This window comes from Prinia subflava, chromosome Z, assembly GCF_021018805.1.
Source record: "Prinia subflava isolate CZ2003 ecotype Zambia chromosome Z, Cam_Psub_1.2, whole genome shotgun sequence".
In the NCBI taxonomy this organism is placed as follows: Eukaryota; Metazoa; Chordata; class Aves; order Passeriformes; family Cisticolidae; genus Prinia; species Prinia subflava.
The window spans coordinates 22630175-22701123 of NC_086283.1; positions in this window are offsets into that span (position 1 = coordinate 22630175).

The window sequence follows — 70949 nt, forward strand, 5'->3', positions numbered from 1 at the left end:
CCTTGTTCCCGTTTTTCCTTCCTGTGCCTAGCTCCCCTTTTCTCTCTCTTCCCTCTTTTCCTGCTGGCAGATGGATCTCAGCCACAGCACCACAAGCCAGCCCGGCACTGCTGCCTTCCCACAGGTGTTGGGACTCCGGCAGGTGTCGGGATTCCAGCACTAATCCCAGTGCCGGGCTGTTTGTCCTTTCATTTCTCAAATGGTTCAAGGGAATCTGGGCTCAGCAGCCAGATCATTAATCCAGAGCAAACAACAGGCTCTGCAGGTCCTTTCCAGCTAATCACCACTGATCCAACTGATCTTTCCGGCAGTCCCAAATCCAGACACGGAGTTGCAGTACAGCCACTCTGGGGAAAGGTGCCACAGGAGGTAAACATTCACAGCTTCCCTGGAACGAGGGTGTTGGGCTGCCAGCTCTGCCGTGGGGTTGTTCATCCCAGCACCCTCGTCCCAGGAATGCTGAGCTGTGCCAGCTGGGAGCAGAGACGTTGCCACCAGCCTGAGATTCCAGCTGGAGTCCTCCTCTCCCTGTGTAGGTGATGTGTGTCCACTGAGCCAATCTGGGAGGAATTTTGGGATTGGAGAGTGTCAGATCAAGCTTGACAAGTTTTATTTCCCCAATACCAAATTTACCCAGAAACACACAGAGAAATAAACCCGTTAGTGAGTGTGAGTTAAATTCCAGCAGTTCCTACTCTGCTGGAAGTGACAGAAATGTTCAAACAACCCAAATGTTTTGAAACTCGATGCCACAGGGGTCGGCATTTTGTTCCCATGTTAAATCACTGGGTTTATTTCAAATAAATGGCCCAGATTTTAGGGAGAAAAAAGAGCAAAGCAATCTGAGCATAAACAAAATCCACGATGTCGTAGGAACTGGGCGGTGCAGGGGGAGTCGAGGTGCTGGGCCTGGTTTTCCTGGGAGAAATGGATAAAAGAACGATGTGGATGAGCTGCAGGGACTGGAATGAGCATGGAGCATCCCTTTCCAGAGGTTTGGAAAGCGTCCTTCACCAGACCCCCCTGTTCTGAGCTGCCTGGGACACTGCTGGGACCAGTCTGCAGCACCCATGGAAGCTGAGGGACAGTGTCCTGCCCCATGGTCTCTCCAACATTCCCCGCACGGGCCAGATGAGGAGGTGGAAGAATGAGCTTAATTAACGGACCTAATTAAGTTCCCAGCTGGTAGAAGTTGGATCTCAGTGCATCTGGGCTCTGCACAACATGGTGGTGGTCGTGGTGGTCGTGGTGGTCGTGGTGGTCGTGGCTGTGGTGGACATGATCAACATGGACACGGTCGTGCCCATGGTCATGGCTCTCTGTGCTGCTCACATGGATACAGGCAGTTCCTGCCTTGTCCTGCTGCTGCCCCCTGGGATCTGGTCCCTCAGTGCGGGCACAAGGGGAGGTGTCACAGCAGCCCAGCGTGACTCGAACCTGGGCTGCCAAAGCTTCGGCTGCTGCTGGGCCAGGCTGGTGCTGGGAGGCTCTGCCCACGCACCCATCAGCCCTGCCAGAGTCTCTGCTCTGCTCCCATCTGCTCCTCATCCTGCCTGTGCCCCTCCACACGCTGGCACCCGGAGCCCATCCACACCCAGAGCCCACCCGCAGGGCCCTGGCTGAGGGAAAGCCTTTTTTTTGTTTTGTTTACACGGATTTTTTTGATGGCTTTTTCTTTCCGAACCTGCTCCCCACATGGCTCCCCCCACCACTCAGCTCGGAGCTGGTGACAGCAATCTGTTCCACAGCCTTGTCAGTGGGAAAGGCTGGAATGAGTGACTGGAGCAGGCGGGATGTGCCAGCGAGTGGAGCTGGGGCTTGGCTTCCCCGGAGCGCGGGGACAGCTGCTCCCTCCACCAAATGGGCTGCAGAATGAGTTTTCCTTCTCTTTTTTCCAAACCTGGTCCCTGATGGACTCATCCCTCATTTCGCCACTTCCCAAGCATAGCTTGGATGCTGCTTTAGCCATCAGGAGCTGAGGTTTATCCGATGGAGTTATTGTTGGCTCCGGCCGTGGAGCAGGCAATGTCAGGGTGGTGTCAGGTGAGCTGCCTTGGGGAAAGGGCTTTTCCCATCTCCGAGTCTTGGCTCTGCTGGAGCACTCTTTGCATTTCCTATCACCAGCAGGGTTTGCTCGAATTCCTCCAGGGTGAGAATATTACAGAATATTACAGAATCATTTGGGCTGAAAAAGACCTCAAAGATCACCAAGTCCACCCTTTGAGGGGATCCAGGGATTTCCAGGCTTGACTGGATGGAACTGTGCAGAATCATAGAATCCTGGAATCATATGAAGTGCTCAGAAATAATCAAGTCCAACCATGGACCCAGCACCACCACCCAGTTCCCCAAGGTCACTTCCTCAAGGGCCAACAAGATCAGGGGTGCAAAGTTGAGTTTTGCTGGTTTTGGTGACATGGCCTCATCCACCTCCTTTGCAGGTCTCTGCTCCTAAAGGTACAAGAAACCTCCCTCGGAAGGAAAATATCCTGATACGATGAAAGCATCAGGAGAAATTTTAATTGAATGGATCAGACGGCTCCTTTGGAGCGGGACCACTCAGGGTGTGACCCAGCTATCGACACCCAATCCATGATAAACAAACAGCAATTACTTAACTCCACAAAAGCAGCCTGGCAGAGCTAAATAAAGCTCGGGAAACTCCAGCAGAGCAGCTCTGAAACTGCGTGGGAAGGAGCTGAGTGTGGCTGGCTCTGTGCATCCCTCTGGGATGTGTGGCCGTGGCTCAGGATGGTGGTGCCTGGGTGCAGGAAGAGCAAGAGGGAGGTGGCATCTGGGGACAGGCTGGGCTGGGAAACTGACCTGGCTGTGGTGAAGTGTTCTGTGTTCTCCCAAGCACAAATTCCATCAGGACCACAAACTAGTCGCCGGGGGAAGCCTAAACCTGGCGAGAGGAACGGTCCAGCTGCGTGTCACAATGCTCCCCACTCCCTGTTCTGCATCCTAAGCCATCTCTTCTCCCCAAAAGCTTCTGCTCCCCTGGCATACCCCAATTTCCATCATTGTGCAGCCAAGGCCCATGCTGGGAGTAAATAAATAAACAAGCAGGGCCAGCTCTGTGCATCGATACGGAGCTTTCTGCCAGCAGAATTAACGGGAGGGATTTTTATCCAGTGTTAATAACTGCTGAGAACTGCCTGGTGTGTCCTTTGCAAGAGGCTGCTGTGAGCCCAGCTGGAGCAAAACCATCCACGGCAGATGTGTCTTTCCCTTTCCAGACCCATCCTCTTGGGTCTTGTTTCCTTCCCCTTCTCTGGGAAAGGAGAGACTTCAGGCTGCCTCTTTCCCCCATCCCCCATCCCTGGCTCAGCAGCGGGGATGTGTCCCAGTGTGAGTGTGCGTGGTCTCCTGGAGTTACTGAGCAGCTCTCCCATGGTTTGGCAAAGCTGTTGGCATTTGGGGTCAGATTGTGTTTGTCTTTCCTCCTTTTTTTGGTGGTTCTCTGGCCTCACACACCTGGACCAGAGGTGGTGATGTTTGCCAGGGTGCAGCATCAGGAATGGAATGTGCCCAGGCACCCACCTCCACTGTGAGCCCTTCCAGCCTCTGGCAGCTGCCAGATCAGGGATTTCCCGAGCCAGGGGGTTTATCAGGATCACTGCCTTCTCCTGCCGCAGTTCTGGGACCTTGTCCTCGGCATCTGGGCCCTGCGATAAAAGACTTCCTCTGATTTGATTGAAATCTGCTGCTGCGTCACTTTATGGGACGTCCTGGAGGGGGGTTGTGTTCCGAGACAATGGGAATATTTTCTTCTAATTCACCTCGTTTTGATTGTCCACGGTTTTATTGAACTCTCTCAGATTTCCTCCTCTCTTTCCTCCGCAGCCATGGTGCTCCTCCTGGAATAAACTGCTCTGTTCTCCTGGTCATTCTTCTCTCCTTTCATTACTTCCAGCATTTTTATAAGCTTCCTTCACAAATCCCTGGCACTTGAGTGTCTCCCACCCCCTCACCTGGGCTCCCCTCATGCTCGGGGTTGGACATTCCCTGCAATCCTCATCCAAGTCCTGAAACTGCCTCCTCTCCCAGCAGGGACCTTGCTGCCCTCCTCTGTTTCCTGCTGCTGATGCCTGGAAGGTTCCCTGCTGATCCCACTAAATTGCTTCTTACTCCACAGGTGACTGAAAATCCGTGAGACAGTGAAACTCTTTGGAAAGAAACCTGGACATATTTTTTTCTCAGTGAAAACAAGAACAAATGAAAGAGGAAGAAACACCTCTCCTGTGGAGGGGGATGCCCTCCCTGTCATTCCCCACAGCCATTCCCTGCCCCGAGAGCCTCACAACATCTGAGGTGTTAGTGCATGATGTTAGGACATCAACCCAGCACCCATTCCAATGTTACCATGATTTTCCTGTTGCCGTGGCAACTCCCAGGCTCAAAGAGGTCCATTTTGCCAAGACAAGGGAGTGAAACAGAGAGCAGGGAAGCAGCAGAGACATGTGGAGCTGGCAAAGAGAAGGATGTCACACCAGAGGAAGGAAAACAGGGACAAAAAGAGAGGAGTGCAGACAAGGAGGGGACAGGGAGGATTTATCCCACTTTTACATGGCCCAGGCATCGCCAGGACTGAGCTCTGCACTCCAAGAGCTGAAACAAAGGGTGGGAGGAAGAGGAACTCATGTCTTGATAAACACGAGGTTGAAGAGGTGACAGGGCGAGGGATTTGGTCTCCAAGAACTTTCTCAACCCATAAATTTTCAAGAGAGGCGCTGAAGCCAGGAAACCTGAGCTGGCTTTGGGAGATAAATTATCCCAGGAGCAGACAGGGTCAGTCCTTGGCCTCCTCCCCAGCCTCACCTTGGCTCTGTCACGGCCACGGCCTGAGTTTGTGCCTCTGGGACCTCAGGTGGGCTCCAGCAGAATCAGGGAATGGTCTGGGTTGGTGTGGGACCTTGGAACTCACCTGGTTCCAGTTCTCTGACTCCTGTTTCCCAAAGGAAGGGATCTGCTTTGATCCATTGGCTGCAGTGATGGGGCTGGGAGGAGCTGGGAGGTGCTGGGAGGTGCTGGGCAGGGTGACCGCATGGGCTGGGCACTGCCTCAGCGTGGAGCAGCTCAGCCTGACACCTCCCTCCGTGTTTCAGGCAGTTGTTTCCCTGTGTTTCACATCCCTGTTTGCATTCCTTCTCCGTGGCTGCTCAGCCATGAGTTCCCTGCCAAAAGCAGGCCCGGAAACAGCTCCTAGAAAATGGAATCTGGCCCGAGAGCTGGCTATTGAAATGATTTGATGAATAATTTAGGATAACAATTAAAGTCAAAAACTTCACAAATAGCTCATGAGCAATTCCTGGACCGGAAGAGAGGACAAAGTTGGGCTGATAAAGGCTCTGCTGCCCATCACTCACAAACGCCTGGCCCCTGGGCCCAGCACGAGAGGAGGAAGGGCTGTGGCTGCTCCCACTCGAGCCCTCAGCATCTACCCAAACCCCACAGGGACCCCCAGCACCCTGCCAGCCCCAAGACCACCAGGGCTGCAGGACCACCCTGCTCAGAGGGCACAGAGATGTGGGGACATGGGAACCGTGGGAAGAGGGAGAGCGACTGAACTCGCTGGGACACGTGGCTTTGGTGTCCTTCCTAACCTGTCCCTGGGTTTGCCAAGCACAGCTCCAGCATGGCAGGAGAGCCCAGGGACACAGGGGGGGACACTGCGGGTGAAGTTACCAGATCCAATGTTGGAGGATTCTGGTTGGGTCCTTCCTACCTAAGGATAAATCCCACTGAGCCCAGAAAATTCCCAAAGCTGGGCACAGGGTGCAGCTGGAAGCAGAGCTGTGCATCCTTCTTGGAGCAGAGCAACTCTTCACCCCATCCTGGGATACTCCAGGTGAGCATCCCCCCATCTCTGACTCTCCCGCTGCCTCCCAACCCTGGCAGAAAACCCAGGGACAGAACTGAGTTGATTGGAGCTGCCAGGACCTGTTTCCCGGCTGCTGGAGCGACTCCTTCCCTGTCTCCCCAAGCCCGTGTTCCTTCAGATCAAACAAACGCTTTGCTCAAAATGAAACAAAATGTTTCAATTCCCTCTTGGGTCATTTCCAGCCGAAAGGCGGAGGAGCAGCGAGGAAGGAGCCTGATTAAAAGGTTCGGGGTTTTCCTTGCAGCTTTTTCCAGGGGGGTTGTGTCTCTCAGCTGGGAGGGATGTGGGAACTGGGGTTCTGGAGATGTGGGAAGGGCCAAGCTCTGCCCAGCCCTGCCTCAGCCTGAGTCCCCCTGGGCATCTCCAGTCTCTGTGGGATGTCCAGGGAATGCTGGTGAAGATGCCACCTTGGGGACATCTCTGCTGTGACACTGCAGGGTGCCTGTTTGGGGGAGGTTTTGCTGCAAAATCCCCTAAATCAAATTCCAGAACAGATCCGTGCCAGATGTCCTGATTAAGGAGGAAGAGGGAGAGGAAGGGCAATTGATGGGAGCACAGGGGGGAGAGCAGTGAGTGTCACCCCCAGCCCCAGAGAATGTCCCATCTCAAGGCCATTCCTTCTCCTCCAGCACAGATCCCAGTATCCCTGCCTGGATCCCAGTGTCCTTGAATGGCCTTCAGCCCAGGGGTGGGATATGGCACCACAGAAGGAGTCGATGGTCCCGTGCCTCAGTTTCCCAGCAGTGAACTGGGGGCGAGGACAGGTAACCCCAGCAATGGAGTTGGTGTTTGGCAGAAAGCTGGATATGGGAATGTTCTCTGGGAATATCCTGATAGCTGGTGTTTTAACAGGACAATTCCAGAGCTACTTATGTTGGAAATTGAAGCCTTGGTTTCAGCTATCTCAATGTTCTCTGCTGGTGTCTCACCTTCTTCAAGGCAAGAAACAGAAACCATTGCTGAGCATTCTATTTTCCAAATTATTTCAAGGGGGTTTCTGATCCTGATGGGGGATTAACAATGAAACTGAAACGAAGAAAAATGGGAAATGTTGGAATTTCCCAGTGAACAAAACTCCATTTTTGGCCCAGCATCCCTCTCTGGCATTCAGGGAGCACTGTTCCATGCAAGAAAGGTGCTGAGCCTGGCAAGGAGGAGGATGCCCAGCTGGAAATTCCCTGTGAGAGACCAGAGTGTTTTCCCTGGTCATTCCTTCATTGATGGCACCACATTTTGCACAGTGGACAAAATCTGAGATTCAGACAATGACAGCCAAGAACCACCCACTTGTGGTGCCACTTTTGGGTCTGAGATTTGTGAGGCTCCCCCCATCCCCACCGTCTCCCTGGCCTGGTGGGATCTGTGGGGCACCACCCACCATCCCCAGCACCTGCTCAGAGATGGGCAGAGGCTCCGGAGCCGCCGGCACGTTCGGCACTGCCGAGGTTTTATGGAGATTTATGGTAAAATATTCCTGCTCCACGTTTGTTTTTATTGATTTGCAAATGCAAAGCTTTGTTCTGCACCCGGGGGCCTGCGCCTGCCGAGGTGGCAGAAGCCGCACAGGAACAGTTTAATGGCTTCTTCCTCCTGGCCCCCACCCCCAAGACAAACCCTCCACACCCTTCCCCCAGGCAGCTCAGCCTGGTTACAGAGGAATGGGAAACAATCTCTGTCCCCAGCCTCCCTATCCTCATTCCTTGCATCCCTATTGCCTGCATCCCCCATCTCCTACATTTCCACCTCCATTCCCTGCATTCCCCAAATCTCCATCCCCTACATCCCAATCCCCTTGATCCCCATCCTCTGAACTGGCAGTCGCATCCCCAGCAGCCCCATCCCCATTCTCTGCACTCCCATCCCCAGCCTTCCCATTCTTTGCCTCCTTATCTCCAACACCTGCATCCCCAGCCCCATTCCCTGCATCCATCCCAGTACTGCCCCCCAAGTCCTGTTCCTCCCCAGCCTCTCCCAGTCCAGGACCCCTCTGTCTCCTCCTGGAGGGGGCTGAGGACAGATGGAAAGGAGAGGGAGTGAAATTCCCTTCTTTTTACTTCCCTTGCTCCTGGTTCAGCCTCTTTCCGCCTCTCACTGTCACTGAATGGATTCAAAGGAAACGTAGGAATTGCCATTCAGCACAAGGCCTGGAATAAATCTGTCTCTGCTTCCAATATGTATTTCCATGGCATTTGGGTTTTGTCTGGGGGATGTGGGGGCAGTCCCAGAAAATGCCAAGTGCTGACATGTTCCTGACAGAAAATAGCTGTGTCCTGCTCCAGGGTGTTTTCCAAAGGGACATGGATTTGCAGGGACCAGTGGCACTGCTCTGCTGGGTGCTTAGAGATTTGAAATCAAAAAATGTCAATCCAGAATGAGAAATTCCTACTGCTTGGGTTTTTATCCACCTAGTAGCTCTGTTGTTCCCAGTGAAGTGGTTGGAGCTGGCTGCACTTCCACACATTCTATGGAGAGGGATTGAGGGATGTGTGCCAAGGAGGAGCAGGGCAGCAGAGCCTTTCTGACCCTTTCTGACCCTTTCTGACCCTGTGATGTCCATTAATTGTCACATTTTTGAGCCTTTCACAGGATGTTAGGGTCTCTCACCCAGCACAGGTCGCAGGAGAGTCTCAGCTCATCCCATGGGATGGAGCCTCTGCAGCCCCTGCTGGGCTGGAACAGGCAGACCCAGCTGGGCAAGGATGGCCAGGGGCTTCTCCTTCCCCAGTATCCCAAATCCAGCCTTATCCTCCTGTTGCTCCTTGGGGCTTAACTCTCTCTGCAGCTCTCTTGAAGAAGAACCGATCCTTTGGAGTGCCCAGGCATGAGGGGCTGTGGGAGCAGCCTCCGGGAGAACCCGGACACAACCAGTAATGGGATATTTTGAGGAACTGAAGCAGTTTATGACCATTAATAACATTTGCAGCTCCTGAACATTGTCCATTTCCACAGGAACAGGCAGACTCGGCTCTGCAGGGCTGAGCTGGGCTGGGCTGGTTGGGGGGACCCTCCTGCTCCCCTGGTTCTGCTCCTCCTGCGAAATGGGAGTGACTGGAGATGCCCTGCAGGGATGAAAGCTCAGCCCCAGCTCTTCCTCACATACCCCAAGGGAGGGGAGAGGGATGCTTCGCAGTCACAGCTCCCTGCTCAAACCCTGACTCCTCCTCATGCGTCCCAGGAGAGGCCACAGGGATGGCTTTGCAGTCAGTCGCTGAAGCCCATTCCCATGGCTCGTGCTGTCAGAGCCCTCTCCTTCAGCACACCCAGATCCGTCCCTGTGCATCCCCCCCCGCCCATCACCCCGCCGTCCCCGTGCCCTGGAGCAGCCCCGTGCAAACACTGCAGATCCTGTGTAAACACAGGGTCCAGATATTTTCCTCATTTATCCCTCGCCGACAGAAGAGCAGCCCCTTTCCCCAGGAAAAATAAACCGACACAATGGCGGCAGCGGGTTCAGCAAGTGTTCCCTCAGATTTCCAGCATGTCCAGGGAGGTGGCTGTAAACAGACTGACAGCACAACGCCAACCTTGGAAATTCCTCACAGCCAGTTTCCTGTCTCAAATTCACACCAGCGCTTTTCCACCGGGGCCTTAAATTAATGCCCGGCTGGGGTGCGTAATTACCAGCTCCCTAATGGGCCAAAACATCCTGAAGGGCTGAAGTTTCCCTTTTGATTTGTGGCTCCGAGTCAGAGTTGTAATTACCAAATTGATTTTAAATGCAGGCTCCGCTGACAGACTATTGGCAAACGGCATCTCCGAATCCTCAGCCATTCATAAAAAAAAAGAGGAAGCCCTTGATGGATATACCTTGATCTGCAGCTGCTGTTTATTTAATACAATTTATGGGCAATGGTTTTAGGTTTTATCAGGAGCTGCAGCTCTGGAATTGCTGCCTTGGCAGGAGAGGTTGAGCTGAAAAGTTGGGTCAGAGCCGTGAGCTGCCGGAATCACTTTTTCACATGACGCCCCTCTCCCTGGCCCAGCCTGGCTCCGATCCTCCCTCACCCTCTCCCCTCCACAGCTGGGACGCTCCATGTGGTGGGAGGGGGCTCTGGGGCTGCCCCACATCAGAGGAGCAGCTTCCAAACCCACAAGGCCCCAGAGGCCGCAGTTTTCGGGTGCTGATGCAGCGCTGGCTGGCAGCCCAAACATCCCTCACCGCTGGCTCCCACCGCTGCAGCCCCCGGGAGCTGCTGAGCGATCCCACCCCCGTGCCTGGCACCCACAGCTTCCCACTGGGAGAGGGGCCAGCCTGTGCCTCCCCACAGCTTGGCTGCACCGAGGTTCCCCTCACCCAGGTGGGGCAGGGAAGCCTCGGTCCTTCTGTCTCCATCCCACTCCTGGGTGTAAGTTCCCCCTGGATCTCCAGTGCCCCAATCTCCCGAGGATGTTTCCTGGGATGATCTTCCCCCTCAAATGAGATTTCCTGCTCCAGTACCCTCTCCATCTGTGTGGTCCTAATCCACAGGCAGGAGGAACCAGAACTCTCCAGGTTCAAAAGGAGAACCCCAGAGATGGGACAGGAGGGAGGGGTTGGGCCAGCACAGCCCATGGGGATGCTCAGAGAAGGCCAAGGGGACTGATGTCCTCAAAGCATCACTGTCACCTGTTCTGCAGCCAGGAAGCAGCAGTGTGGGAGCTGTAGGATTACATGGAAGAGCCAGGATCACAGTCCCAGCACTGGGAGCTTCCCAGTCCATGCTATTGAAGGGGCAGGGGGGGCTGGCACAACCCTCTCCTCCCTTCCAGTATAAAAACTCCATCTATCCATCCATCTATCCATCCATCCATCCATCTGACTGACTGGTCCCCAACCCTTTGGAACAGCTCTTCAGCACCAAGGACATTTGGATGGAGTTCATGAGAAACATTTGCTCCCTCCGTTTAGCACCACTGTCCAAGGAAAGGGAATTTCCTGGGATCCTGATGGATTTCTACCCTGGCTTCATTTTTTATCCTGAGACTCCAGTTTCCCACCTGCAGAAGGGCTGACAGAGTTTATCTCACCCTCAGTCAGCGCTGGGAGCTGCTGATTAAAGCAGAAAATATGATGGGTCTTAAACCTTCAGGTGCATCCCAGCTCTTGTCTGCTCCTCCCTCTCTTGTGCTGGGAGATGGATGGCTCTGACTGATCCCACCGGCCTGAGAGATTCCGGATCCCAGGGTCATTCCTGGGGCAGATCTGAGTGCTGGAGCCTCAGGAAGGGGATATTCAGTGGGGGATGAGCTGCTCTCAGAATAGAGGGAAGGGATAACAGGACAGTGATGGCACTTTGGGAGCAGAGGGTGGATGAGGGTAGAAGGGTGATGTCAGGAGTGTGCAGTGCTTCCTGGGCAGGAGGAGCTCAGGGACAGGGAATGGCCAGGAGTCCAGGAGGAAGAGGAGGCAAGGCAGTCAAGGAATGGGCAGTTGAGGCAAAATGAGGTGATACCCAGATGGCATTTTGGAAGTCTGGGTGCTGTCCTGACTTTTCCATACTGTGGGATGTCTCTGCAGGTGTCCCCAGGAGGACATCTTTGCCGGAATCCCTACAGCAGGCAGGGCAGTGTGGAGGCAGAGGTGTCCCTGGAGTCAGAAAGGCTCTGAGGAAGGTGTGGGAGAGGCTGGCTGAGAGGAGAGCAGAGTTTGGCTGCCTCCATGGAAAAATACCTGCTCTGTTTTGTTTCCTAGATATGTGATGAGGGATAAGGATTTAGGAGAGAGGGAGGGAGAGCTGAAGTTAATCCACTGATTAACCTGAGGAGAGACAGACCAGGGCTTAGCCAAGGCAGAACGGCAGGAGAGGGAAGTCAGAATCCCAGCCCAAGAGCATACGGACACGGGGACAGCTCAGCCCTGGCCAGGTGTGTATGTAGAGCTGGAGACCATGGAGAAGCCAAAGGGAAAGGCTGAGAATGCCACGGGAAGGTGAAGGAGCTGGAGAAACAGGAACGAGACAAGATAAAAGGGCCTGCTGTGCTGGGATGGTTGGATGATCCCTGGTCATGGGTATCCAAATCTTCCTGTGAGGATTCCAGGCTGGGTGACAATGACACCTGTGAGATTGCTGGTCTCACAGCAATAGAGACAGGGCAGACCCCAGCTCCACAACTCCATCTGATTTGGGATGGATTTGGAACAAGATCTGAACTTGAAGGACTGGGCCCAAGCATGGAGGGGTGAAAGGCTGAGCTTGCTGAGTGTCCTGGGAGCATCCTGCCAAAATTCACGTTTTCCTCCCTTGTTCCCTGGGGATATCTGTGTTTGGACAACTAAAGAAGAACATGTAAAGATCACCTCCTCCCCGACCTCCTGTGGCCCTGAGTGCCAGCTGTGCCCATGTGCTGCCCTGGGGCTCCTCGGTAGGGGGGTTTTTCAGGGATTCATCCGTGTGCCTCCATGTGGGAGCTGGTGGTGTCACCCGTGTGCTCCCCTACACATGGTTCTGCTTTGGGAAGGATCATTCCCGTGGATTTCCCACCGGGCGGAGCAGGAATCCGCCCCTCTCCCCCATGGCAGCGGGTCATGCTTTGCATTAGCCCAGCCCAATTACGACTTCAAAGTTCTCAGGTTCGGCCCCTCCCCGGCTCGGGGTGCGCGGGACTGAAAGGGTCCTCAGTTTTTTGGGTCGCTGGGAAGGCGAGGAACCATTTCCCATCTGGAACCGTGTGGGATTTTTGCGTTTGAGAGATTTAACCTGACTTTAATTTGAGGCGAAACGTCTGATATTTCTGATAGTAATACCATGGCGAAGGGAGGGCGGGGACCGAGGGCTCCCCCCCGCTCCAGCCGGTCCCTGTTAGCGATTCCTGGCATGCGGGAGCGGGCAGACAATCCCGGGAAGCCTAATCAGATCGGGAGCTGCGGAGCGGGGGCAGCGGGACTGGGTGTCTGCGAGAAACCCAATCGCTCCCAACTCATTTTCCTCCTGGCCCCCATCCATGCCGGGCCTCCCCCGAGCGGGATCGGGGTGGGCTCTGCTCCAGCCTCACAAAGCTCCCGACGCCTGCTTTGCCCTTTTTTTTCCAAATGCCAGGGAAGCGCCTTCCCGACCCGCTGTGTAAATCAGGAGCAAACGAGGCATTTGCCATTTATACCTCACTGAGTTCATTAAAAGGCGGCGGGGTTTGTGCTGTGCACATGATTTACCTCAGTGCTCTTGGAAAAATGCCGGGTCTGGACCCAAGATGCTTCCTTGGTCTTCCCAGGTGAGGTTTTTTTAATGCAACATCAGGGCAGAAAGAGCTGGAAACTGTCTTTGGAGCCCTCCCTTGCTGCTCCCAGCCCTGCCATGGGGACCACCACAGTCCAGAAAGGAGCTGGGCTTCGGTCTCCCAAGGGTTAAACAACAGTAGCTGGGAAAATAATTGCAAAATGTGGAATTAAAGCTTCCCTGCTGCCTGGCCCCTACTTCAAACTTCGCTGATGTCTTTTAAGCAAATGTTACTTAGAGGAACATTCTATTATCGCAAATCAGATTTCCTGGTTGGGGCAGACATGGCCAATGAGGCAGGGATTGCAGGGCAGATCCCGAGATAAGGAGCGACCTTCCTCCCCCACCTATGCTCCACAGCAGGGTTTGGATGTCACAGGGATTAAGGAAATCTCCTTTCCACAGAGGGAATGGCTGGGGATGGGGATATTTGGCCACTCAGCCCAGGGCATAGGACATGGATGGAGAGAGGCCAGAAGGGACAGAGTGACCACGGTGATGGAGGAGGTGGGGACCAGACACTCAGACCAAAGGCTGGGATGGAGTTGCAAGGGTTGGGGAAAGTGTCCAGCCTATGAAGCAGGAATTCATGGGGCTGCGTCCTGGCTCGGGCATTGAATGGAGCTGGGTTGCCATAACCTGCATTAGATTTAAACGGTGCAATAAATGTTTCAGTTTATTGATGCCAGACTGCAGCCAACTCCAGCTGAAGTCACCAATGGATTCGTGCACAAGGAGAGACCAAAGGGCTCAGGGAGGGAGCTGGGGGATGGGGACAGGGTCAGAGCCTGCACCAGAGTCCTGCTCCTGAGTAAGAAACCTTTCCTAAGGAGAAGTCTGGCCCAGAAAAACAACCCTGGAGAGAAGTTTCAGTCCTAGCTCAGGAAAAGGGTGGCCACATCTCAGGAGAAGAGTGACCACCTCCCATGAGAAGAGTGGCTATGTCTTGGGAGTAGGGTGGCCATGTCATTGGAAAAGGACCCATGTGCTGGGATTAGGATGGCAGTGTCCCAGGAGAAGGGTGCCCAACCATCTCCCTCTCCCTTGGGCACACCCTGAGAGTGCCAGAGTGTAGGAATGGGGTGGGAGAGCAGTGATGGAGACATCCCCCTGGCTCTGCATCCCCGGTTCCTTCCTGGCTGTGAAGGACCCCTCAGCCCTATGGCTTTGCAGGATTAACTCCAGGGCCCAGGAGGAGTTTCCCGCCCCTTCCTGTCTCTTCCCTTCCCTTTCCAGTTGCGTTCTGGGCTGTCCCATCCCTCCTTACCATGCTCTGAGCTGCATTCCTGGTGGCCCTGTGCCCCTGCAGCTGCCAGGACCCGGCTCCTCTGGCCGGCAGATGTTCCTGGCAGGTGGGAGGTCCAGGGCTGGGCTGCTGCTGAGTCCGGACCACCCATCCAGGGCCGGGCAGGCTCTGCCATGAGCTGCTCCATTCTTGCCAAGGACAGCCTGTGGCAGCCGCAGGCCTGAGGAGCCACCACAGGATCGTGGCCACCCTCAACCTCAGCAACTCCCTGCTCCGATTGTTCCAAAAATCCCACACCCAAATCCTCATGTATCTGCAAAGCAAGGACACAGCAGAGAGGGAAAACTTCAAGATCCAACCCCTTGCTTGAAGCTGCAGGGGCATGTCCTGGTGGCATGCTCAGGGTGTAAGCCCGGAATGCCAGCCGGGAGAAGCATCCAGAAAAGCCACATCCTTGCCTGGCTCCGGGACACTCTGGAGGGGGTCTGGGAGGCTGCACAGCACTCAGGGATTAGTGGAAGCCCAGAAGCCCCAGCCTGTGGGCAAACTCCTCTCTGGCTGGGACAAGCGCCAGGCTCATTGCATCCCTGGGGAGTTTTCCCACTTCCCGCAGTGCTGACTTGGACCTCGGATGCCCAGGACACTGCTGAGCCTGGCACGATGTCAGCTGGAAAGCGAATTTGGTCTTAAAGCCAGAAGGATGCCACAACCCCCCCCAAAAAAGTGCGTTTCCAGGGCCCCTGCCATCGGAGGATTAGAGAAAACCCACAGATTTCTCAATATTTTCCTGACCCAAAGTGCTGAGTTTGTTTTGCCTTGATTTATGGATCCTGTTCCTCGTTCTTTGTGAAGAGCCAGACAATCCCTGGGGATTTATTAAACTAGTCACAGGTCCCCAAACTCAGTCAGATTCTTGCATGAGTAATAATTTGCCTGAAAATTCAGACTGAAAGGCGAGAGACTTTCTCATCCCTGTGTATTCCTGAGAAGGCTGGGATGCTCCAGGAGGGCACACTGCGCTGGGAGCAGCAGAAGCCAAAGCCAACACCCCACAAGAGCTCTTCCTCCCAAACATTCCACACCTGTAACTGAGAGGATACCAAGCTCAAGCAATTCACCTTTCCCACCTCCTGAGGATCCAGCATCCCCAGCAGATGCCTAGCTCCATCCACAGCTGATTTTCCACCACCTCCAGCTCCAAATAAACACCAAACAGCCCCACATTAAAACAATATTAAGAAACAATCCAAACCATCAGGGGAAGGAAATTCTTGGTGTTTCTTTTTTTTTCTTTTAATTCAGACAGAGCTTTTTTTGGTCAGAGTCCTGGCAAACAAACAGCTGAGATCAGTTCCCAATGAGGTGCTTTTGGCCTCTCCGAGGCTGAGGAATGACCGAGCTGATTGCTCCGAGCTCATTTCCTCCAGTCCTTTGCACAGAACCTCTGGCAAACCCAGAGTCTGGGGCTGGAGCTGACGTGCTGGATTTCTCTGTGCTGCCACAGCTGCCTGCCTGAGCCCCCTCACTCCACACCCCCCCCCAGCCCTTCCCAAATTCTGGCAGCACCCCAAGGCTGGGTCTTCCTGTTCCTACCAGCCGGGACTAGTGGGGCCTGAGTGGGACCAGTCTGAGCATCAGACACCCCCAGAGAATTCCCTGAGCTGCTGGGGATCCCTGTCATTAACACCAAACCAGGCTCCTCGTGCAGAGCTGGTGGTGGCAAATTGCCACTTACAGGGTTTAAAGAGACTTAAATGTTTTCATCCTCCAGGCAAAAGACATTGGAGTGTCCTCATTAACTCCTACCTGGGGTAAAAATAGCAGCCCCCAGAGAAGTTTGTGTTCCTCCTCCAATCCTGCTCCAAGACACTTTTAAATATCTCTCATATCAGTGATTGCCTTCCTGGGATAGCTGGATAGACCCCCACGAGGAGCTTTGGAACGGAACTGGAGGGAAGGTGTTTGGGGGATGGGGACGGGAGGTTGTGCCCCTTCCTAGCGGGCCGGGAGCTCCCCTGTGGGGCTGCAGATCATCCCACCGTGCCAGGGAATGGTGTAAGAATCTCCCAAATTCCTATCGGGAAAACAGGCCAAGGCAAGGCTATAAAATCAATAATCCCTCTGGTCCGACCGGCAGCAGCAGCAGCAGTAAAATCAAAGGAACGCCCCGAGCCAGGCTGCTGATTCCAACAGGAATCCTGCCCCAGCTCCCAGCTCCCGCTTTCATGTTTCCCTGACTTCAGCACTACTGTGGGCAGATTCCTTGGAATATGATTTATTTGTTTGTCTTGGCATCCCAACAAGGCATCCTGAGCCCAGCTGAGCGGATCAAGAGCAACTTCCGAGGTCTTGGGCCCTTCCAGCCGGCGCACACTGCCCTGGGTGCTTCCAGAGGGTTTTGTTCTCCAGTCAGTGGGGGAGACGCATCCAAGAGCTGCATCCAACAGGCAATCCTGCTAAAACAATGCTGTCGGCTGGCTGGGGGCTGAGGCTTGGACTCTGCTCCTCTGAATGTCAGGGAAAAGGGGCTGGATTCAGGCGAGGAAAGCATCGGTGCCCAAATCCATCCATCCAGAATCACAGAAGGGGGGCTTGTGGAATTCCCCTCAGATCTCAGATCCCTGGGGTGAAGTCCCTGCTTGCAGAGAGCCAGGCTGGAATCAAACCTTGCTGAGAGCAAGCGGGCTGGGGGCTGGCGATGTTATCACAAACCACTCCAACAGCTTCTTGGGGCCCTTCCAAAAGTCTTTGTTTTTCCCAGCTCTTTGCTGTTGGATTGCAGAGGATGATTTAGAGCCAGAGCCAAGTATCTCCCAGAATGGAACAGTTTCACAAATTGCAAGGCTGAAGGGACCACTGGATTCCTCAGCCCAGCCTCCTGCACAAGCCGGGCCAGCCCAGCGCTGTCTCCTTAGAGCACTAATGCTGCAACCACTTCCTGCTGCTTCCCCTCCTGCTTCCAGACACTGCAATTCCCACTGTCAGCTGTATCCGGGGCTGGAGAGGAATAGAGTCACCCTGGGCAAAAAGCAGCTTCCGGATCCAAGGCTCAACAGCACGGCAGCTTCAGGTCCTTGGGTCCATCTATCCCACCCTCCGTGTGCTCCTCCTGCTTCATACTCTATGGAGTGGAGTGGGATCTGTGGGACATATCCTGTAGGAATTTGGGGCATGAGGTTTCTGTCCATGTAACCCTTGGTAGCAAAGTAGCTCCATCACCAACACCACGTCATCCTGTGCCTGTTCAGCAATCCATGTTGGACCAGCTGTCAGCTGCCATTCCAGCTTGGAAAGCGTGGTTCCTTCTGTGTCCAAGGTCCAGAGGGGCAGAGGAGTGGGGTATTCCTGGTATTCCTGGTGACTCTGTCGGTCTGCAGAAACAGCTCCAAGCAGAGCAGAGGGGTCACCAAGTATTCCCATATCTTGTGGTTCACAGGAGGCAAAGGATTCAAGGCCAGGCTGGATGGGGCTTGGAGCAACCTGGGACAGTGGAAGGCGTCCCTGCCTGTGGCAGAGGGATGAGATGGGATGGGATGGGATGGGATGGGATGGGATGGGATGGGATGGGATGGGATGGGATGGGATGGGATGGGATGGGATGGGATGGGATGGGATGGGATGGGATGGGATGGGATGGGATGGGATGGGATGGGATGGGATGGGATGGGATGGGATGGGATGGGATGGGATGGGATGGGATGGGATGGGATGGGATGGGATGGGATGGGATGGGATGGGATGGGATGGGATGGGTCTTTAAAGGTCTGTGCCAACCACAAGCATTCCATGATTCTCTGATGGAAGCCCACAGAGGCTCTCCTGCCATTCTACCTCATTTACCTTCCCAGAGCCTTTGATGGGAACCTTCTCATCCCTTCAGTCCAAGAGTTCCTGAGCATTTCTTGCTGCCTGCCTGGCTCCCCCTCCTTGGCCCCCCTGAGCACAAGCCTTACCAGCACCAGCTGATACTTTCTGGAAGCCGTGGCAGTTGTTGGGAAACGTGTATTTATTTCTCTTCCTCCCTCCAGAGTGTCCCCTCTCAGCTCCGGAACGTGATGCCGGATTTTGTGCTGGGAACACGCCGCTGTGTTTGAACAGGTTTTTCTATTCCCTCATCACTCACCAGCTCTGCTGCGGGAAATTTATTGACTTTTATTTATTTTTTTGGGCTCCACCATTTTTCATGTGGGACACAGCAACTGCAGCTTGAGGGCGGCCCGGGAAGGGCTCAGCGGGAGGCCCGGCCTGAAGCCTTTGAGCCGCCTTGTTTCCTTTGGTTTCATCTCCTGCCTGCAGTAAACACTTGGACAAAACTCTGCTTGTTCAGCGATGGCGCTGGGCTCGGAGGAAGGAGAGCACAGAACTTCTGTGCTGGTGGCTCGGGCTCCTCTCCCACCATCTCCAGAGATCATCATAAAATCCTGGAATCACAGAATTGGTCGCGTTGGGAGGGACCTCAAGGCCCATCCAGTCCCACCCTTGTTATGGCAGGACACCTTCCACTATCCCAGGTGGCTCCAAGCCCTGTCCAGCCTGGCGTGGGACACTTTCTGGGATGGGAAAGGTCATGGATGACTCCCCGAGGTCACACCCTGGGGACACCCTGTTCCATTTGCAGCTCTTCTGGTGCTGTTGGCCAAGTTAGGACTGGGGTCAGGGTGCTCATTCCCAGCCCACAATGAAAACAGGAATTCTCCCTTCTGGATTGGCAGTAGCTCTCTTGTTGATTCCTCCAGCTCTCAGCCATGTGCTTCCTTCCACTATGGTGTCCCAGCAGCCGGGACTGCCACTGAGGAGAGCTGGGAAGGGTTCCTGGGGGCCAGTGGTGCTCCCCAGGGCCAGAGGACTTCCCTGTCATTTCTGTTTATTGGGATCAGCTGGTTGGTGCCCGGCAGTGGGGTCTGAGCTGATCCCACAGCTCCCTGGAAGGTGGTGTGGGGGCTGTGGTGTCTCTTCTGTGGCTCCCTCGGTGCCAGCCCCTCTCCAGCGCCTCCAGCCAGGCCTTCCCTGTGCCCTGGGCTGGAGCAGCCGGCACTGGGGCTCTTCCCAAGCCCTTGGCTGTTGGCAAGGAAGTCCTACTGGCAGAGCCTCTTCCAGATGTGCACAGCTGTGCACGCACCATGCCCCCTCCCCACTGCCGCATGCCAGGCTGTGCCAGGAGCAGGGATTGCATCCAGGGAAGGTGTCGCTCTGCCAGGCCCCAGTGTCACCTCGTGGCGTGTGGCAGAGCTGTCAGGACGGAGCTGCCACTGGCCAGAGGTCCCTGCCAAGGCACCATGTCCCCGGTGCCCCCCCACCCCGGTCTCGCCCTGACGAGTTCCAAGTCCGGCGAGTGGGACTTCCAGTGTTTCCTTTGGCAGAGGCACCTCCAGCCTAATTATTCCCTCTTACGTCAGTTCTGCTGTGTAAGCTGAGATTTCCCGAACTCGTTCTCACCCAGATGCTTCTGGATATGCCCTGCGGCTCCGTGTGGGAATGCCCTGCCTCCCGCAGGCTCTGGCAGGCAGCAGGGATCACCTCTCACCCCGCAGGGATGGGGGATTGGTGCCCTTACCCAGTGCCTGAACCTGCCAGGATGATCCTGCAATCCCTGCTTCAAGGCTGCTGCTCCAAACAAGCTTTGACTCCAGCACAAACCACGATTCCAGTGGGAAGCAGCATCCCTGGGGAGGACCAGGAGAGGTAGCATTCCGTGGCTGTTGCAGGTATTGCTCCAGAGCCTCGTGGCTGCTGGGAAGCGTCCCTGAGGATTGAGTGCTGCAGATCATCCAGGTGTCCCAGCAGATGCAGCATCCATCCGCAGGTCCCTCCAGGCCTCTGCTCTCTTCCCCCCAGGATTTTCCCAGTCCTCCAGGGAGGGATCCCATGTCCTGGACACGCTTCTCCTGCCACACACAGAAATCAGAGGTTTGTATCCAAGGAACAAATGGTTGGGATTATTTTTCTCTCCTTGCTTCAAGTTGCTCCCAGTGCAAGGATCCCACTGACAACGCATCAGAGATGCCGCCCAGGCCTGCTCCTGAAAACTGGCTGAGTGAGAGCAAAGCCAGGGGAGCAGAACCAGGAAAGAAAAGGGAGGCATCCCACCAGAAGGCTTGTGGTGACAGGGCTGGGCATGAGTGGGTATGGAGGAAGGACATGGTCACCCCATGGAAAACATGGAAACCAATGGGAATAACTGCTGTTCCTCAGCATGCACTGAGGTGCAGGGTGGAGAGTGAGGACCAGGGCTGGCCAAGCCACTTCCCGTGGCTTTTCCTCAGCCACAGCTTTGATCTATTTTTAAGGAAAGCTGCTGAAACACGGGGAATTGAGTTATGGTGCTTGGCAGTGGTCGATGATGGGGCCAGGGTTCTCCGCCAGGCTCCTCCAGCCACAGAAGTGGTGGGCAGGATGTGACCACCCCATCCCCTCCTGCACCCCCTGCTCCTGGCATGACGGAGGGAGGGAGGGGGCCAGGTGGGAAGGGAAGAAGCAGCAGAGAACTCCAAGCCCTCCTTCAGCCAGCCGGCCGTGCTGCCTCACTGGATTGTTTTGTTTTAATGGCATCAGGGAAGGATGCGTTTGTGTTTTCATCTCCGGTTGTTGTGTCCTTCGGGGCCCCTCATTCCACCTCCTTTGTTTGGGAGCAGAAAACACTTCCATGACCAAAGGCTGGCCAGAAATCCTGGAGCAGGCTGTAAATCTCCTCGGCAGGCCGAGTGACACACACCTGCTGCTCCACAGCTGGGAGAGGGGAAAGGGGAAGCTTGTTATGGTTTTTTTCTGCTTTTTTAATAAAAGTTGCATGAGTCTCATTGAGATTTTCCGAAGCAATGGTGTTGTTGCAAAGCAGGAGGCAGTGGCAGCCATTGGTGATGGATTTCCCACCTCTTCAAAGCCCAGAAGCTTGGATGGAATAACGGATTAGGGGTGATATCCCTCATGGGAATGGAGAAGGTGGGACATGGGGGCTATCCCAGGGCTGGGGCCCCCATCCTGAGGGCTGGAGGGGCCCATGGAATGCTACAGGGAGGGCTCAGGGTCATTGGACATATGGGATGTGGTGGAAGCACAGCAGAGGAAAATAAAACCCTGGCAGGAATTTGGGTGGGGTTTGGGTGGACGTCACTTGTGACCACCAAAAACTAAAGGTAAAAGGTAAATTCATGTTTTTCTTTCAGTTGTGTGAAGATAAAACGCCAGCACAGCAATAGCTGGAGGTTTCACACAAACTATTTTTATGGAATTGGCATCTTTGTGCCCCAGGAAAAGCAATCTGGGCCGAAGCATGGCCCCTAATCAAAGCCTCGTTTGGGGGAGGGCTTCATTTACTTTACTGGGAATGCCTTGAAAAAATCATTTCAGAAAGAAGAGAGAAAATGGCCAAGATTTCCTGTGCCTGCTGTAACCTTAAACCTGCCTCAGCCACGAGGAGAGGGAGGCCTGGGGATGGAATTGCACGTTCCCAAAGCCTGCGCCCACTGGAATGGCAGAGGTTTCCCCAGCTGCAGACGGGGCAGGAAAGGGGAGAAATCTGGTGGGAAGGCACTTCTGTCCCTTTTCGTTTTCCCAGAGTGTGCAGATTCATTCCCTTGCCTGCCTCTCCCTTTCCTGGACTGGGATTAAAGGGGAGCACAGCCCCAGGTGGTCACTGGTCCCTCTCAGAAGATGTTCTTTCAGGCTGACACTGCAGCCCCTTGGCCACCCAGGAGCTCTGACCAGGGGGTGGGAGGCAGCCCCCCAAATATTAGTGAGGGTAAAACAATTAGACCACCTCTGATGGGTGCTGTGGTCCCTCAAATGGGGTTGGGGGAGGGGGGGTCTGCCAGGACCTGGGAGAGGGGATTTCCAACAGAGGCCTCTCCCAACATAGTGGGGAATTTTCAACAAATCAATGAATTTTTTATTTTGTTGTTGAAAAATTCTGACCCATGAATATCAGAACCTTTTGTGTAGACAGAAGGATTTCAATGAAAATTGAGGATTTCATCAGTGAGGATGGAATATCTCATGTAGGAGAGGAGAGGAGCTCTGGAAGTCTGCTCTGCCCAATTCCCAGCATCTCTGGCTGAGACTGTCCCTGTCACCCCACCAGTGCAGAGGGACGAGCCATGTGGCTGAGTGGCTGAGCAGGAGGCTCTCAGCCAGGTCTGTGCTCATCAGCCTCAACTGGGGGGCTCCGGAACCTGGGAGAGCTGAAATGAGAGCCAGGGAAAGGCAAGGCAGGGCTGGGGGGGCTGGGCCAAACACCCTCCGTGCTGGCTCTACATTTTCCTGCTTCCACTTGGATGAACGATTGTGCTCAGCTGAACCACTGGAGAGGAAGGAGAAGCCACTGACACCCTGTAGTTAGTAGTGAGAAAGTTAAATATAGCTCCTACTCCGGGTTGTGAGAGACAGGGAAAGGCAGCAGGCGTGGAGCTCAGGCACTCCCATTCATCTGATTCCACCCAAAAGGATTAAAGGGACGCTATCCTGTGCTCTCCCTGCTCCCAGGATGTGCTGTGGGGGTCCATCCCACCCTGTCACCACCTCAACACCCAAGTTTGGTCCTATTTTGGGGTCTCTTGCCCACCTGGGTTCTGCTCCAAAAGCCTTCACCTCCTGCAACGTTTCCCTGATGGGGTCGCAGGCTCAGGTCCTCCTACCACTGCTCTCATCCTTAAAATATTCCGCATTTGATATTCCCAGTCCTGGGTCCATTCTTCCCTACGATCCCCCCTCTACTCTGTGTCCCCTGCCTGTCCCCAAATCCCACTCCTGTCCCCTCCTACACCCACTGTGAGAGGTGGGAATGATCAGAGTGAGCTCCATTGGAAGGTTGAATCTCTTCCAGAGGTACTTCAAATCAGTCAGATTTCTACGGAAAAAGCAGGAGACATATCTCTGCCACCAGAGCTGCATCTTGGAAAATGCTGCCGATCCGTTCCACGTCACAGGAGAGCAAAAACTTCTCAAAGAGATAAATGAAATATAATTGGAAATGTAGCTGTTTTCCTATTTTCCAGCAGCAGAACAGGGGGTTTGTGTGTGCTGCACTCCCAGGAATGGCTGTGCCATGCAGAGAGAATTGTTCCTGCAGCTCCTGCCTCAGGGAGATACCAAACATGGGAAATTTCAGCCCAATTGATCCGAGGCTGGCACTACTTGGCGGAGCCTCCCGATGGGAAGCGTCAGGAGAACTCCACCAGAAGCGGTGGTGCCACAGCAGAGATTGTGCTCCCAGCCCTGGAAAATTGGCACGGCACTCACAGCTCCCGCTTAGATGGTGCAGAATTCCTGTTTTTTCACTGCATTGTTCCACTCCTTTTTTTGTCCTTTCTCTCTTCCCCCATTCCTGGCTCTCACAGCAGCTTGGCTGAGCTGGGATGACAAATCCTCTTGTAGCATCTGCTGGGAACTGATAAGACAAGAGCTGATAAGGCTGATGGGCTTCTCCTGCTGGACAGGAGAATGATGCCTTTGGCTGGGGCTGGGACTTTTCCCTCACTGACTCCAACAGCATCCTGGGATCCAGGCTGGGCTGCGGCCAAGCGCCCCAAATCGGAAAATCAGGCTGAGGGTTTGGGAGCTGGGGCAGGCTGTGCCTTGGAGTGTGGTGTTTTCTTTCCAGGCTGTTGACTCTTTCCCGAGGTTAAACACAGATGTGGAGGCAAACCACAGCCCCAGCCCCTCATTCTGCCCTGCCCCAGTGTCTGCAGTTTTTTGGAAGAGATAACAATGCTGTCTTTGTTTCCTCCTCTCTTCCCTCCCTCCTCCCTCCCTTTTCTCATTCCCTCTCTCCAAGCATGTAAACCATGATAGCAACTGCTCCTCATTCTGCAAATAGTCTGGGAAATGGGGCTGAGCGGGAAGGGCGATGGGAAGGCAAGCTGGAACCAGGAGAAGGCTGAACCCGAGATCCCATCACTGCCCAGGGCTGTCTCCAGAGGGTGCCAGGAGCTGGTGTGGTCTCTGTGTGTGGAGGCAGAGCGATGACCACTAAATAGCATCCTTTATTCCCAGAGGTCTTGTTTTACAGGGAATGTCACCACACTGCCTGCCAAGCTTTCATCCCTCCCCATTCTCAACTGCAAATTCGATCTGGCACGGAACAGTCGGAGTCTGGAGGGGCAATTCCTGCTGGGTTCTGTGGGCAGAGGTCTCCTCCAGGCCCGGCTGGCCCCACAATGATGCCGTTCCTTAGAAAGGCCTTTGTGATTCCTGAACGTGCTTCAGGTTTTCCCTGGGTGATAAACTTGGTGATCTGCACTGTCTGTGGTGCCTCGGGAGTGGGGAGCATCTAAGCAGGCACCGCCAGGCCCAAATTTGCTGTTGGAAACAAAGGTTGGGAACACTTACAGAATAATGTAAATGCTCAAGGTCCCGTTGCCCTGGGAGTGGGGCTGTGAGGATCCAGCTGCAGGGACACGGGAGCCTGGAAGTCAGGACCAGCTTGGACACAGGGTCACCACAAGGACCCCATCCCTTGAGCTAGGCTGGGAAGATTCCATCTGGAATTTGCTGAGTTTATGTTTAATCCAGAGCTGAATCATCCCACACCAGCAGGGTCAGAGGCTGTGTCTTGGTTTGTGTTTAAATCTCTTCCATGCAAATGTGGGACACTTATCTTGGCTCTGTAGGACAGCAGGGACATGGGGAGCTGCAGGGGCAGGGAAGGGAATGTGAAAGGCTGGATGCTGTAACAGAGGCATCTCGATGGCTTTTGGTCTGTTCCCTGATCCCAAAGCAGATCTGACCCTAATGGAGAAGTGTCTTGGACAAATCACTGTTATCAACAAATAAAATCTGGAGCTAGCCAAGAGTTATGCCTGGTCTGGAATCAATCCATCAATTCTTGGAAATAACACTGATATTTCAATGTGTCCCATTTAATGCAGTTTTGGAAATGCCTCGTGGCCTGTCCTTTGGAGGTCAGGCTCCATCATTAACCCCCTGCTCCGAGAGTCTCTAGCTGGATGATCAGCATTGAAGCTTCTTATTCACTGAATGCCAAGAAATTCCTCTTGGAGCCCGTGGCTGGGGCTGCCTGCCCCTGGCTGCGCTCCAGGGTCCACATTCCTCTGGGATCAGACCTCAGGCTGGAGGGAAAACGCCCTGGGAGAAGCTGGGGGTGATAAGGTGGTGACAGATGAACACTGAGAGGAGTGTGGGGGACTCAACACCCTCGGGCAGAGTAGGAACAAAACTGGGATGGAGATTTCCAAACAAACATAACATGACACAAACCATACCCTGACCTGGAGCCAGCAGATCCTGATGGATCCTGAGCTGCATGGATCCCTCCCCTAGCTGCCACACCTTTATCCTCCTTGGAATCCCCCTGCCATGCCCTGGGAATCACTTTGGAGTTGTTTTCCCAGTCCACGCTCTCAGTTTGGTGTGACAGAAATTGTTAATGTTTGCCGTATCTCCTGTGCCCTTGTTCGATTGGTTCTCATCAGCAGGCTCTGGTATCACTGGAATTAAGCCTTGCCTGTGGTGAGACCAAATCACTTTCTCTTATTAAAACAAACTTTTGGTTCTTGTTGAAAGAAGTTTGTTGGATTTTTTTTTTCCTGGAACTCTTAGCTGTTTATGGAAAACTAGAATAAATACTGGTATTGACTTCAGACTGAAAAATCTCCTTTCTGGTCACATCTGATGTGTCTGCTCCCACTTTTGTCAGGAACTGGAGTGGTAGAACAGGGAGTAATGGGTCCAGATGAAAGAGGGGAAATTTGGGTGGGCTATTGAGGAAGAAAAAAGGTGGAGAGGCCCTGGCAGAGGTTGCCCAGAGAAGCTGTGGCTGCTCCATCCCAGGAAGTGTCCAAGGCCAGGTTGGATGGGGCTCCGATCAACCTGGGATAGTGGAAGGTGTCCCTGCCCATGGCAGGGGCAGGACTGGATGGGCTTTGAGTTTCCTTCTGGCCCAAACCATCCTAGAATTCCATGATTCCATACAGAACAATATTCCCATGCTCCTTGACCAGCAGCACCGTGGTCAGACCTAATGCAGAAATGCCCTAAAATAGCCACATAAATACATATAAAGCAAATATGTCCCAAAGTATAAACCAAAATGAGGGAGTTTATGTGGCAAATGCAGAGCACAAGGAGAAGTGGCTCCAGCACTTTAACTCCAGGAAAATGATCTGCGTGGGATCGTGCTGGGCTCAGCTCTGCCACGTCTTTAAATCCACCCTCCTTCAGAGAGTCCCTTTGGTGGGACACACGGACAGGCTGTGGCACTGCCAGCTGGGGAGTGCTGGGACCCTCAGGAGAGGCAGAGCATCCGTGAGGGGTTGAGGACGGGGAAAATGCTTGGAAAGGTTGGGAGGAGAAAGGGAGGCCACTTCCTCCCAAAGAGGGGGGAAGTGGCCTCAGTCAAGAGCAGCAGTCAGAGCTCAGTGCTGGTGGTGGCAGCACTGGGGCAGGGCCATTATTCCGACACCCAGAGATGGGTCTGATATTTTATTTACTAGGAAAGAAACTTTTTCCATTCTCTGCTTCCTGAAAAAAAAAAGAAAAAAAAAAGAAAAAAAAAAAAAAAAAGAAAAGCAGCAAGAGGAAGAAAAACCCTCTCAAGCTCATTAAAGGCAAATGTTCCCACTTAGGAAAACCTGAGGGGTTTTCACCCACAGCCTATGAGAAACAGCAGCCAGCTGGGTTCTCCTCATCCCTGTCCCCATCCCCTGCTCCCCTCCTGATATCTCTCCCTTTCCATATCCCAGCAGCTCCAGCAGTGGCATTCAGAGCAATTGGGCTGTTCCAGAGGGTTTGGGACACACAGAGGGGTGGCAGAGGAAGGTGCCCTTGGTCTGGAGCTGCTCTATGACAGAGGATGGAGGAGCTGATCCCTCTCCCTCCTCTCCCAAAACCTCAGCCTTCTGCAGAGCTGCGAGGTGTCTCTGCAGGGGTGGTCACATCCCACGGCAGGGAAGGGGAGGGGGAAGTAAGACCCACAGATTTGACTGGGTGTCTTCCAATTTCCAGACAGTGACCCCATGGAGAGCCTGGCCTGGGCTGAAACCACCCTGAACAAATGTCCATGGTGTCTATGGGACGTGGCAGGAAACATGGGATGAAATCCTGAATTACAACCTGCCCAGCCCAGAAGAGACAGCCAGATTCCCATTCCCAGGTAGCAGGACGATGCTGGTCCTGGGTGAGCTCATTCCCAGCTCAAGGATCAGCTCTGGGCACAGCAGCATTCCCTGTGCAGCCTCCAGCCACCCCCTAAGCTCTGAGTGGACACTGCTGTGGATGGAAACAGAGCTCACAGGAGCAGGAGGAGCTTTGGGAGGGAGAATCCCAGGATCCCAGCTAGCAAAGGGGAGAAGTGCTCACAGCTGAGATCTGAACTGAGAAAAGCTTTGAGAGGGAAAAAAGCCCCTTGGGAAAATTCCCCAGAGCATTAGGGGGAGCAGGACACAGGCGGGGAGAGGATGGATGGGCAGAGAGAAAGGAAAGGCTTCACTGCCATGGAAAACAAATTTCCCTCCATGGGGCAGGAAAATCAGCTTTGTTTTTGAAAGCAAACAAGCAAACACATGTTCAGCCCTGCTAAACACAACCTCTCCGAGTTATTATTTATTATTTCTACCATGGCAACATTCAGGGACTTCTGGAAGATAGAAAGGGATCCCTGTGTTGGGCTTTGTAGTGACATGGAGCAGGAGACAGCCCTTGAGCAGGAGATCAGACACAACAAATGGGAGCAGCCGAGGGATGAAGGGTGGGAAGCGAAGGAACAATAACAAGGCTGTGTTTGCTCTTGCCAGCTCTGTACACATCAAGGGGGGTTGAAGGCTCCATGGTTTAGCAGCTTTGAAACTTCACTGTAAACATGGCTTTGAGCAAAAATGAAGTGGAAATAAATAAAAACATTTCAATTAACAGAGCTGCTGCGCTCCCTCTGCACTGCTGCCATCCAAGGGCTCTTTGGAAGTGGAAGCAGCTCTGCTGTGGGCTCTGTGCTCACACGGTTCTGCAGCAGAGCTGGGAAACCCAGAGCTCCCAGTTCCCTTATGAGTGGGATTAGGGTCAAGAAAGATCCTGCAGGAGGAACAGACACTGTCATTGGAACAGCTTCTGCTTCCATGCTGCTTCTTCCTCAGCAGTTGTGACTGTCCTGCTGACAGTCTGGGATGGGAATTCCTTCTCCATGCCCTGCTCACAGCCTGGAATTTGAATTCGCTCTCAAGGAAGGAATCTCCTCTTAGGAAATTCAGGGAGCTCAGGACAATGGCTGAGAGTATAAGTGGGTCGTTACTCCCCTTCCCATTCCGTCCCACCACCAAGCGAATGAGGATCCAGGGATGATGATGTGGGCCACGGACGATGCTCCTCTGTAGCTCCAAGACCCAGGGGAGACAACTGGGAGTCCAGGGGGGCTTTTTCACCCCAAACCCCTCTATGCAATCTCATCCTCACCTGGAAAGTCCAAGCAGCAGCTTTGCATGGACTGTCCATGATTCACAGGGAATTGTTCTGCTGTCCCAGGGGACTGTGGACAGTCAGAGCAAGAGGAGGATTGAGGACAGCCAGGACCTTTTCTTGTCCTTCCACCAGCACCACAAATCCCCCTGCCAGGTCCAGTTTTCCCCGTGCCCACAGCAAAGCTCCCCAGGAAGCCAAGCAGAAGATGTTTTTTCCAAAAGAAAGAGCTAAACCAGTCATGTGGTTGGTATTTGTTGTTTACTCCTCGCTCCAGGGTTAATAAGTGCTGAACAAAACTCCCGTGAAGAAATCTTTCTCCCAGGTAAACATCCGGCTCTGCTCAAGTCCAAACAGCTTTTACTGCCGACTTCAGAGGAGCCAGATTCTCCCTCAGTGTCTTCTCAGGCTGTTTCACACCAGGCAGGGATCTTCAGGCACTTTGAAGGGGTCAGGCTCCTGCTGGGACAGGTAATTTCCCAGTGGGAAGCAGCCTGAGCTGCTGGCTCTGGCCCACAGCTCTGCCTGTGGTGGTTTTCGGGGAAGAAGAAAGAAGGAAGCTTCCCTGAGGGGTGAGTGGCACAGGCAAGGGTCTAAGGGGAGGAACAGCAGTACCAAGAGGGGAACCCAGAGCACAGCTGGATAGGGATGCAGGGATGGAGGAGGCTGGGAAGTGCAGTAAGAACCAGACCAGAGTCCTGAGCATGAGGAGGAAAGTGAGAGGAAATCAGAGGTTCAGCACGTTTGCATGAAGAACTGCCATGTTCTCATGACTGAAATTTTCCCTGTGATCCTGGGGTTTTCTTCTTGCCAGTGACCTCTCCTTGTCTTTCTCCTCCCAGGAGCAGGAGGTTTGTGCTGCCTCAGCCTTTTTTCCATTGCTCACCCCCATCATCTGGGCATCATCTGCCTCAACCCTGGCTTGGGCTGTGCACCCAGAGCCCCTCTCTTCTCCCAGATCCCAGAGGTGACCTTGCCTGTCCATCCACAGCCGAGTCTCCAGGCTGTTATCTCTCAGTGGCTTGGTTTGACACATCCCTGTCTCGAGCCATGACTGATGGCAGCCCTGGCTGCTCAGAGCCAGCCCTGGCTGTTTAAAGCCAGCCCTGCCTGCTCAAAGCCAGCCAGGCGCTGTTACCCAGCTCATTTTTCTGGCCCTCGGCTGGGACTGCGGCCAAGCACAGCTTTCCCTTCCCTCACCCACCCTTTTCCCTCCCATCCACGAAGGTGTTTGTCTTCATCTCTCAGCCCCTCCTGGAGCCAACTCCCCCCATCACTCTTCCAGACAGAAGTGCAGGGTCAGCTCTGCCTCTCCCAACCTGCGATAAGCAGCTTTTATCACTCACTACCTGCAGTTTCAAACCACTCTGTGTTTCTTCATCTTCTCTCAGATGCAGGAGGGTTCCCAGACTGCTGATGGTGCTTCTTCATGCCCCTTGTTCAAGGGCTGCTTGAACCTGAGTGCAAAAACCCCCCTGGCCAAGGCTCTCTTCCCCTCTCTTCATCACTGCCCTCCCGCCCTGCACTTGGAGAGTAACAACAACAACAACAATAATAATAATAATTAAGTAATGTATTCACATTATGATGTGGGTGGGAAGGAGAAACCTTGCAGACCACCTTGTTCCAACACCGGCCATGTGCAGGGTCACTTTCCACTATCCCAGGTTCAACCTGCCCTTGGGCACTTCCAGGGCTAGGGCAGCCATAGCTGGGAAGAGCAGCCCAGGCAGGACAGGCCTCAGAGCAACCTGGGGTAGTGGAAGGTGTCCCTGCCCATGGCAGGGGGTGGCACTGGATGGGCTTTAATGTAATTTCCATCCTAACTCATTCTGGGGCTCTGGGATTCTCCAGGCACGGCCCTTGAACGGCAGCACTGTGCACATCTGGCAGAGGCACAGCTGGGTGCTGCCCTGCCAAGGAACTTGGTTATCCCAGTTTGGAGACCTGCAAGAGCCCCTCAGGACAGTCTGCTGGAAATGTGTCTCTGCACTCTTGGGATGCATCTTTCTCCCATGCCTTTACCCCAATTTTAGTGTTCTGAAGGGCGTCAGGAACACTGCAGACACCCCTGGGGGTTATCCTGTGTTCTCGGGTCTAAATTGTTTCTGTTACCAATGGTTTCACTGGAAATGGTTCCACTCCTGTCTCTTCCTGCACTGACTGGCATTCCCACGTGCCCACAGAAGGACCAGCTGCCCTTGGACTCTGCCAACACCCCCTCATGAATCCAAGGAAGCCTCAATTAAACAGGATTAGTGATAACACAGGCAAATGGAGAGCAGGAAGCCTGAGGTGTAAACAGAGCCACAGAACAGCTCAAACACACGAGCACACAGAGCAGCAGCTCCCCGAGATCCTGGGGCTGCAGAAATGTTCCTGTAAATCACCGGGAAAGCTCTGGGAATTGTTACAACAAACCTGAGGGCAGAGCCTGCTGCTCTCGCTGCCTGGGCACACCTCGTTCTCAGAGCCACCCCATGGATTCCATCGGGATTTCCCTGGAGTGAGGCACTGCTGAGCGTGAGGAATTGCTCCTGCAGGGGCAGGGTGATGGATGGACTTGAACTTCCCAAGTGTGATGAACCTCAGAAAGGTTGAAATGAGAAAGGTGCTGAATTCCCTTCCTCACCTGGAACTAAAATGTAAATTAAGCTGTTTTCCGTATAATCCAGCTGATTTTAGGCTGATTCCTGCAGCATCCCGGGGCTGCACAGTGCAGGCACTCTGCACTCACCTCAGGATCTGCCTCCCGGGAAACATTCCCAATTATTTGCTCTCCTTGCCTGCCCCATTCCCCACAAAATGACTCGCTCAGACTTTTGCAATTCTATTCCCACAGGAATCAGAGCATTTCCAGTGGGATGTTTCCTGAGTGAGATGTTTCCAAGGTGGTTGGAACTGGGGGGGTCTGCAGAGCCCTCATTTCACCCACCCCCCCACTAATGGTGCCTTCCCATCTCCCTGGAGGAGCCAAAACTCTGTGGAACAGCTCAAAAAAAAAAGGGATCAAAACACATGGGAGAAATCAGGGAGCACCAGGGGTGTCAGCAGCATCCCTGTCCCCATGTCACCTGAGGTCCCTCAGCCACAGCCCTGTCCTGGCTTTGTCACTGGACCACGAGATCATTGAGATCTCATAACAGGCTGAAGTTAATGAAATGATAAAGCTGAGCAACTTTAGCCCGATTGAAACAAAATATTTAGAGAAGGCTTTCCAGTGTTTATAGTAGGGGTTTGGAATTTTTATTTCATTGGAAATTTGGAGTTTCCAATGACACTGTTGCTCATATCTGGATGAAAGAAGACTGGAACAGTGGTGTTTTTGGCTGACTGGGAATGTTGTGCCACAGCCAGCTCTAACAGCCTTGTCTCATTCCCCTCCAAGCAGAGGATAAAAGAGAAATATTTTCACTTTCCCGAAGAAAGCCAGAATGAAATTCCTAACCTAGGTTTGCAGCTGCTGGGGAAGGAGAAAACTGCTCAAGTGACTTCCAAACGTTTGCAATGATTAAAGTGTCTGAAGTGATGCTGCAGGTGAGCTACAACCTGGGAATGCCAACATCTTCCATACTGGGGTGCTCATTTGGAACCCAAATATGTTGGACACTGCTTTAGGAGCATTCCAAGGTGCCCCTGATTGGGAATAACTTTATTTGCAGGAATGGCTTTAGATTTAAATGGAATATTGTGAAGAAATTCTTCCCTGTGAGGGCGGAGAGGCCCTCCACAGGGTGCTCAGAGAAGCTGTGGCTGCCCCATCCCTGGAAGTGTCCAAGACCAGGTTGGACGGGGCTGGAGTCACCTGGGATGGTGGAAGGTGTGGCAGGTGTGGCAGGTGGTAGGATGGGATATACAGTCCCTTCTAGCCCAAACCATTCTGGGACTCTGGAAATATCCTGTTGGCTTGAGTCCTTGCATGTGCTGGAGCAATGGTTTGAGCTTTGGAAGACTTTGTTCATTATTAAATTTCCCTTCTCACATCTCTCCTGAAATGACCTGGAATTAATAATTTGAGGAATTTCACTGACTTACTGTGGAGTTCTGAGCTGCAGAGACAGGGAGAGCTGGGTGCTCCCTCTGACGGGGCTGGCACAGGGGGCTGCTTCCAGGTCACACAGCTGTTCCTCCAGACATGAGCCAGCCCTCGAGGTGTCAGGGACTGGGCAACTGCAAGGGATGAAAGCCCATTTCCCTTCCCTCAGCTGCAGCTCTGCTGGGAAAGCTGGGAGGAGCTGGGAACACTGTGAATGCAAATGGAAGGAGGGAGGCAAAGCCTCAGAATTTCCATTAAAAGGGGATCAGTCTTATTCCAGGTGCAGCCAAAGAAAAAAAAAATGGAAGGGCTTCTCTTCTCCCTCCAAGGAAATCCCAGTCCCAATGAGCTCACGTGTGTCATCATTTGAAAGCTCCCACCACATCTCTGTTAAGAGCCGAATCCTGAGCTGAGCTCAGCTCCTCTGGCTGCTCAATCAATACTTCCTTCCCAGGTTAATGCAGTCAGCAGCTCAATTAAGGGAAAACCCCGTGGGAGTGGAAATAAGTGTGGGTTTGGATGGAGCGAACAGCAGGTCCCTGTTACCCGGCTCCCAGAGCAATCAAGCCCAGGCTGTTGTGCCTGGAGAGCTCTCCTGGAGCCAGCTGTCTGCATGGGACCCATCAGCACCCCAGATCCCCAGGAAATTGGCTTTAGGAACAGCCTGCAGGACCTTCCCAAGCTTGGGAATGCTCTGGGTATGGCAGCAATAGGAGCAGTAAGGAGGGACACAGGACCTCCTTTGCCAGGGAGTGATGAAGCTGGGAGAAGTCTGCAGCTAAAACATGGGGAATTTTGGCTCCCTGTGCCCACAGAGCTCTTTGTGTCCTCACGCTGGGCTGACAGGATGAAACCTGCAGTAAATGAATGCAATCAAAGTGAGGAGGGAAGTTCCTGTCTCTGGCAGAGGACATTACAGGGGAGGGAGGAGGACAGGGATGATGAACGAGAGACAGGAGCTTTCCCCCACTCCTTCCTTCCTCTAATGAATTTTTCCCATTAGCTTGAGGTGATTTTGTGAAATTCATGTTGACTCTGATGTCACAGTTCCTTCCTCCTTCAGTGAGGACAGGAGAGAGGGACAGCACTGGAGAGATCCAGGACTGAGGCTGTTACCTGGAATGCAGGAGTGTGGACCTAGCAGTGGCCAGTGTGAGAGATTCCTTTATTGACCCAAGTAAATAGAGTGCAGAGAACAGACCCTTGGTGATGTGGGGAGGGAGGGATGGGATCCACTATTCCCTTTTGTGATAAGTCCTTGGCTGGGCTGGCAGTTGGAATCAGGAAGATCATTTCTCTAATCCAGATGGTTAATAAATGTGGATTGCTTTGCTAAAACCACTTGACAAAATGCAATTACCGCTGGCTGCAGAGCTTCCACACAAGAAGCCAGGCTGGGAGCAGGCTCTGCTCTGGCTGGAAAAGCCAAGGGGCTGAGGGAGCTGCTGTAATTTCTGGGGCCATCCCAGCAAAGGACTCGAAGGTGTTTCCTCCACTCAACTTTCATTGGGAACTTGAGGTGCTCTCCTACACCTTCATCCTGGTGCAGCACAGCACAAAGTGCTACTGCTGATCCCATTCCCTGCTCTCGGCATGTCCAGGTTGGGACATGGACACGGGCGTCTGGCTGAGGGAAGGATTGTCCCACTCTGCTCTGCCCTGGGGCAGCCTCATCTCTAGTCCTGGGGCACTTCGGGGCACTGCAATATCAGAAAGATCTAAAGCTATCAGAGAGTCCTAAGGAGGGACACAGGTATGGGGGAGGGTCTGGAGGGGCCACAGGATGGGGAGTGGCTGAGGGAATTTTGATTGTCCAGCCTGGAGGAGAGGAGACAGAGGGCAGAGGTCAGCAGGCTCCCCCCGAAGGACAGCTTTCATCTCTGCTCTCTGTGAGCAGGGAAATGACAACTCAGGGAATGGATGGAGCTGTGTCAGGGAGATTTAGGTGGACATCAACAGAAGCTTTTTCCCCCAGAGGGTGTCAGGCACTGACCAGGCTCCACAGGGAATAGGGATGGTCCCAAGGCTGCCAGAGCTCCAGGCGTTTGGATAATGCTCGCAGGCACAGGGTGGGATTGCTGGGGTGTCTGTGCAGGGCCAGGAGTTGGACGCAATGATCCTGGTGGGTCTCTTCCAACTCAAGAGATTCTCTGATTCTCTAATTCCATGTTTTATTGGTGCTCCTTGGCCATGGGAGCAGATGGGTTCCTCCTGGCTGGATGCTTCATAGGAAACATCCCCCAGCACCGGGGTAAGGATCCGTGGTGGGTGCAGGGTTGGATTCTGGGCTGCAGCCCACTCTGAGGTTTCATTGCAGCCTTGCACAAGAAGCAGTTTGGAGGTTAAAAGCAGCACACTTGTGTTTATTTCTCCACTTTGGCACATCTGCTACTCACTAAAGCTATTTTGGGGGCTCTAAAAGTGGCAGTTTTAGAGAGCTCTAAATGGGTCAGCAATTTCCGGTTTATTTTCCTTTTCTGAAAAAAATATAATTTGAACCACAGATGGGAGACATTCAAAAGGGGTGAGGGGAGGGTTTGGGGACACCTCTTCCATGCCCAGGTGAGACAGGTCTGGAGTGAGATGACTGAACATTCACATTTGGGGCTCTCCCCTTTTGAATCCAGTTTACCCCCAACCATGGGGTAAATCCTATATGCAATCCTATAGAATCCCATGTCCTCGAATAAGGGATGTGATTCCAGGTGAATTTTCCTTGACTTGCCCTGGTGGGAAGTCAACCAGAGGTGAGTCTGTGATGAGCTGTACTTTCCAGTCTGAGCTCAAGACAGAGATGAGGTTCTCTATGTTCACACTTTAATTCCTAATCCCATCTCCAGGCCGGGCTCCCGGAGCTTCTCCAGCCCCAGGAATGCTCCTTGGGAGCTTTCTAGGTCAAACAGTTATTTTTTTAGAGGAAACACTTAAAACTAAAATGCTGCAGAATTTCCCCTGAGGTTACAGAGTGTGTTTAGGCTTCTCCAAGCAGAGGATCTCAATCACTGGGAACTGCAAACCTCCCCCAAACTTTCATCCCGCTCCCGTCGCAGGCACAGCCCCGGTTTCCAAGTTTGTACAGCAAACAATACCAGAGCTGCTCCCTCCACAACTCAACTTCCAAGAGAATGGCAGAGCTGAGAGAGGAGGAGGAGCAGGAACTGAGGAGTCCAGAGCACAGATCCAATGGCTGGGAGCAGGCACAGGTTGGATCAATGATCTTAAATGTGTTTTCTGAGCTAAATGATTCCATGATTCCACAAGGCCTGGGAGCTGCTGTCCAGCTCCTTTGCAAGCGCAATATGCCGGGGAGGAGGATGGGGAGGCTCCATGGGAGGGGGTTACCAGCGGGCCAGGAGGAGGATGAGGGGCAGGGAACAGGGAGAGGGCAGAGGGGCAGCGAGGGCTGTGTCTCCCTCCCATCCTCAAATGCAAAACACTCCCTCTGACCACCTGATTTTCCATCTAAAAATAATCCATCCTCAGTGCGGTGGTGGCTCAGAGAAGCACAATTTATCACAACACAAAGGCAGGGTTGGGGATGTGCATTCAAGGGTGGCAAGGATCAGGCTTGGGCCCTGATCAGTGAATTCTGGAAGAGTTTTATGGGGACAGAGAGACCCGAGGGTGGGATTTGGAGGTGGATTTTGGTCTGGAGGAGGGCCCATCCATTTTGAACCCACTTGATTTTTGAAGGTTCTGCCAGTGCCATTTGCACTTGGGTGTCCTTAGTGCCAGCCAAACTTTGGGCCACATTCTCCAGAAGCATCTCCTTCAAAATCCATGGAAATCAGCATTGAAGCAGCTGAGAAGTGACCCCACACTTCCACAGACATTTCTGCTTTCCAGTGAACATTGGCCTGCTCAAGCTGCTGCCTCTTCCAGGACGTTGCTTCCCAGGCTCATCCTCTCAGAGCAATTATCCCGCTGTGGATCCGCCTTTGCTGAGCCGGCTTTCCAGTGGGGAGAGGAGCTCTGGGTGGAAGGACTGGAGGCAAGTCAGAGCTAGGAAAGCAATCAATTGTTCGTTAATGGAGTTACAGTAAAGATGTTATCCAAAACCACCGTGGCTGCCTAATTATTCATAACATCCCTCTGGAGATTCTCCTTTTGGCAAACTGTGAATCTCTGCTTTGTTGCCACAATAAAAGCAGTTTCAGGGCTGTAAATGAGAGGGTACAAATTACCATGGAGCCCCTGACAATATGGCAGCTCCCGAGCCTTGGATTACATGGTAATTTCCATGCAATATCCAAGTTATTACATGGTAAGTGCCATGTCATTACAGCCTAAATGAATGATTATCACCCCTGCTTGACAAATTCACCTGACAATTTTCCTCCCTCCTCGGTCTCTAGGATGTCTGCAGGCAGGATGCTGTTTCCATGAGGAAGAGCACGGTCAGGGCGGGCTCTTCCACCCCTGGATTTTCCCAGTCCCACCTGGGCTGTGGCCATGGACAGCACAGGGATGGATGAGCTGTGTAAAGCTGTGACCTAGCTCTGTGTGTGTGTTCCAGACACAAAATATTGATAAGAATTTTGGAATATCCATGCCAGTGGAAACAGCTTCAAAGTTCTCAAAAGGAACAGAAATGCTCCAGTGCAGCTGAAGGAACTGTTTGAAATCCTGAGTTAACAGGAGTAGAAAATTATTTACAGTCCTCTCTCAGCTTTATCATTCATGTCCTGAATATTCCAAAGCTCCTCTGCATGCACTGGGAAACAGCTCCAACTGGGGAGTGGAAGTTTTTCACTTTGTGAAAATGACTTAAGGCTGCTTAAAACTGCCATGGACCTGATCCACAGTTTTGTGACACCTTTAAATTCTCTTGCATTCTCTTGCATTAGGCTTGAGGAGGTCTTGTGGATTTAAGAAATGGCCACAGCCTTGAGCAGAACAAGAATTCAGCTGCTCAGGGCACTTGGGTGCTGTGAAGGGCCATGGTTTTTCCACAGGAATATCTGTGGGTGTCTGTATTTAACTTATAGATCTTTCTAGAGAATGATCAGGCTCAGCCTGGTGATGTTTGGTGGATGTTAGGGACATCCAGCCTGAATATCACCACAAGGAGAGATGTTCAGCCACAGGCAATCACTGCCACTTCCCAGACTGGGAGTTCCACCCTGGAGAATAAACAACCAACAAGAAAGGGGAAGATTCAACCCCTAACCCCTAACACTTCCCTGGGCCTCAGAAGCTCCAGCCCCCTCATTCCTGCAGGCTTTGTGTTTTATTTGCACTGGTATCCCCTGGGAAGCCAAACTCCAGATGGGCCCAAAGCTCTGTATCTCCTCCTGTGCTTCCTCAATGTGTTTCCTCCCTGTCCTGCTCATGAAGGACTGACAATCCGGAAAAAAATGGTGCAAATGTTTGTCCCATGTCCCCTCCCCAGGCAGACTGAGAGATGAAAAGGGATCTCTCCTTGATATTCCAAACATCCCGTGTGCACACAGGCCCAGATTCCACACATGGCTCCCAGGTTCCTTGGCAGGACACCTGTGTCTCAACTATTCCCGCTGTTCAGAGACTTCCATGGGAAACCGCTCTGTTGTGGCCCTGAAACCAACAACTACAGGAGCTTTGGAAACTTCTTTCTCTCCTGCACCATCAGAGACACCAGAGCAACACCCTGGTTATTCCTGGGTAACTAGCTCCATGTTGTCCCTGCCCAACCTGGCAAATTTGGAATTGGGAGACCATCACCAGCCTCTTGGCACAAAAACCCTGCAGGAGCTTAATCCATGAGGACAAGCAACATTCCTGAGCCTTCTGATGATATTTTAAAAGCTCAGAGCTGTCTTGAAATGGAAAAGGAGAAAACAGCCCAGGTAGATATGCAGCTGCTGAAAGGGCAAATGAGAGAATCATGGAGTCATATGGGTTGGAAAAGACCTTGGAGATCATCAGGTCCAACCATCAGTCCAACACCACCCCCATGTGCTGATCCACACTAGATCACACCAAGTGCCACATGCCCATGAATTTTGAACTCTTCCAGGGATGGTGAGGGGCTGGCCATTGTTCCTCTGCTATGCCTGCCCAGGAATGAGTCCCTCAGTCCCCCTGCAGAGTAACGAGCAATGCCCATTTTGAGACTGTTCCTAATTATCACCGTGGATAAAATTGCTGCCCCATTGCTCCAGCAGCATCCCAGGGCAGGCTGTGCCAGCTCCCAGGCCCGTGGGCTGTTCCTGTGGGTGCCGATGCCGCTGCAGCAGCTCCGAGGGACAATTAAGCTTCATCAGGCTGCGCTGACATTTAGCATCATCCCCGCCCACCCCAATCTCCTGTCTGAATTTCCTAGCTCGCCTTTCAGAGTAAGAAATAAATGGTGCATTAGAGAGAAAGAGAGAGAGATGAGCTTTATTAGCTGTTTATGGAAGAAATTTAAATTGCTCATTAGAAACCACGACACCGGCAGTGCCCCCCTCCCTGGCAGAGCCCCGATGGTTCCCAGGGGAGCACTCGCCTTGTATTTGTTTGGGCTGGCACCTGCCCGGCGCCTCCCTGCCCTTCTCCAGATGGGCACGGGGGGACTGCGGGGAAATGCCACCACTCCTTCTCCCTCCCGAATCACTGCTTCCCCTTCCCGAATCGCTCCTCCAGGTCGGCATCGCCGCCGGCAGCTCGGGATGCTCCGCTGTGCCGCAGAGCAGCCGGGGCTGGCTGCGCTTTGGTGGAGAGGATGCCAGGGGCGAGGAGGTGACCTGGTGGCCGTGCACGCCGGCCGTGCCATTCCTGGGTGTCCTGAGGCTCAGCACGGTGGAGAGGTGGCTCTTCCTCTCCATCTCTCGCCTCCTGGGCAGGCAGTGGCTCCCCGTTGTCATTCTACGTTGAAAACTTCTAACACAAAAGGGCTTGCTCACAAGTTTCGGGGCTGCGTGGAGCCGGTTGAGCCATCTCTGCCCATGGCCAGCTTGGCCTTCTGCTCCTCCTTTTCCTCTTCCTGCTCTCCTTTGCCCGTGCCCTCCCGCCCTCCCCACCGGCCCCACCGTGCTCTGCCTCCCGAGCTGCCCGTCCTGGCTGTACCGCGACCCCGCCGTGCCGGGGCGGGGGAACCCGGCTGCGCCGCGCCGGTGGCACCGGGGGCAGGCGGGAGGAAGTGGGGCCAGGAGCACTTCAAAGGCTCTGTATCTCCTCACGCAGCTGCCATAAAAAACAATCCAGGTTTCCGCTCCCCAGTCCAGCGTTGCCCTCGCAAGGGACATCTCTGGGGGCAAACGGATAAATCTTTCATCTCCTCGCTCTGGGTTTTATTAAATGCCTCGCACATCCACGGAAAATGCAGATTGCTGATAAATTCGGGCTGGTTACGGGAGAGGCAGATGGAGATTAACTCACTGAACTGACTGGAAGCTGGTTCCTTCCAGGAAGATGGAGCGCTCCGGGATGTGCCGACACCAAGAGGCACAGCCTGTCTGTGTGGCACAGCCTGGGAGAGCACTGAGCCCACCTTGGGAGAGGTGCTGCTCTCCTGGAGAGGTGGTCACACCCTCCTGGCTCCAGGGCTGGTGCAGCACAGGCTTTGCAAAGCTCAGGATCATGGAAAGGATATTTAACCCTGGTGGTGGTTAACCAGGGAGCAGCGGGGTCCCACCCAGAGCAGGCACAGCTCAGGGAAGGGGAGGTCCCAGGGTTCAGCATCACCTGGCCCCACTCTAGGTGGGCTTCAGCAACAGCCCTGTTCCCCATCACCCCCCACACACCTGTATGGATATTCCCGGGGGATCCCTGGGAATATTGCGAGGATGTAGGTGAAAATGATGCTGCCTCCTCACCCAAAAATCAGGCATAGCTGCAGTGACTCACAGCTGAGAGGGAACCAGGCACTTGGGGAATGCAAGACTTGCTGCTCACATGGGAGGTTTGGGGTGTTTCATTTTCCCTGGGCTCTTCAGGGAATTTCAAGTCTGACTGAAAGGGCTGAATGAACTTGTTTAATCAACAGCTCCACAGGTTCCAAAGGGTCCTCAGGCCTCTAAAACTGGGCAGCAAGAATAGAGAAGTGGCATCTTCTCCATATCTGGGATGGAAGAAAGAAGGAAGTCATGGGACAAAGCTGTAGCAAAAAAAAAAATTGTACATTCAGAAGGAGCAGTGCTTTCTCCAGCCTGGCAAGGTGACTTCAGATATGGAGGCTCCATCCCAAATGTCTCCTGGAGCATTTTGGGCAGCCATGGAGGGCTCAGATGGGGACAGCTCATCTATGTGCTTGAGGGCAGACCCAATAAATGTAGAAAACATTTGCCCCAAGATATAAGATGAAATAAAATCAGGAACAAGAAGCTCAAGAGTGAACTTCAAATGCCCTTTGGGGTAGCCAAGCACTTGGGGCTGTTCTAATCAGTAACCTCCCCATTCCGCGGCCGCTGCAGTGAGCCCTGCTAAGCAGACAGATTTTCCATTAAGCCTGGAAGAAATGGCAAAGTGCCTTAATGAATGTCAGAGTTAATACCCCGTTTGTTATAGGCTGCGACTGCAATGTGATGGGTTTATAAAGCCGGCCCCTCATTACCCTTATCAATATTATTCTTACTCGGTTCCCGTCTGCAGGCCAGATCCTCATCCAGCCCTTGGCTGCGGCTGCTTGACATGGGAGCTGGCTGCCTGAGGATCTGCAAGCCATCCTGCATCAGGGCATTTTCAAACTAGTAAAAAGGGGAATAAAATCCAAGAACTAAGGCAGGTTGAGCGTATAGAGCGTGTGTCTGAGCGAGCGCGTGGTGCGAGGGATCGCTGCAGCCGCTGCGGCTCTGATTGAAACCAGACTCAGGAAAGAAGGGCTGTAAACGTTTTTTCACTGCCTGTCCTAAGAAATTTATGTCTCACCCACTCCATCATCTCCTTCAGGGCTGCCTTTTTTTGCAGCTGTCTTCAGAGACCATCGGCTGAGCCCCTTTATGAAGTCCAGTCCATGATGTCACCCAGAGCCATAACTCACTCACCTCCCTGGCTGGGCTCTGCGCGGGGGTGCCCCATAAATAACGGCCCAGGCCGAGGGGAAGCCTGCCCTGCTCGAGGAAAACCTTCCTGACATTGGAAGGGAAGGGAGAGGAACTTGCACACAGGGCAGGGGGACCCAGAGTGGGGTTTGATGAACACAAAAACCACAACAGCACAGAGCAAATGGGACAGAAAAATCAGTGATGTTGTGTCCGGCAGAACTTGCTCAGGAGAGGCCAAGGTGAGCCCCAGCTGCTTGGACATCCATTAGACCTTCCAGGGCTCTGCCTCCTCCAGAGAAATCCAAACCATGTGTTGGAGCCCCAGCCCAGGGTGTTGTTTAGTGCCTGGGATTAAAAAGATGGGTCCATCCTTCCGTAGCACCCAATTGGTCATGACTAAAATGTGCTCTGACTTCGGGGTGTTTGTGGGCCCCACGTCCTGGTGGAATTGCTGCTCACCCATCACACTTCTCGAGAGCAGGTGTCCACATCAGAGAGCGCCAGGCCCCCGCCAAGGCCCATCCCCACCGTGGGGAACCCGAGGGTAATTGTTTCATTGTGTCTGATAACATGTGGTTTTGCCATATTTATAATCCAGCGCTATTAAAAGGGGAAAAAAGAGATCAACTCGAAATCCCTCCACCGCAGTTGGCTCTAATTGTCCCTGTCCCACCACTTCCCCCTTTCCCAGTCCTGCTTGTGGGCTGTTTTGGCAGCAGAGCCAAAGCAGGAATGAGCTGTTGGGATGAAGTTTATCCTTCAGTGGGATGGCCTTGCTGGGAAGGACTGAGCACTCTCAGTTTTCCTGGGAAGTCTGGACTTCATCTGCTTGGGAGTAGAGCCTAAGGAGTGCCACCTCCCCAGGACACCTTCACCTCTGTGCTGGAGACACACTGATGGTAAGTCATGACCTTCCCCCTGGAATTTCATCAGGTAATGACATTAGAACTCTGCAGTTAACTGGCTGGTCCTGACAGCTGGAAAATGCCTAGGCTGAGAAGAAAGGGCTCTTCTCACATCTCCTGCCTTTCTTCTCTTTCACTTGTGGATTTTCAGGGCTTGGATCTGTAGTCCCCAGACACTTGCTGAACCACAGGGAACCACAGGAGCCCTCTCCCCATGATGGCTGTTGCCAGGAAAATAAACAAGCAGAAAGACTCCAACAACATCTGCAGGACATCTCCTGGGCCACACATTTCAGAAAACTTGGGAGCTTTGGAGGGCAGGAGCAGGTTCTGAGTGCTTGGTGGAGCGGGCCATGTTCTCAGTGCCTGGGGCTGTTCCATACAGACAGTCTGTCCCACCGAAATGTCCTCAGGGACTGGGAATGCTGTGCAGCCATTCCTCAGTGCCTGGGCATCTGCTGGAGTATAGGCTGCGTCCAGGGATTTGGTTCTGAGCTGGGATTTATTGCCCTCTCCTTTCCTCTCCTCAGTAGATACGGAAGTGGGGGAAGGTGATGGTGTCTATTTTGCTTTCTTTCCTCCCAAACCAAAATTAAAACCAACCAAAAGCCCACCATGATGGGAATGTCTGTGAGCTGGTGTGTGCGCAGGGTGGCCACACAGGTCCATGGGATGTTCCAGGCAGCTAATGGATGGACCGTTCTCCCACACCAAAGGATAATATTTGTGGGAAAGGCTCTCCCATGTGTCCCCAAACCCCCAGCCCTTTCTTTCTCCTTTTTTTATATTCCAAGTTGCACTCAAAGCCCTCGAAACCACTGGAGGAGAGGCTTGCCCATTATCTGTGTGGAGCAGAGGAGGGCTGTTGACAGGGCACTGCAGCATCCCCCTCCTTCACAGTGGTTCCTGGGGGGCTTCACCGCTCCGTACCTGGACAGAGGCTCTGGATCCCTCAGGAGAGAGGGCCCCCCTGGGGTCCCCGGGGGCTGCACCAAGGATTCCAGCAGGAATGGTGCGTCCCGCCGGCCCTTGCCAGCCTTTGCCACTCGATGTGACCACCGCCTGTCATCAGCCTTTGTGTTCCCTCCCTGCGGAATGCGAGGGGTCCCAAAGGAGGAGCAGGGAGCAGGGATGTGGCTGTTACCCCCCAGCCCTCTTACTTTCCCCCCACTCCCGTCCCTCCCGTGCATCCAGCTCCGCTCGCGGGCTGCCTCCCGTGCTGGGATAATGACTCCAACATTGCCGCGGCATTTGGGATTCCAGCAGCGCTTGTGGGGTTCCTCGTTCCCGCCGCGTCCCTGGCACCGCCGGGAGGGCTCTCCAGCGCGGCTCGGCTTCGCTCCCCACGCCGCACAATAGAGACAATGGCGTTTGAAGAGCTGAGGATGGAAGGGAGGGAAGTGGCTCGTGTTTAACCTCTGGCGGGCGGCGCGATGAGCCGGCGCTGGCGTTGTCAGGGGGACGCGAGCGGAGCTCTCCGCCTGCCCGCGCCCGCTGCCCGCCGGAGCCGTCAGCTCCCATTACCGCCTTCAATGGACGCCGCCGTCCCCCGGCACAAGGAGCCTTTATTCCTCTGGATGGGAACCAGGAGAAGTGGGAGAATGCGGCGCTGCGCGGGCTCAGGTCCCCCAGCTGGGATGCTTCGGTGTCTGGTTTTACAGGCAACCAGCGAAGGGGGCAGGGAGCCCCGGGGTGGGAGCGGCCCTTCCTCCCTTCACGGGCCCTTCCCGGGGTGGGAGCCGTGGAGACTTTGTCACCTGGTCCCTGCTGTCGCATGAGTCACCGCGCAGGAATTAGAGCATGTAATGGTCCCGTTTCCATCCCGCCATTCCGGGATCTGAGTGTTGCTGATGGATCTGGCCCCTGTGTCCCACCTGGCCGGGACAGCACAAGGTGACACCTGCCGGGGGAGCGCCTGGGGTGCCGAGCTGGCCGCGGGGGCTTTGGCGGAGCTCGGTTGATGGGGTTTGTGGTATCGGTTGTCAGGGAGTTCGTGCCTGACGTCGGGAAAACGCTTCCTGGCAGCTGTGCCGCAGTTTGGAGGCTGCAACCTGAACGGGGGGACCGTGGCCGGGCCGTGGGCACTGTCCCCGTCCGGAGGAGGCGGGACAGGAGCCGCCTGCGGATGCTGCTGCGGGAACACGTGTGAGCATAGACCCTGCAAGCGGCGGGATGTTGTCAGATCCAAGCACCATTGGCGATCCATGGCTGCCCACAGAATGACAGAGAACTCTTCCCAAGCCATGCTTTAATTTTTCTCTTTCTGGAGAATTTGAAAACATCTGTGCCTGCCTCTCATATTACTCTGATTTTGGTGTCATCTTTGCCTTCTGATCCTTCTGGGAGGAGTTATCGTGGTTTCTTTTCCCTCGATCCAGACTGTGCTCAGTATCCATGTCGCTGCCTTCCCAAGAGTTCACACTTGATTTCTCTCTGAAATCTTGGATAAATACCATCCAGGCTGGGGGATTTACTACACTTTCTCCAGTTGCTCCCTGATTTCCTCCTTAGAGACTGCCCTGCCCACTAAGGTCACATTTTGATTTCCTATGCACAGTGCCTTTGAAATGGAAATGTTTCCCCTCATTGTCTTCTCCACTAAAGATCAAGAGGAAGAACGTGTTTCTCCTGGCTTTTCCACCCTCCATAATCATCCTCTTCTCCCCAGGGACAAAACAAGTACCACAGTCCCATACGCCAGAGTCTCACCGGCAGTATCTCATGTGTGAATTCACCAATTCAGAGATCTTCCAGGCTTGTTCTGGCACCTCTTGGGCTATTTTGGGACACCCTCGTTTCTGATCCACAAAGAAGTTGCTTTCCAATCCAGATAGAACTTTTCTGTCTAATTTAAAAGGGGAATTTTCTGTACCTCTAGCTAGCACAATCTCTATTCCCATGGCCAAAGGAATTTTTCCCTTTATTCCTGACTCACCTCCCTGAACAAGCCAGGTGGGTCCAGCATGATCACGTCCTGGATTATCTTCAAGAGGTTGTCCCATCCCTCCTGTTCCAAAGGATATGTTAGGAGAGGAGAGACTGCCTGAGAGGCTCAGCACCCCCAGCATTGCTGGGCTGGATCTGGGCCAGGTGCCTCAGCCCCCAACCCTTCATCTGCAGCTCGGCTCCCGTCTCGTGCCAGGGCCGTGCCAGCAGAACTCCAAGGAATGCCATTTACCGATGTTCTGGTTGTTAACAGTTGCCCACAAAGATTTAAAAGTCTCAGATGTGTGTCCAATCTGTTGGCTTTGGTAGAGTGATCAGAACGGACCCAAAGGACTTGTGACTATCTTGAAATGTTATTAGAAGTCTGTCTGAATCGCTGATTTTTAGAACAATAACCTTCCCAAGGACTTCAAGCCATTCCTCTGCAAATTGGATTTAAAATAAAATTAAAATGTGATGGAGGGAATTTTCTATATGCTGGGGGGGAGGATTTCTGCTGGGGCTCAGTGAGCAGAGGGTGTGGTGTAAAATGTGTGGAATTATTTAGCTGAAGCATACGTTCCTCTGTGCCCTTTTCCCCAGTCTCTCCTGGAACAGGAACTCTGTAACATTTGATCCTTTAGACAAACTTTCAAACCCATAATGTTCAAGTGGGTTTGAAATTAGGCGTAAAGAGTTTGTTCATCTTGAGGAATCTCTGAAATGGATTAGTGAGAGCTACTTGTCTTACACTAGGGATCCAAGAAAGCAACGGAGAATCACCCAGAGCCTAAAGAAATGAGAATTATTGGGTACAATGAGGCACTTTTATACATCCAGTTTAAGAATCTCCTCCCAGGGCAGCATCCAGTCAAGGACACTCCCCGGGTCTCATTAAATTTGTCCCTCTCATTGCCCATCCCTGGTGTTCCCAGCAGGAGATGATCCAGAGATACTCTGGCTATTGCTGTTATTAGTGATGGAACAGGGAGAAAATTGGCACAAATCATTAAGAGTGTCTGATAATTCTCCAGGTGAAAGCCCAGCTGGGCTCAGCAGCTTTCCTAGTCCATTTCCCTGATTTACAGTCATCATTATCCTGGGAATCCTCCACCCCTGCAGTGCTGTTCAGCCATGAGCCCTGGAGCCTCCTTTCCTCATCCTTCAGCCACAGGAGCCTAAAGTCAACCCTACCTCCACATTCCCACCCCCTGAGGTCTCCAGGGTCTGCTGGTGGGAACTGGGAAGAGACAGGCAGCGGTTTCCTCTTGTGGCCAAAGGCTGTGCTTGGCAGCCATTGGAAAAGGATTCTGCTCATGCCCTTCGACTGTGTTTTAGTGGCAAATCCAGGCAGGACTGGATTTTCTGTGTCGGATGGCTTCCAGGTCCTTCCCAAGACAGAGGAAATGCTGATAAACACAGAGCTGAGGGGGCACCTGAGCTTTCAGGGGGGGATGGCCCGTTCATTCCCATGTTCACTATTCCCAGATAATGGGGACCTGTGCATAATTCCTGCTTTCAATCTCCCCAGATAATGGCAGTTATTGGATCAATCCCATATTCACTTTTCCCAGACAATGGGGATCATTCTCATTCCCACTTTGCCTCTTCCTGGATGGTGGGGAGGAGGAGCACTCCCAACCCCTGCAATGGTTCCTGAAGGATCTTGTTCTTCCCCAGCCCTGAGGGTGTTTACTGAGCCTGAGCTGCCAGGAGTGATCCTCACCTCTGGATCCTCATCTCTGGATGGCATAGCCAGGTCACAGCAGGGACAGTGACAGAGAAGCCACCTCACCATCAGCCACCTTTCCCTCCCCACCCTGCGCTACGAATGCTCTCAACACTTCCTTTCTGGAAGTTCTCCACATCTACTTTCTGGATTTCCTTGCCAGCCAGCACAAGAGAAGGATGCTTGGCAGGTCCTCTCTGTTTGAGAGAGCTTTCGCTATAAAACAGGAAGGAACACCCAGCAGCACTGAGGGAATATTTCCATTTTGTTCATTCAGACACCCGAGCCTGGAGTTGTGATCCCAGAGCTGAGCCGGGTGTGGGGACAGAGCAGGGGGAGACCAGAAAACCGCTCTGCACAGAGGTCCTGGGGCTCATCTTGCCAAAATAATGTCACTTTATGGAATTTTCAGGTGACACCAGGAGAGAGGTGCCTGCCAGGGCTGTCCCTGGTGTCTGTGGCCCCACAGCCACAGGAGCCTAAAGGGCTTTAGGCAAAGCAGGGAGATTTTCAAGTCTTTCCTTAAAGCAGCCACAGGAGCCTAAAGTCGGTTGTAAAATGAAAATCATTTTATATTTAAAAGTCAAAAGGTTTCTCTTGCAGGAAATATTGAAATGTCTTAGTTCAGCCCAATTTGTTTTTCCTTTAGGGGCAAGTGACACAAAATAAATAAGCAAATAGAGAAATAGGTTGAACACGCCAGGTTGTTTTTGTTTGTTTGTTTGTTTCATTTTTTTGGTTTTGTTTTTTGTTTGTTTGTTTGTTTGTTTGTTGTTTGGGTGTTTTTTTTTTTTTTTTTTTTTTTGGTTGGGTTTTTTTTTTCAAATCTGGATTTTGCACCTCAATAAACTGCTCTTAGATGCATTCGCCCAACTTCAACTTCTACAATATCCACTTATCAGCTGCGGCCAGGCCTCTAAGGCAGCACTTCCCTGCTGCATGGCTCCTACCAGGGAAGCAACAACCACAATGCTTCCGGCCAGTGGAAAAACAAGAAAAAACCATGGAAACACAGGGCTTCTACCCCGCCTCGTGTACCCATCGGTGCCCTTGAGCAGGTTTTGTGTTCTCGGTGTTTTCTGCATTTCAATCCATCCCCAGCCGCCTCTGCCGCCGTGCTTTGTGTGGCTGAGCTTTCTCCGGGATGGTTTTTCCATTGTCATTCGCGCAGGGCCAAAGGCAGAACGCATTAAAGCCACCGCGGCGGCTGGAGGCAGCAATATTTGCCTCTTTTGGAGTTAATTCTCCAAATCGCTTCGCATTCGCTCCCCTCCCATTCACTGGGGGCTCTTCCGTGGATGCTCCCGCGGGCGCCAAGGGAAGTGAGGCGCTGGCTTGACCCTCAGCTCACTGGGTTCCCTGCAAGGAGCTTTGCCTTTGGAGCTGCTGGGATGGGGAAGATGTGCAGGGAAAAGCCGGCTCTGAGATGGACTTCTTTGGGGGCAGCAGTGGGAAACCCTGCCCAGGGTGGAGCTGCTCCCGTGGCTCCCGCATCCCCAGTGGCATCTCGGGGTCACAGTGCAGGCTGCAGAGAGGGCACAGGGCTCCTGCACTCACCAGAGGACAAGGGGACACCCAGGAACAGCAGACCCCAAAGCAGCTCGGTCCCCTCCTTTGTACCCTCAGCTCTCCAGTGAGGAGCCGATGGCAGTGGCCACCCCTCCACTCTGTTCCTACCCAAAACGTCAGGATCTGGAGGCAATGGGATTATTTATTCCTGCCCTTTGCCCCTCAGTGCTCCCCGGAGCGATGATATATGAACAGTCCCGGATTTCCATCCCCTGAAGCTGCTCCACCAGCCCGATCCACACCCCCGCTCCTGGGGGTACCCCAGGGCTTTCTCTGGGTCACGGGGCTACCTCTGGATTTCCTGGATTGTCTGAATTCCTTGTGCAAAGTTGTACATTTCTGAAATTCTATTTTTGGATTAATGAACATTTGGCAACAATACGAAGCCTGTTTGTAGCCAGTGGGGTGACCCTCCTAATGTATTCCCCATGCCTCCTCTTCCCTCTGGCCAAAATCCCCCCCAGGAAAACCCTGGAGCCTTTCCCAAGTTTACCCCAGGAATGAAATCAGCTCCACGTCTGCCACAGTGAATTTTTTCTCTGTCCACAGCCACTTTCTCTTTTCCCCACCTGCCCGAGAGGGAGAAAGGAAGGAGGGGAAGCAGATGGAGGCAGAGCTGCAGACATGAAGTGTGAGAAAGGCAGCGGGGAAGAGGAAATTTGAGCATCAGGAAATTCTTCCGAGCACGCCGAGGTGTCAGACAGAGCGATTGCCTTCCCGGGAATGGGGACCAGCCACACGTCTTGGGAAAAGAAGGGAGATTCAGGTTAGAGCAGACCAAAACCTGCAAGGCCCTGTACTGACTGGGCTGTTTCCCTCCCTGGAATAAAGGATGACCCATGGGACGAGGATCCTTGGGTTCAGTTCATTTTTCACCTATATTCCCTCTGCTCTGGGGCCAGGCTGGGAGAGCTGGGAGTGATCACCTGGAGAAGAGGAGGCTCCACGGAGACCTCAGAGACCCTTCCAGTGCCTAAAGGGGCTCCAGGAGAGCTGGAGAGACTTGTGACAAGGGATGGAGGGACAGGACACGGGGAATGGCTTCCCACAGCCAGAGGGCAGGGATAAATGGGATGTTGGGAAGTAATCCTTCCCTATGAGGATGCTGAAGCCCAGGCAAAGGTTGCCCAAAAGAGCTGTGGCTGGCCCTGGACCCCCCTGGGCCCCTGGCCCAGGCTGGACAGGTCTTGGAGCAACCTGGGGGAGTGGAAGGTGTGCCTGCCCACGGCAGGGGGTGGGATGGGATGAGCTACAAATTCCCTTTGAACAAAAACTGGTTTGAGATTCCACCATTCCCATTGAATGGAACCACAGCTGGACTCTGTCCACCTCCACCTGGTCCCATGTGTCCCCCAATCCATGGGAGTTGAACACTCCTCACAACTCCTGCCCAGACTCACCCCAGCCCTCAGGGGGAGTTTTCATGCCGTGGGAGTGGGAATTCCATAAAACGTCCTGAACTCCCCCTGCACCAGCACTTTCCAAGCAAGTCCCTCTGTGTGGCCTGTGCTGAGGTGACACTTCCATCCGGCACCAGACGGGAAGAGTAGCTCATGAACTGATGGAAAACAGGGGATGAAGGGTCCTCCGTGACATTTTTTTGCCTATTTCATCCCCAGATAATTCTGACAGGGAATTTTTGTGTAATTGGATTAAGTGTGGGGAACTTGTTCTTGCTGACAGATCGCACAGGCACCAAACCAGTATCAGGGGGGTTGCCACTAAATCTTCTTTTACTCGGGAAAAAAAAAAAAAAAAAAAAAAAAAAAAAAAAAAAAAAAAAAAAAGGCAAATAGTAATTCAGGTTTGCAGCCAAACCAGATCTACCCAGCCCTGATGCAGAGGATGGATTGCTCCCCATCAGTCCCACAAAAGCCACTGAGACCCCTTTTTACCTCTAGTTTCATTTCATGGGCACAAGCAACTTCTACACGTCTTTCTTCTGTGAAAGAGGATGATTTTTTTGGAGCAGTCCATGTTTGAGGGACGCCACACCACGGTAGATCCGCTGATCTCTCTGCTCTCCAAAGGAAGGGCTATTAAGGAGATAAGGGACTGAGAGAACACTCTCTCTGTGGCGCTGAAGAGCGGAGGAGGGAGATAACTTGGGAGCTCTGGTAAAGCCACCAAACATTCTGTGAATAAAACTGTTTGAGGAATCAGTTTTCCTCACTGCAGCAATTGTGTTCTCCTGAGGGTGATGTTTATCTGTTGGCTCTGTTCCCGCAGCTCAGACACATCCAAGGCCCGCCCAGGGCCCCATCCAGCCCTTGCTGCACAGCTCAGAGGAGCAGGGGAAGCCTGGTTTAAAATTCACTGCCCTACACACCAGGGGATGTTCAGCTAGGACATCAGCAGAAATTTCTCCATGGAAAGGGCGGTCAGGCCTTGGAAGGGGCTGCCCAGGGAGGTTTGGAGTGCCCATCCTGGGGGTGTCCAAGGAAGGACTGGAGGTGGCATTCAGTGCTCTGAGCTGGTGACAAGGTGGGGATGGGGCACAGCTTGGATTCGTTGGCCTTGGAGGGCTTTTCCAACCTTAGTGATTCTGTGATTCCAATAAGTTCATCCCACCCAGTGACTGCAGCATCCACAAAGGCACCACCAGCTCAACCCAGGGACGAGGCAGCGCCACATGGCCGGTGTTGCCTGCCCAAGCTGAACCCTGTCTGGCTTTTCACTTTCCAGGGGGACCGCAGCAAATCCCAGAGCATGTGAAGCATGTGGAGCACCCCAGAATACCCCGAGCTGTCTGTGCCCCCCGCCCCCAGTTTCCAGCCCTGAGCATGGAGCCAGCTCCACTGTCAGCTATTTACAGAGTTCCGTGGGCCACATCCTGCACGCCTGCATCAGCCCCCAAGCTCTTAGTGAGATTACAAAGTTTATTTGAAAGACACCAATAAAAAGGATTTAAAAATCCCTCGGAGCCTCTCCATACCCCAGAGTACTCGGCCAGTGGGAGAGCTCCTCCAGCTCCCACGTTTGTTTTCCTTTAGGAGCAGCCGAGGCTGCTGCCTCCCGCATTCCCGTGCATTAGCAGCTTCTTCCCAGGTTGACCCCATGTATTATGGATGTGCTAAAATCTTCATGTTCTGAATAGGAGCTGCATTATTCATGGCTCTGCTTAGAGTTTGTCTTTAAAAGCCCTGCAGCCTTTTAATGAAATGCTCCTATTTTAACAGCAGCCAAGACCAGATATTTTGCTTTACATTTTTTAAAAGTCATCTCTGTGGATTTTTTTTCCCCTGTTCTCCCCCTCTCTTTGAAGACTCAAGGCCACTCAGAAGGTGGGACTGCGGTGGGGGACAGAGGCAGATGTGGAGGTGTGAGGGTTCAGGGAGGAGAAGATGGGATGTGCTGAAGGCCCCAAGCCTGTTCCAGCCCCACATGTGAGGTCAGGGGTGCTGGATATCCCCGGGGTCCCCAAGGGGAGTGGGTACTCCGTGGGGCATCAGGGACGCAGCCAGAGGATGCACTGAGTGGGTGGCACTGAGCCTCTCCCGGCCTTGGGCAGTGGTGCTTCTCCTGATTTGAGTGACATCGAGGGTTCCTTGGAATTGTAAGGAGGGAAAAGGGGAAGATGGAGGGAGCAGCACCACCTGGGCCCTGTGGGGTAGGGTCACGGTTCAGTGTGGAAGGTGCAGGCAATAGCTGGTGGGTGGGATGGAGGGTGTGGAGACCCCATGAAACTCCAGAGAGAAATTCCTGAGGCTGGCATGAGCTGGAGCAGAGCCAGCCTGCTCTGCCTGGTCTGGGAGCAGGGAAGGAGCTCAAAAGGCTCTGCCTGTGGTGCAGCAGCACAGCACGAACGCAGCCCCCGCGTGGGCACAACCCCAGCCCTGTCCAGGGGCTGCCTCTGCCTCCACCTGCAGTGAATTTGGCCTAATGACTTAAACACAGATCCCGTTTCCAGGCAAACATCCCAAGTGTTCTGTCCCTGGCGGCAGGGAAACTCCTTAAATCAAAGCGGAGCAATCCGATAGCCGGGGCCGCAGCTTGGGGCTTTATTGATCACATCTGGGCTGGAGAGGGCTGGGCTGAGGCTGGGACCGGGATGGGACAGGGAAGGGACAGGGATGGGGCTTTGGGGAGCTGTGGACTGGGTCCCTGGGGACACACTGGTCTCCTGCCCTCCTCAGAGCCCCTGCCCTGCAGCCCCTCACACCGAGCACTGGAAGGAGAGAGAAGTGCTGGAATTTCTGACAGCTCCCGCCTTTCTGAGCCCAGTGCCACAGGTTCCTTTTGTCTCTCCAGTTCCCGGGAGTTCTGGAGCACACTGAATGCCGTTGTTATTGTTTAGTAGGGTTTTGTGCTAATTCCTTGTTACCTCTGAGACTTGGGTATAGAAAAGTTGGAAAAAACAAGTGATTGGAGGAATTTCCCTTCCTCTGCGCTCCAAATGTGATTAAACACCAAGGTCCCCTCGGTGTGGGCTGTGACATGTGGTGCTGGCAGCGCAGTGCTGGGGTGGCTGCTTCCCACCCAGGCTCATTCCTGGGCTGCTCCTGGTAACTCCTGGGAGTTAATGGTGTGGGACACACCAGCAGTGACAAGATCCCACTGCACTCTCTGCCGTGCCTCTGTCACCCTCCGGGGTGGAGATCCCACTCTGCCGGCGTTTCAGCACCATGAGGGGGAGGTTTTGAGGCAATCACTGTTTATGGACACCCTGCCAGCACCTTGGGAGCAGCAGGGAAAGGTGGGATGGGGCACTAGGAGCGGGAAGTATTGCTGGGCTGCCTGGCTGAGCTGACCCTGACAGCTGAGCCCAAAGGCCACATGCAGATCCAGCTCTGGCAGGACAATGCCACCGTGTCCCAGACCATGTGCCTGGGTGCACACCAGCACCCTGGTCGGGTGCCATTCCCCTGTAGCTCAGCAGGATTTCAGCTCTATCCCTGTTCCTGGGACCTCCACGCTCCACGTCCTCCCTCTGCACACGTCAGGCGGCTCAGAGAGCCGCGGCCCCTTGGGGCTGCATCCGTCATGTCCCATTTGGGAGGCAGGACTCTTCCCGTCACATTGTTGTGTCTGGAAGCAGGTCACCCCTCGTTTCCATAAGATCACATTTCCAGGCCAGCGCTGCCCGCAGCCCTGCCATTCATGCTCCATTGGAGAGCCGCTGCTGCCTGCATGGAGCGCAGGGATAAAGTGATGTCTTAATTCATTGCACATTCTTAAATAAAGGAGCGGGAGAGAAAGGGAGCGGCTCAAGGTCAGCCCTCATTGCTGAGCGAGATTTCTTCAGCAGATTGTCTAAAATAGCCCCGAAAAAAATAAATAAAAGCAAATTGATGGACGTTATATTGAGGCGATGGGAAGTGAAGATGAAAAGAGAAGTGCCAGCTTGACTGCTAGCTTGGTGTGAGAATAAAACCTGCAAAAATATTCTCAGTTGGTATTTTAATGGCTGACCTGAATGCTTAAAAAACCCCAGGATTGCTGACTTGAGCCAGGCAGATGCTGAAGCCATTTGTGCATGGATGACACTGGGAGAATCCTTCAAAAATTATTTAATGATCCATCTCTCCAATTCTGGCTGGCCCTGACCAAATTAATTTGAAATGAAAAGAAAGGCTCTCCATTTCTTCCTTGAGCTTTGGATCAGGAGGCTGAAGGCATTTAAGAGGCTTTGTTTTATTTTGTGTTGCTTTGTTTTGTTTTGTTTTCCACATATATTCCTGTGAATACTTTGAAGGGGTTGTAATTGGAATTAGTGGTAGAAGTGGAAATTTGCAGATTGTTGGTTTGATACCTTTGACCTGAAAGCCCCTTGACCTTAAATCCCACCTCCTCTCTACACCTTCTCCTATCCCAGGTTGCTCCAAACCCCATCCAGCCTGGGCTTGGACACTTCCAGGGATCCAGGGCAAGCCACAGCTCCTCTGGGCAACCTTTGCCTGGGCTTCAGCATCCTCACAGGGAACAATTCCTTCCCAATATTCCATCTAACCCTGCTCTCTGGCTGTGGGAAGCCATCCCCTGTGTCCCGTCACCTCCATCCCTTGTCCCAAACCCATCTTCAGCTTTTCTGGAGCCCCTTCAGGCACTGGAAGGCGCTCTGAGGTCTCCCTGGAGCCTCCTCTTCTCCAGGTGATCACTCCCAGCTCTCCCAGCCTGGCTCCAGAGCAGAGGAGTTTGTGCTGTTTCAATGAGTTGCAATTATTTTTTTGGGCCTTTAAAATTTACATTAAAAAATAATACTTAAAAAAAAAAAGGAAAAACATTGCTGAGAAGGGATAGAATTATTCCAGTAGGAGTTACAGCTGATCACCCTGGAAAAGCTGACTGGAACAGAGGTTAGATGGGGTCAGATTCCCTATCCTAAAGCCCAGGGTCTGTTTTTTCCAGGTGTGAGCAGAGCAGCCTCAGGGGGATGAAGAAGGTACCAGACATGCCTCGCACATCCTCCGAGGTGAATTCCCAGCTGGACATTGGCCCCTCTCCCCTCTTTGGAACCACGCTGGGGCTTGTTCCAGCGCAGGTCCTGCCCATGGTGTCAGGGTAAACAGTGTCAGCGATGATCCCCAGAGCACCTGTGTGACAAACATTAAACATTCCCTGGCTGTTCATGCTCAGATGTGACACAGCAGGGAAGCTGGAGCTGCCTGGAGAGAGGGAGAACCAGACTGCCAGGAGAGACAGGGAGTGGAGCTGCTGCCTTTTGTCCAAAACAGGAATTTCTGGTTAAAAACAAAATATGGCCGAGATAAATAAAGATGAGTTAAAATGTAGGCAGCTGCTTCTGAGATCGTTCCTGCAGGCAGATCCTGAGCCTGCTGACAGCTCCTGGCACGGAGAGTCTCCAAAAGCCACAACATCTCCAGTGGCTGCGCATGAGAGATCCTGGGATGTGCCCAGGCATTCCTGACCACTCAATACCTCAGGAAGCAAGGGCTGAGGTGCCCTGTGACAGCAGAAGCCCCACTGTGTGGGCCAGAAGCAATGCTGAATCATGGAATCCCAGATTTCCAAAACCACTGAGGTTCTGGGAGAAAGTTCACCAAGATCATTGAGTCTAACCTATGCCCGATCCTCACCTTGTCACCAGCCCAGAACACTGAGTGCCACATCCACACCTTCCTTGAACACCTCCAGGGATGGGGACTCCAAACCTCCCTGGGCAGCCCCTTCCAGTGCCTGACCCTTTCCATGAAGAAATTCCTCCTGATCCTTTCCATGAAGGGGTCTCCCATCACACTGGCCATTTGCCATTCCCACTTTGGCTCATCACTGCTCATGGAAGGATGCTTATCACATTCCAGCAACACAACAGCTCAAACTAAAGCAGGGGTAGAGCTGATCAGTCTCTCCTCCCAGGCTTCCCTCTGGATCCTGCTGCTGCCCTACCACAGCCTCCACTTGCCTGGAGCAGGATTATTCCCCCATGGATGTGAGTTCCTACCAGCTCTGCCACTCACTGACCGAGTGCTGCCCCACAGATATTCCAGGATTAAGAGAACTGGCAATTCTGTGTGCCCAGTTTGAGGCAGGGGATGGTTTTGATTGCATGTGGCCTTTCCTTTAACAGCCTGGCTGTTCCAAGCCCAGCCCCAGCTTTCCCCAGAGCCAGGGATGTTCAGCACTCTGAAGTCAGGATCTTGGATTTGGATATTTAAGGCACAAGGCTCACATGAGATGTTCTGTTCACCACCACCACCATCGTGGCTGGGGACACCAGCAGCCTGAGCTGGGGACTGCACCCCAGAGGGGTGCTGGCATGCCTGAATCCCAAATCCATCTCCCGTCCTTCCTTTTCCTGCTTCACAACCCCCATCCTGATCAGGATTTTAGTGGCAAGGATACAGCAAATTTTGATGAGCTGTCCTTGCTCATGGCTCAGCACGTCGCCAAGCCCAGCCGTGTTTTCCAGGCGGGAGGACACAAAGGGCATGTTCAGGCATTAAAACATCCTCCCAGTCTGGAAGCTCCAGCTGTAAAGAGACCTGGGGAAGAGGGAGAGCATTGTAAAGAAATGTTTGCCAGAATTCAGCACATTTTTTCATGAGTTTCATTCCTGGGAGCAGATTTCAGCATTTTGGCTGAAACTTTACAGAGTGATTTCGCTCCAGGCAGACACCGGCCCGGAAAATTTAATCTCCAACCATTCCAGTTTTGGCAAAGCCAAGAGCAACTGCAAACACAGACCTGTAATGTGTAGAGTGGGAGCAGCCCGGGAACCAGCACTGCACCCTTCACCCCATTCAATCCTCTCTTTCTGTAATTATTTGCTTAATCACAGCTCACTTTTAATCCCGTGCCCTAATTAATGTGCTATTAAGAGTCGTGCAGGCCATAAATCTCCCCTTGGCATGAGCAGGATCATTTGCATTTGAGCTCGTTTTTTTCAGCCCAGGTCTTGAAGCACTTTCTGAAGTAGAGATCATTAACCCCAGGTTCCAGCTGGCCAGGCCCAGACAGAGGGAATGTGTCACCGGTTGTCTCTCTCAGCACCCATGCCCTTGTCTGGCAGATCACTGGAATATCCACCGGAATGCACAGTCTGGGAGTGCTGGGGGATCCCAGGAGTGCTGAGCTCAAGCACCACCTCTCAGTGGATGTTCTCCCTGTGTTCCAGCTCGTGGTTGTCGCCACCACAGGAGAGTGATGCTAGCATAGCCCTGCCCATGGAGAAGAAGGATGGCACTGGGATGGCAGGGGGAGACCAGAGGTGCCGTGTCTGGACGTAGGAGCAGAGACAGAGGGACAGCAGGACAATGGTCCAACATCCCTCCTGAGCCTGGGCTGCAGGAAATGCTGGCCCTGCTCTAGGATGGGCTCTGGGTGCTTGCCAGAGGCTCCCGGTGGATGTGCTCGCTCCAGGGCTGTTTACACAGGTGCTGCTTTGAAAAGCAAATGTTGCTGTTTATAAAATACTTTGCATCCATTTCCTGAGGAGCAGCGGAGCTGAGAAAGGTGGCTGAGCCCTGGCACTGCCAATGTTCTCCTGCCAGCAGCTCGAGTGTCCCAATGCCACGTCCTTGGCACATCATCCCTGCAAGCTCTGCTGTCCCTGATGGGCTGGAGATGGATCCAGGTGAAAACAGAGATCAGCAAAACTCTCCAAGGCCCTGCCTTAAAAAACTCTACTTAAGAGAAGGACAGTTTCCCTTTTTAGGTCTCTCTGGGTGGAGACAGCCGGAACTGTTTGGAATCAGCAAGAGGAATCTTCACTTCCTCTGGGCGTGCCTTCCATGAGCTTAGCTTTGGGGTGCACACAGATTTCAGGCTATTCCCCTAAATATTTCATGGAATCATAGAATTCCAAAATGGTTGGATTGGAGGCGAAATTAAAGCTCATCTGGTTCAAATCCTCAGAGCAGGGACACCTTCCACTATCCCAGGTTGCTCCCAGCCCATCCAGCCTGGCCTTGGACACTTCCAAGGATGGGGCAGGCACAGTTTCTCTGGACACCCTGTTCCTAATTTCTGCAGAGGGGAGGAGAGGGGTTTGCCCCAGGCTCAGCCTTGCTGCAGCCCGGGGCCTGGCTCTCCTTGCTGAGCTGGCTCAGGGTAGTTTGTTTCCCCCAATGTGTCTGGGTTTGATCAGCCCTTCCGTCCTGGAGCTCAGAGACTTCCCCCGATGACAGTCTCGTCAAAACCATTCCATTCCCACACAATTCCCTGGCTTTGACAGCTCCACATTTTCTGACAAAACCCAAACCAAAACAAGGCGCCCTTGGAAATTTCTCAAGCAGCTGCAGGGGAACGCTGATGAGATTGGACATATTTGGGTGAGAAAAGGAATGGGGGACAACCCTCAGCTTTCCTACTTTGGTTCCTGAGGATTTGATTTCAAAGCATGGACAGAACCGCCTCACCCCGGGTGACACAGAGCCACCACCCACCACCTCCACACCATGTGGGAACCACCTTGGGCACAGAGAATGACAGCGGTGACAATTTAGGGAGGAAAATCAGAGGCTCTGGGCACCAGAGTGTGTGGAAGAGGTTTACTGTGGGAAGAGTGACATGGCTCTAGCGTGTTCCCATCTGCTCTCTGGTGCCATCACCTCCCAGCCATCATTCTCCCAGTAACTGGCCAAGAAATGTCAGTTATTTGAACCCTTCTTGCTTTGTAATCTTTTTCCTCTGTAACAGCAGCTTTCTTGCCCAGAATTTGAGGGTCATTCAAGGCTGAGCTGTGTTGATTCTATTTTTCCAACAGTCAGGAACCCCTTCTGGTCTTTTTCTCAGCAGCTTCTTCACTCCTCCGTGGTCTGGAAAATGAGGTTTCACTGAAAAACCTCCAGCCCTACTCATGTGTGAGGGACACGGGTGTTTCTCTGTTTCACGGGTTGCTATGCAAAGGGAAAGGAAAAAAAAATCTGATTTTCAGAATGCAATTTTGGTTAAACCCCACTAAGAGTTGTGTTTATAAAACAAACAACCCTTGGGCTTGTTTGTCTTAAATAAGCCCCAAAATATTTATCTGCCTGTTTACGCAGTCGGCCACTGGGATGAGGAAAGGCAGAACTGAGAGGATGGACAGGGACCACCAGCAGTGGGAATTGAGTCCAGAGCCTTCCCTGCAGCAGGGCTCTGCTCAGAGAACCTCCTTTGGGTGCTCCTGTGAATGCTCAGGGCTAGTGCAATACGTTGAATCATGGAATGATTTGGGATGGTTTGGCTGGAACAGACCTTTGAGCTCATCTCATTCCTCACCCTGTCATGGGCAGGGACACCACCCACTATCCCAGGTTGCTCAAATCCCTGTCCAACCTGGTCTGGAACACTTCCAGGGATGGGGCAGCCACAACTCCATGACCTGGGATTTGCTCAGGCGATTCAGCCAGGTACTTCAGCAGCAGCCCAGATCTGGCTCCTCCAATTCTCCATTGTCCCCTTCCAGCTGGGAGCTGCCCCAGGAGCTCTGTGCTCCTCCCAGCCCCAGCTCTCTGCTTCTACATCTGATGCCAGAAACGCCTCTTCAGGCACTCTGCTGACTCCTGTATCCCAGCCCTGCCATTCCTTGTGGAGCTGTGGGTAGGGCAGGCACTCAGCCGGCAGAATTCCTGCATGGAGCTCTTCGGCCTCGCTGGAAGTCCTGCTGCAGGCATGGCAAGGCACGGCCCAGCCGGGCACAACCCTCATGCAGGGCAGATGCCTGTGGGCACAAAGGAATTCACCAGAATTAGTGGATCTGCCACCTCCGGAGGAGTTCAAGTGTGCAGCAATTATCTCCTGAACCACCCGTCCCATCTTCCTCTGGGAATGCCCCAAGGCGCCGCCTCGCAGCGAGGGCTAATGAGTGGATTATTGCAGCATTTTAAAACTCAGCCGTTTTGTAAATTGGGATTATCCACTGAAACCAAGAAGGCTTTCAAGAAGGAGCAGCCCTTCACCCCCTCCTCACTCTCTGCAGTCCCTCTAACGGCAGCACGGCCACGGGGAAGGGCTCATTTTTCAAATTCTCCATCTCAAGCACTTCCTTCTCAATCAACATCAAGACTCTCCCTCCTGCTCCCCTTCTCCAGTGCCAAGGAGCTGCACTTCTCCCTGTCCCCATCTCCCACCAAAAACACGGCAAATCCAGGCAGTTCTGAATTGCCAGAGGTCTGTGAGCTTTAAGATTCCTTCCAACCCAAAGCATCCTGTGATTCCATAATTCTGTGTGTGTGGCTCCCAGACAACCCCTCAGCCCCTGGCCCCTGTGTCAGTGTGGGACACCCAGGGAGCCACCCCAGAGCCCTGGGCAGCACCACTGGATTCCCAGGCACCAGGCAAAAGCAACCCACTTGTGAGATGTACCTGGGGGTCCACGGGAAGCATCTTCCCAGACCCAAAATATGTTAATGAAATATTTCAGTTTCGATGAACTGGCATTTTCTTTCTAAGCAAATTTCCCTCAGCTTTAGCTGGAGGAGCCCAGCGCTGGGAGCAAGTCCAGATCCCACAGCCCTCCCTTCCCCTCACTGCTCCAACCACCAGCAGGGCTTGGCTGAGCCAGGTCCTGCATCCATGGCTGTCACTTGCACCCCTGGCCGGGCTGGGATGTGTGACCAACAGATTGGAACCTGTGCTGGAGTCAAGCTTTGGACAAAAGCCTCTGCCTGCTCCCAGAATTAACCCAAATAATTTGCTTTCCCGAGACCTTCAAACTGGGATATTCTAATAGCACTTCCAAGGGAGAATTTCACACTCAGCAAAGGTACCAGTAAGACAAATCACCACTTACTCCTTCCAGGAATTCCTTTTCTGTAGGATATTCCCTTGTTTTCTGAGCAGCACGGAGAGCTGTGCTTGTCCTGTGGGGCTGTGGCACAGGATGGCCATCAGCCCAAAGAACCTGATCCCAAACCCAACATCAACCTGACCAATGGGGTGAAACTCATCCCCCTCCCCGGAGCCCTGGCAAAGCAGCACAACAAGGGCGGAAAACTGAGGAGGCTTCTTCAGAAAGCTGTTTCCATTTTCTGGAGCATTGTTCCGTGGGTATGAAGTGGAGCTATTTCCCTGGGGTTTATCCCAGTTGAAACTCAGGAACAGCAGATTTTACCATAATGGGATGTGCCTGCAGACCCTCCTGGCACAGAGAAGCCCCAGCCCAGGAAATCTGGGATTTCCTAAAGGGAATGAATTGTCCTTGTCCCAGACAGTCCCTAATTTGCTTTGGGAATCTAGCCCAGGGGACACTGGGCTCTGAGGGCTCCTCAACTTGCAAAGGTTTATTTTAAGGAAAGATTTAAAGAACACCAAAATTATTCAGCGTTTTCTGGCTGGGTATGACCCAGCCCCGGTCCCGGTCGGCACATCCTCTCCTGATTTTCCAAAGCCTTGTGCCTCCATGGGTGACTCTGTCTACAGATCCTTGAAAATGTCACAGTTCTGGCATCTCTCATTTGCTTCTTTTCCTTCTTTCAGCTGCTTGCCAGTGAGGAGGAGGGAAAACCCCTCAGGTTGCCCCTGAACACCCCTCCTTGATGTCTCCGTCCTCCCATTAGCTGGGTCCCCTCCACGAAGCCACTGGGAGCAGGGTCACCTTTGGCTCCCTTTCATCCCCTCTGTGACATTCAGGCTCTGCCATGAGGAGTAGGAAGGATTTCCATTTGGAAGGATTTCCATTCTGAAAGATGCCGCTGAGACCCTGGGGGCCTGCCATTAAAAAGAAGAGGAATGAGACGAGGAGAAAAAGGCAAGCCCAGCCTTCCTGGCTCTTTCTTTTCCCTTTTTCCCTCCAGTCAGAAGTCCCTAATTGGTCTGAACTCTGTGGGTGTCATGGAGAGCCCTCCCGGACCACCGACCCCACACAAGACCCCAGCTCATCAGCTGTGGAAGGAGACGCTGGAGCTGCTCCTCTTCCCTCCCTGCTCCCACCAGAAACACTGATTCCTGCAAAGCTGTGACAGAAAAATGTGGAATAAATAATTGCAAAGATCTGAAAAATGTTATTTTTTTGTGGTGGGAAATACATTTGGGGGAAGGATGAAAAATAAATAAGAGGGAAAGGTTTTGAACTGATGAAGAAAACAGGGTCTCGTCAGAGCATCCCAGAGAGATCCCATTTGCCATTAATGGGGAAAGCAAATTGGAGGCTAATTGCTGGATTTGGAGAGGGGGTTTGCGACATTGGAAACAGGATCTGGGTTATGATTCCTGTGTTCTGGGCACCAGTGAGCACTGGAGGGAAGCTGCTTTAGCTATCAGGTGTCTGGGGTTGGGAGCGATGGGGATTTCGGGATGCGGCATCGCCCCGACAGCAGTGGGTGGGACGAGGCAACTCCTCCTTCCTCCTCTGGAGACTATCCCACGATGGCAGCTGTGACCCTACCCCATGCAAGGCTGGAGCATCAATGGTCCTGCAGCTTCACCTGGCACCTCCAGCTCCTCATTCCAGCTCTCCCAGCACTGCTCCCTGCTCTTTCTGGGGCGATGGGATGCTCACATACTCGTCTCATCCAAAGCTGCCCAAAATTCACCACTGGAGATGCTCCGGCCTGGTAGGAGTGCCAGTGGTGGAATTACCTTCCCTACCATCGCGTTGTGGGAGGCATCTCCTTGGGAATGGCGATGGAGAGGAGAGGGGACAGGGACACGGGGCTAAGGGAGCAGCACTGTTCGAAGAGGGGGTGCAGCGGCTCTTTCCTGCTCTTCCTGCTTGAAGGCAGAGAGAGAAATAAAGGACAGAGGGAAGAAAATAAAAGAAGATGAAGGACAGAAAGGGAAGAAGATAGGGCAGGTGTTTTCCACTTGAACGTTGGCTGGCCAGAGTTATTTCTGGGAGGCTCTGGGGTGTCTCAAAGAGAAACAGCCCATGACATGCAGCCCCTGGTATCCGGTGGCTCTTGGGGGCTGTTGTTTGAGTGCAGAGGGTCCTCAGGTCTTGGTGGGGTCGGATCATCATGATGGGGAAAGAATTCCAGAGGCTGCATTTATTCACTGCCCAAACCAGAACACCCCATGTGTTCCAGCTGGGAAAGTGATGAGCAAATTCCAAGGCTCCTGAAAGCCAGCCCCAGCTGAGCATGGCTCAGGAGGTGTTCTGAGGGTTCCCCCCGACAGCCCACCCAGATTTCATTCCCAACAAGCAATTTCCACCCCCAATCCAGTCACCAGGAGCACTGGGATGAGCCACACAGGATGCTGGAGCTGAACAACCCCACAGGCAGCCAGGAAAAGGAGCAGTGTCACCCTTGGAGGCTGGTACCTTGCTGTGTTTCATAGTAACGAGGAAATATTTTATGGATCAAAAAAAAAAATTTTGGCAAGATCTTTCTCAGGCACTTGTAAGTGCTTATCACGGCATGGGAGCCTGGGTGCTCCAGGCCCTTGGACTCAGATGCTCTTTGTTCTTGTACAACCTGATGTAGGTGCTGCTGCAGAGAGAAAAATAAACACCAAAATCGGAATAAACACCCCGTTGTCTGCTGCCCCCACCAACTGTGTCTGTTCCTAAAATAATTGCGTCGGTGGTAAACGCTGACTAATTAATGTGCACATATTTAGAAGAGGATTAGCATCAATAATAATCAATGCAGATCTATTATGGCTAATTACGGATGTGGATCTATTGCATAGCTCCTAATCTTCTATAAATATGGTTTTTATAGTAACTTTGTTAGCAGGTATCTAAAGCAATGCAAAGAATTTGCAATACAAGTTAGAGCCTGGCTCTGTTCCAGCTCAGGTAATTACACCCTGGCTCGGTCTATCCCTGTGCAGCTCCCCTTGGGAATATATTTAACTTCTTACCCAGAAATGTCTCATGTCACTGAGGGCCGCGTGCTGTGTGACACCACAAAGGATACAGAGCACGGGGGTGGGGGGGAATCCGGGATCTCTCCGGGTGAACCTCAGAACACGCTGGGTATGTTTAGTCCATCAGAACTTGGGATTAGGTTGTAATTAGTCCCTACAGGATATCAGGAACAGCTCTTTATGGCTCTTTAGTCTGGGGAAAGAGGCTGTTAAATAACAAGGAGGATCTGAGAGCTTTTTGGATGAAACCCTTCTGTCTGTTTGTCTGGGCTCATCACAGCTCCACAGCCACCGCTCTCCTTGGGGACCGATCCTCAAATCCTGCTGGTGCTGCAGCTCATGTGAGGCTGATCCATCTCAACACCCCAGCAGGGTTTGGTGCACATGGATCCCAAGAAGCCCCCAGGTCCGGAGTATGCTTGGCTGCCCAGCCATGGAGCTGCAGGACGGAGCAATGGGAGCTCTGCAGAGCCCGGCGGGATGCGGGATCTGGGCTGGAAGTGGAAGACCACGATCCAGCAGCAGGAAGCCTGAGAGCTGGGTGAGCAGTGATTCCCTCCCACCTCTGCCCAGACTGCTGAGCTGCTCCTGGAGTTTGGAAGCACCAGCCTCTGTTGGTTTTTTTTTCATTCCCTTTTATTTTTTCTCTGAGTGGTGACCTTGGGAAATGTGAGCTGGGGTGGGAGCTGTCACACTGTGAATGGGAAAGAGATGACAGCTGCACAAACCTTGGGCTGTCCAGGAGGCTCAGGAAGCAAAAAACAACATCCATGTTTCACCCCAGCACCAATTACAACGGGGTTAAGTTTGGCACTTCAGCAGTCAAAACATCTTTCCAAAGTCTCCCCAGGCTGCAATCCCCCTCCAAGAGCCATGGGAAGGAGGACTCGTAACCGAATCTGCTGCCCCAGATTACGCAGTGTCCAACTGTGTAATTGAGATTAATCACTTCTTCCCCCATGCCCAGAAATACCTTTCATGTCTGGAACACCCTTCCCCATCCTAACCACTTGAACTTTGAGATTTGTGGGTGATGGAAATGGAGGAGGAGAGGGCAGGGTGGGATTCATCAGCCAGGCAACACTTCCTGAGTGTCCTGTGCTGGTCTGCAGGGTGAGACACCACCCAGGGACCTCGAGCAGCAGCTTCCCTGCCTCCCCGCCACCATGTGGTGCCTCATCCCCCAGAGGTCTGTGGTGTGACGCTGATCAATGATTTGATCATTGGCAAACCCAGCTCACGGGTCCTTCTCGGGTGCTGCGGTAGCACCAAGACAGGCGGCGACAGTGACCTGAAATCTGGCAGTGTTTCATTTAAACATAAACCTGGGCTCAGCAGTGCTGAGCACTCTGCACTCAATGACCATAAAGGTCTTTTCCAATCTAAACTAGTCCATGGTTCTCTGAACTATCCCTGCTTGCTCCTACAAGGGAGACAGCACAGTTCCACCAGGCAGCTCTGGGGAGGTGAGGAACCCTCTAAGCTGCCAGGGGGGATAATTCTTCTTCCTTCAGCAGTGGGAGTGGAGCAGATGTGGGGTTTCTTGTAATTCTCCAGGATATAGTAATGTTTGGTAATGTGCAATAGCCTGAAGTGCTGAGGTGGTTTCCCAGCCTGGAAGAGGTGGGAATCTCCCTGCAGTCATCATAAGGAAGGTATGTGTGACCTTGCTTGTTTATTCCTTCATGGGGCTGAAAGGAAAGATGCCCACCCCAGGCAGTCTGGAATGGGGTCAGGAACATCCCAACCACATGGATGTGTCACCGCAGGGACATGGGGCACGTTCTGGGACATGGGGCTGGGAAAAGCAGCCTTGTCGGAGTGGGATGGTGAGAACAGAGGTTCTGGGACTGCTGGTCTGGTCTGGGTGATGGTGAGAGACACCCACGTTCCTGTTCCAAAACGTTCTGGGATTGCTGGGAGGCTCAGCAGCCCCTGCTGGCACAGACATGCGTGCAAGCTTTGCTTTTCCATTTTAACCTAAAGACCCAAAAAGATTAGGTTCCAGCTGACAAGTCATAAAAGCTGTCGTGTCCTGTATCACAGCAAACATCTGCCAGTGGCACGGCTCCCAGTGGGCTCAGCCCTCCAACACGAGTTCAAGGGCTTTTTGGGGGCTTGCAGGAAGAGAGTCAAGGGAGGAAGAGGAGCAGCAGTGGCCCCAAGGTCCTCTTGGCCAACCGCAGAGGAATTGCAGCTTGGGCTGGAGCTGGGGCAGACCCAGCGAGACTCTCCAAAGGTCAGCAGCATTCCAGCTGCGGGAGCTGCGGGACACCCGCTCTGGGTAACTGGAGAAGGAGCTGGATGAGCTGCTGGAAGGCACGGTTTAAGGCAGCTTGTCCCTGCCCTAGGGGAACTGCTGGTTTTTATGGGTTCTGCTCTCAAGATGGAGTAGGTTTGCACTTTATTGGAGCTCACCTGGAGCCTCAGAGCCCCTTCTTGGGGATCCTGGGCCTTAGGGCTGAGTGTGTGAGGGTTTATGGGAGCAGAGCCCCACAGACTGCAGGGTATGCGAGGGAAGGATGGGGGGAAGGAGGGGCTCAGACCTGAGCCCTTCCACTTCCTAAAGAAACCCCGATGAAGGGAACTGACTCTCATCCCTCTGCCAGACCTTGCTGACCTCCCCGGCTGCCCTGTGTGGCCATGTCAGTGGGGCTGGAGCCCAGGAAAAGTGTCTGGGAGAGGAGGGCTGGTGACCAGTCTGCATCCCAGAGGTGGCACAGTGGCTGTGTCCTGCTCTGGTGGCACAGTGTCCCTGTCCTGCTGCCAGAGAGCACAGCTGTGGGACTGTACAGAGCATGACACAGCCCCCCAGGGCATGCCAGCCATACCAGATCCCCATGCAGTGCAGGCAGCAGCTGCCATGCAGGAAAAGCCCCGGTGCCAGCGAGGGAAAGCCAAAGCAGAGCCGTGTGCGGCAACTGAGAAGGAAATGAGTGAAGACCTGCAGGACTCACTAATGGCCTCCACCGCGTGCCTCTGCCTCGTACGAGGCCTTCACTGTGCGAGTTTGGACACATCCCATTTCCCACAGACCCTCATTATCCTACTCGTGTTCACCGCAGCTCTCCATAAATATTTTATGAGCATCCTCTTTGCAAGGCTTTCGTTTGGATTTGCCCTGTGAAAGCGTCTGCCTGGCAAGGAGAAGAGAGGGGAAATGAATAACAAGAATGATCACGGAGAAGGGATGGGGGGGGTGGAGGGGATGGCAGGGAGAAGGAACCTCTCTCTCTCTCTCTCTCTCTCTCTTTCTCCTCGATAGCTGGGTTGTCTCATCTCTGCTCTTGTGTGATAACAGCACAGCAGCTGCGTCCCTGAGCCAGGATCCTTCGGAGCGCTGTTCTCGGGAGCGGTGCCCAGCTGCCTCTGCCACCACCCAGGGGGACAGAGCCCAGCTGTGTCGTGTCCTCCTAGGGCTGGGGAGAGGGAGATGGAGGAGAGGAAACAACCCCAGCATGAGGAGACACGGCCACCTGCTGTGCCCTGCCTGGCTGAGGCCCTGGCACTTGGGAATGTTTTAGCACATTAAACCCTGCCCACACCAGGCAGTGGAGGCCTGGCCCAGCAGGGCACGGGAGTGTGGGGCACAGGTGTGCTCTGACAGGACACCTCCAACACAGCATCCAAACCTAGCATCCACACACAGCATTCCCTGCACACAAGATTCCATACACGGCATCCACACACAGCATTCCCTGCACACAGGATTCTGTACACGGCATCCACACACAGCATCCCCTGCACACAGGATTCCATACACAGCATCCCCCATTCCCCCCACCCCAGAATTCCCTGGGACCATGTGCAGATGGTGACATGCGTCACCAAGTCCATCTTGTCCCCCTGGCTCGGGCACACTGGCCATGGCCCCGTTTGCCTTTGGGAGCCGCCCTCCTTCCCCTCCATCCCCTGGGTGCCCCAGCCCCAGCCCCAGCGTTTCTCTCCTCTGGTTTCCAAGGCAGAATCCAAGCCCATTCCAGCGCACCTCCACCCAGGAGAGCCTCCTGCCTATCCTTCTGCTTCACGAGTGAGCTGAGGCTGGCTGGGAAGCAAGAATTCCATTTAGGGAAAAAAAAAAAAAAAAAGCAACAAACCCTGAGGTTTGGAAATTGGTTTTCATCACCATTTCGAAGAGGGAGCAAAGTGGTGATGACACCAAGGCAGGAAGGGAGCCTCTGGCACCGCTCTCCCTCTTTGTGACCGTGGCTCTACAACCCTGCATTTCTGTGGATAAAGGACCTGGGGCAGAGCTCAAACCGCTCCTGGGCTCTCTCCAGAGAGCTCCATTTATGGACCTCATAAATCTCATCTGTCCAATGGGATAACCCTCCGGTCCCGCTGGAGGAGCTACATTGCAAATTCCTCACCAGCCAAAGCTATTCCCAGAAAGGGGATGAACTGGGCTGAGCTGGGTGAGCAAGGGGTGACAGGGGGCCGGTGCTTCCCCAGGAGCCACAGTCCCAAGCTGGGAGGGTGGACTTTGAGGGTATCTTGTGCTCCTCTGCAGTTGTAAAATGTCTCTAGTAAAGGAGGTGAGGCAATAGGGATGTTCCAGAAAAGCACCCATACCCAAGACACAGCAAATCCCACTTCTCTCCCCTGGCCCCGTAGCCCCACAGCCTCAGAGGCTTGTCAGGAGAGGTTTCCTCACTGGATTTTCCTTCAGAAGATGCCTTTTACAAGTGTGTATTTATGAATGAGGAGCTGGGCTTCCACCCTTCCCTTTGCACGATGGCAGCTCTTGCCGCTGGGGTTTTCCTGCTGAGGTACATTGCTAAATAAATAAATAAAGCAGTTAAATAATTTCCTGTCTAATTCGTAAGAGGATGAAATGAGTGACCTAATCAGCCTTTTCTGTCTCTCGTTTCTGCCTGACTCTGACCTTACTCAGCCCAGCTTGGCAGTACAGGGAGCCCAGTGTGTGTGGTTGGGTTGCCCTCATTTTCCCTGGAGCAGACGTGGGAAGCATCAGGCTAGTGGGCTCTGAGCTTTCCTCAGCTCATTTCAATCCCATCAACCCTTACCTGGATCTGCAGAGGCCATAAAGCTTCTCTGTGTATCCCAGTTCTCTGTGTGCAGCTGTTGGGAAGCAAGCCAGCCTGAATGTTTGTTGAGATGCTCCCATAAAGCTAAAAAAGCCTGGAATTACCCCAAACCAGGCTGGTCTCCTGTGCCCCAGTGCAGCCAATGCTGGCTCCAGGGTGTGTTGTCAGTGTCCAGCCCTGGATGGTGCAAGGAATCTCCTCCAGGATTTGTTACTGAGGGGGAGGAGAAGCCAGGAATGCTCCTCTCAGGACTGGGCTGGGTCCCAGCATGCAGAAGCATAACCAGAACTAGGTCCTCTGTCCCTGATAAGAGGAATTCGGTGTTTCCCAAGTGGCTCTGCGGCAATCAGCCATCCCTGCTCCCTGTGCCTCCCCCAAGGAATTGCAGGGCTGCACATTTTGGAAGTTCAGCTGATCTCCCAGGGCCACAGCAAGATGGTCCCATCTCTTCCTAGAGAGGAGTTTCTCACTCCTGTGCCTCTCTCTGTTGGATTATTTGGATTATTCCCTGAAATTTATCATGTGTTTTCCTTTCCTCAATCCCACCTTCCTGACTCCACATTCCTTTACCTTTCTAAATCATTCCCCTCCCTTCTGCCTGCTGACACCTTTAAACAATCTGAAGGTCAATGGTTTGACACCTCTCCCCTGCTTTTCTGCCTCTTCCACCCCAACATGAGCAGGTTCCAGTCCACAGACGGTCCCCACGGGGTGTCCCCCACTGTAAAGCTGATTTTCCCTCCTGGTTCCACGATCCAGCTCCCAGGTGACAGCCATCAGCAAAAAAGCCTTGGGGTGAGCTGCTCAGCCACCTGCAGAGGAAGTTTCCCTGTTGTCCAGCAGCTGTGCTGACGTGTTGGCCGTGCACAGGTGAGAACATCTGCCACCCCACCCAGATGGGCATCCTCTTCCTTTTCTTCCTTCTCTTTTTCCTCTATCTCCTCTTTCTCCTCTTTCTCCTTTTGCTCTCCAGCCCTCTCCATGCAGTTCCTTGGGCTCTGCTTTCCCCCTTTCCTGTCTATCTCCTCCCTCGTGCCCATGTCTCCTCCGTCCCTTGCTGTTTGGGCTGTGTTCCCAAGTCCTGGCCGAGCAGGGACAGCTCTGGTTTCCGAGAAAGTCAGGCAGGGAGGGCTCCGTGCTCCACCTCCGCTGCACCTTCCAGCCGCCCCCCCCCCCCCCCCCCCCCCGTGAAATTTGTCACTCTAATCCCGTTTGGACACCTCTAACTCCTGCATCCTCCCCCTCCGCCTTCCCTCTCCGGTGCCTCGCAGTGACTCCCGCAGACGCTGCTTTATCTACATCCCATTTGTTATTCCCATTCCTATTCATCCCGCGTTCCCGGGCTGCTTGTGCCGCGGGAGACAGGAAAACAAAGTCAGCGCTGGCCTCGGGGGACCCTGCGCTCGGAAAGGAGAGGCACACGGCAGAGGGATGCGGGGATTCGGAACAGCGCTGACGTGAGGCGCCTTCACCCTGTCTCCACGGCCAGCTCATTTCCATGGCCATCACGGAGGGAACAGCAGTGACAGCAAGCGGATGCACAGGAGGGCGTCTGCGGACCCCCGCCAGCTGCCCTGGGCCCTGCCCCGGGTGTTGTGACACAGGCAGGCAGCCCCGGGAGCGGTGACACGGTGACACGGTGACACGGTGACACGTTCCTGCCGTGGCACTGCCGAGCTGGAGAAGCTCCCTGCGGCTGCCGCTGTGCTCGGGAGACACAGCTGCTCCCAAGATGGATTTCAGAGCAGGGACCGTTCATCACCCATTAGTCCCGTATTTATTTGGGGTTGGTCTTGAGGTGTTGTTGCTTTTGACAACTCTCTCTGTGCTGGGGAGGGATGAGGGGGGATGAAAGTGCAGGGCCGGGCAGGGGG